This window comes from Amblyomma mixtum, chromosome 3 (assembly GCF_055824585.1).
Source record: "Amblyomma mixtum isolate Tamu chromosome 3, ASM5582458v1, whole genome shotgun sequence".
Lineage (NCBI taxonomy): Eukaryota > Metazoa > Arthropoda > Arachnida > Ixodida > Ixodidae > Amblyomma > Amblyomma mixtum.
The window spans coordinates 174,721,256-174,793,344 of NC_143014.1; the positions used below are offsets into that span (position 1 = coordinate 174,721,256).

At 48.1% G+C, this 72,089-nt stretch overlaps 1 protein-coding gene across 2 annotated transcripts; it reads left to right on the forward strand.

Moving 5' to 3' along the window:
* Nucleotides 1-2,996: 2,996 nt before the first annotated feature.
* On the forward strand, nucleotides 2,997-42,294 carry LOC149352789 (histidine ammonia-lyase-like). 2 transcript variants are annotated; one of them, XM_089581980.1, is made up of 17 exons: nucleotides 2,997-3,145; nucleotides 25,065-25,378; nucleotides 26,070-26,136; nucleotides 26,616-26,643; nucleotides 26,838-26,912; nucleotides 26,985-27,057; nucleotides 27,864-27,930; nucleotides 28,042-28,079; nucleotides 29,663-29,788; nucleotides 31,062-31,201; nucleotides 35,629-35,676; nucleotides 35,758-35,809; nucleotides 36,976-37,071; nucleotides 37,346-37,441; nucleotides 39,233-39,372; nucleotides 40,495-40,970; nucleotides 41,905-42,294. In XM_089581980.1, the coding sequence occupies exons 2-17, from the start codon at nucleotides 25,138-25,140 to the stop codon at nucleotides 42,113-42,115; spliced, it is 1,974 nt and encodes a 657-aa protein (XP_089438106.1). In that variant the 5' UTR covers nucleotides 2,997-3,145; nucleotides 25,065-25,137; the 3' UTR covers nucleotides 42,116-42,294. The 2 variants fall into 2 exon arrangements, with proteins under 2 accessions (XP_089438106.1, XP_089438105.1); XM_089581979.1 differs by lacking the exon at nucleotides 26,616-26,643 and having other exon boundaries at nucleotides 26,070-26,173.
* The last annotated feature ends 29,795 nt before the right edge of the window (nucleotides 42,295-72,089 follow it).

The following is a 72,089-nucleotide window of genomic DNA, read 5'->3' on the forward strand; positions in this document are numbered from 1 at the left end:
TGAAGATGCCGAGATTATACTGCAGCTTATACTGCAGCAGAAGAAAGAAAAATGCAAAGCTCGCTGATTACAGGCTTTGCTCAAAACTAAACAAGATACAGACTTTAGATCCATAGTAATATGGACTCCAGGGCACTCTGCGGGTGTTGGAAACGAAGGCGCTCACGTCACCGCCCGCGCGCAATCACTCCGGGCCCCCCAACATTCACAGGAACATAATTATTCAGAACCGCTATTAAGCCATAGGGATTTACTCCAACATTTAAAATTAACGAGGAAAGTATACACCGAACCGCACAAAAATCTAAACAGTGAGCAAGGGGTCATCATAAGGAAACCGCAATCGAATACTTACATATATCCTTTCAAATTTAGTTGTATGTTTCCAAATGCATACGAACCGCATTGCGCCTTCTGCGTTGATGTGACTAACTTATGCCACATGGTAGGGGCTTGCCCGAAAAACCCAGCTATACCAAGAATCAATAACCCAACAACTCGAAACTGGGAGGCGGCGCGGCCCAGCTCACATTCGGAAGACCAGATTTTGCTGGTGAACCAGCCAAGAGCGGCGGCAAAAGCTAATGGGCTCCTGGACTGAGGGTCCACCCAACCATCCTATGCATTAGACTATCTCTTTGCTCAACAGCAACAGCGAATTCGTCAGTGAAAACAAAAATCAGAAAAGCGCCCAGTAGAGAGATTCGGGGTATGCTGACATTTGCTTCACTGGCGAAGGGAAGCTGGCTGGCCGTTTAAAGAAACCTAGCAAACACGGTTACACAAATAAATGCACAATACTAAGGCTGAAGTCGCGTCGACGCCGGAGCGCAAAAGTTTCTCAAGCAGTATATGGAATGCTTAACCTCAAAGGTCGCAGTACACCTCGTGTACATGCAAAGACAGAGATTGAAGCTTCTCTCATGAAACTGAAGAGGTTCGTAATTGTAGACAGAACGAATCTACACTGACTGGTAAAAACGAGATGGATTTTCTCGCGCTTGAAGGTGCACTGAAGAGGAATGTGAACTCGTCTTTTTGCCGTGGTAGCTCGATCTACACGCTCCGAGCATTCTTAGAAACTTCGAATTATTGCCCTGTGCGAACAATTTCTTTAATTTAAATCAGATTAACGTCCGGTTCCCGCCTTTTTTTTTAATTCCCCGCAGACAGTGGGAAGAGTCGACCAACGCATGGAGTGCCTTTCAGACAGTCGCGTGGCGGCTTTGCTTTCGATTTTATTTTATATTTTAGGTTTCCGTGAATGGATAGATCTAGTTAGAGACTACATAGCTGCAAGTTAGGCCCATGGAAATAAAAATACGCGTGGACTCTTTGCTTTCACCGATCACTACGCATCACTCCGCCGATGGCAGAGCGGCAAGCCGCCACGGGACTGGCTGAAAGGTTGGTTTACTCCTTTCCCCGTCTGCGGGGAATTAAAAAAAGGCGGTAGCCGGGACGTTTAATCAGATTTAAATTACAGAAATTGGCCGCACAGGGCAATAATTCGAAGTTTCTAAGAACACTCGGACCGAGTAGATCGAGTTCCAGCGGTAAAAATACATTTCAGATTCCTCTTCAGTGTACCTTTAACACTGGATAAAGGAGTGTGGTGAAGGCCAGAATAAAACAGCTCGCAGACGAGTTAATGTTACGAACATCGGTTTTGGTGCATGACTAGAAAGCATTTTGGCGTCTTTTTGAGGACTGACAAAAAAAAAGCGCCAGTTCCCAAGTATTTGTAAAAGACAGATTTAAACAGGCGCAAATATATGCTGCAAAACGTTTTTATTGTAATGGTGGTAACGCCGCCGAGACGGCAAGCCAGCGAAGGCTTCATCTTTTGTGAGGCAGCAAAGAAAAGGAGTTTGTTCCAGGAGAACAGAAGAATTGCTCCCGACATTAGGCAGAGTGTAATGCGCCATGATCGGATACCGAGCGGAAGTGATCGGCGAGGAAGACGGCAACAAGACGGCAACGAAACCTCATCGCCGTGCAGCGAGAGGGTTCGAAAGTTTGGGGTTTGGTGCGCAACCAATATGCAAAAGCATAAACTCATAGAAAAAATAACTTTAATGCATGTGCAAGCATTACGCGTAAACAATGCACCCACACGTAAGCAGTCTTATGTGTCTCTGCCGACTTTTTTCTTTTTATTCCTGCAGGTGTAGCTGGATTCAGACACTACAACAGACAATGGCCTTTTTAACTATTGGAAGCCTTAGCGCTAACGCACTAAAAAATGTGGTAGTTAAGCGCCAGTCCTGCCGTTACTGTGTCTGTCGTCTTTTTCGCGCTGCTTATTTAATTCCAGACGTATAACCGGCTATAGCCCCCACCAAGATTTCAACTCAGAGAGCAGATATACCGGCTAGTGTGCCGGTGGCATTCCGTCTTCGCGCTGACCTGACCGCTGACGCCAGAGGGGTCATAGGCCGATGTCCAATTCGCAGAGGACAAGTCGTCATATAAAGTTTCGCAGTCTGCTGCGCGTGACAGCGTAATGAAATTACAACTGTGAGCTGAAGGGTAGAAATGGAAGCAGAAATGGTAAGGGGAGGGGGATGAGCGACTTGTCCGACTGAACAAACTCTAATGACAAGAACGCTGAAATGTCATTAGGTGTCAAGGTTCTTGCGCTGGAAAAAAACTTCATCTCATCATTCATCGTCGTCAACGATAATCATCGTTCATCAAGATGCGCTGGCGTGCACCCCTTTTACCACCCACTGTCAGGTGAGCTGATAAAAAAGGATGCAGAAGCACCGAAAAAGATAAATGACAACCGCAGACGTTAGGTCAGGCGCGGCTGCCCTGTTTTTCAAGCTGTTTCGAAACAGATAACAAAAAACGGCTGCCCGGGAACCTGGCGTGCAGGCCTACATGTTACGGCTGCCGTGACGTCTTGTGGACCGCACGAGAAGTTTGCCTGCGATAGCCTCCAAGACGAGACGCGGACGCGTGCGGTATCTCGTTATCGGACGAATGGGCGGCGCTTTGGCCTAGGCTGCCGTGTCTATTGGCCCGCGCTCGCGGCGCATGCACTGGGCATCTCGCGGTGCCGCCACCTTCTTCATAGAGCTGCTCCACGCACGCCAAGTATCCACTGCTGCGCGCATCTCCGGACTGCTGCTCCGGACAGGTACGTGGACCCTACGACGCTCATAGTGCCCACCGACCACGAGTAGCGTTGAGGATGCTCACCTCTTTGGCACCGTTTTTTATCAGTTCTTCCCAAATACAGAATGTCGGACATTGTGCTTTCCGACCGATATCATTAATATTGTTGTTGGACGCTGCTCGTGCCTCGGGCTAAACAATTAAGTTTGGGCATGTGTACCTCACAATTCGGTTCGTGTAGCGCTCGTGCGCGTAAAGACGTCCTACTAGAGCGCTCGGACGACGCACTAGTGAGTCATTTATTAGAGGCTTATAGGACTCGAAACAGCAATTCATCGTGCTTGCACATTCGCATGGGTCGTGGTTTACTTCTCATGTCTCAAAAAGATGTAGAGAGCCCGGCGGGGCACCGGCGAACGTCACAAGCGAAAGATGGAGCGTGCCGTTCGATCACTGTAGACGTATGTGGACGTCTGTACTCCTTTGAATACATGGAGAAAAATTTAGATGGATGCTTTCTTTTGGAAAAACATTCCTGGACCCCCCCCCCCCTCCCCCAAAGTAAGTAACGGTACAAAAAATTCACGGCGCTTCTTTTGGGATAAATTAAAGACGAAAGTTGGGCTAGTTGGTGCTGAATAACCGCTTGCGACATTGTAACTACAGCTCGAAAAAAACTCAACGCACAGCGAAAAAGGAAACCGACGGGACACCCGCTGCTTCTCCCGTCGGTTTCCTTTTTCGCTGTCAGTAGTGTGTGTTTTAGCGTTAGTTACAATGTCGCAAGCGGTCCTTCTGGGAGGGGGCAGTTCTGTGGATCTGTTGCGTTTCACACTTGGTGCAATTTCCTGCAGAATGTGCATCGGGCTTCTTGACGAGTCTGTACACTCTTCAGATATGCCGCGCTTATTTTTTTCGTGAAGCCCTATGCGTATACTGCAGTTGAGACTCAACATATCAGTTAAGAACACTGACTTTCTATTCGTATTTATAGTTCAAATAAATTTCAAATTTTGCCTGGGTCGCTATGTGTTCGATGTATCTTACGTCTGCTAAATTCGAACAGCGCTTTCACTTTGTTCCAGCTTTTTGCTCTTTGCACATGGCAGTGCACAGTAATGCGGCTATCGCAGTTGAGTACCAGCTGAGAATGAACGTTCATGTAAAAAGCGCACTTGACGATAAAAAAAAAAGTATGGTTCAGCACTAGAGTGCGCAAAGCACTTGCAATAAGTGGCAGCTTCGACCGTACACAGCCATGACAGATCGTATTCAATTTTAGTGCGGCAGCATGCTAATCTAGTTCACTGCACCACCGAATTCAGTCTATTCTAACCTCAGTCCTCCTTTTCAACGTGCGCAGTAGTGTGCCTCAGCGGAGGAAGTGTTAACCGCTACTCTACAGAGTGAAATTGGCTACGACAAACTTTGATTTAGCACCAAGAACACAGTGGCACTGAAGTATGCCATCACCAGAAGCATGTCTGTAACGGCTGCGCGGTAAGAAAACGAGCTTGCGGGATTGAAACTGTACTTTTTTGTATGATGTATGCGTATTCTTGGTCAACACGAGTCGCGACCAGCTCCAGAGGGGCATTGGACGACACCGAATAATACAGAAGCTCGAAAAATGGAAACTGGCGTTATAGTTCTAAGTTGTCTGGCGGTATACAACAATGGAAGAACGCGGTGAGGTGCAAGGTTCCTGGCCAAAACCAAAAAATCGCTAACTGAACTTCCGGGATCTGGGCTGGCTAGTCGAACCAACCAGACAGTCTTACGCACGAACTATGACAATAATACTGATTGATTCTGACAGCATTTTGTTTGTCTTCGAGTGGACAAACTGGGGAGAGTTGCCTCACACCTGCCTGAAATATGCATTTAGTCAAGTCCTAAGCTATTCTGCTATAAATAATGAATAGCCTTACGGAAAGTTCGCGCTTTTATTTGGAAGCTTGGACCACGATACAACTCTCTCCTTTTAAAATACGGCGAGACAATATAAAAAAGGAAGGCAATGCTCACTCCCCTGCACCTCTTCCCTTATCTCGTACATAATGTGCAAATAACACAGAAAAGAATCAATTGAAATGATTCTAGCTGAACTCGGAGCAGGAAGGTGTATTATTTCGCTACCCGTGGGCCGCGAAACAATCGCGGTGGCTTGTACGCGCGAACAGAAGCATCCATTAGCCACAAAGAACGGCGGACAGCCGCGACCAAATAGATCTCTTTAATCTCTCGCCCCACGACAAAATGGACTGCGGGGGCGTGCACGCAGTGAGAGGCACGGAGCACGCTTCACGGAACCATGCAGGTAAACAGGGCGAAAAGACTGCCCCCGGGCATTTTCGAGTTGAAATGTAGAGCTTAGCCAGCGCAATGAAAACAAAAGCGCTTGCAGCACTCATAGACAGAGCACAGCGTTTGTCCTGCGTCGCTTTGCTTTTCTGGCTTCTCAGTTTTCGATGCGCTGGTTGAGTTATGAGCATGTCGCACCTACTAGCTAATGCATGACGGAAGCCAACAGTCACCGAAACTAAAGAAGCATAGGGGATGTCTTTTTTGTTGTTTTTAAATTAGTGGTTTTCATCAATGGGAGGTTATTGAAAGCAGAAGGGTAAACAACCAGATGCCACCGGTGGGATCCGAACCGACGACCTCCAAATTTCGCTTCCCGTGCTCTAGCAACTGAGCTACAGCAACGACTGTCCAATCTTCTATTTTCGGTGGTATTTAGGTGTAGTGCAACTGAACCTTGACAGTGTTCACTAGCGCCACCCTCGTCTACAGCGGCGGACGCAGCACGTCCTGTATTACCGCGAGTGCCACGTTGGAATGTGATCAAACGGTGAGGGCGGAAGCTGTGCGAGAACCCTCTTGTGCTACCTATGGCATCAAGAGTGCCAGATTCGAGGCCGTCGTTAAGCTATTCAGCAGACAAGGGAATGGAAAGAGGTTCTCGTTATGACATACCCCCTTCTACCTCATGGAGCGTTGGCGTTGTAAAGGATATGGTGCCTTCGTTGCTTGATACTGATGCTTGATTCTTAATTCCTGGGTGGCCTGTGGTCCTTTAGAAGCTTTCACTAATTGTTCCCTTGTCATGGATATGGTTCGCGCGGCGAGGATGTGCAGTATGTCTGCTTGCGCAATTTTCTGTCCTGTCGAAAATGCAAAAAAAAAAAAACAAGTTCCCTCTACCTCCACCAATCACAGTGGGGAAAACCAAACAGGGTGATTTTCTGCGAGTTTTAATACAAAACATTTCTGGCCAGGAGAAGGTGGAAATATTTTTATTCAATCAATTTTATCGCCATTCTTATCGGCCGGTAGGACTCCATTGGCTGTCGCTATCCGGCGTGCCTGCTCAATATGCTGTTGCTGGTCTTGCGGATCTGAGCTAGAGAGAGCATCCTCCCAAGAGGAGAAAGTGGGGTAGGGGAGGGGTGAGTGGTGCCCGGTGGATCGGGGCATCCCCATACGGAGTGGCAGAGGGTGGGTCCAGGGCTGCTGCATGTCGGACAGCATCCAGGGAATTGGGTGGGGAAGAAAAAGTGTTCGTGATGGAGGTTTGAGAAAGTTTGCGTCTGAATGTGTCGCGTCCGCTCTATTGAAGAGTTTGTGTGGTGGGGAAGTGTTCTTCTCTGGTGAGTGCGTATGTAAGAGTCCCGAGAACGAGCAAGAGATTCGAGTCAGCCCGCGTCTTTCTTTGCCGCTGGCTGCGGATGCCTCCAACGCCAACTATGTTCGCTACAAAAAAATCAATAATTCTTCATAAACGGAGATTTGTAAATTAACAGGCAAGTCAATCAATAAATAAATAGCAACACTCTTCGCGCTCACCGACTGCGCCCCTACCGCCATAGACACCACCTGTCTCACTTCAGAGTGCGTGCTTTTTTTTTTTTTGAGTCGAGCACATGCTTGCACCAATGGCTCATGGAATAAATGGGTATAGGTCTCCGTGTCGAGAGGTTGAAAACTGTATTCTGGCTTGACCGGTGGTACATTTTTTTTCCTTCCTTATCATAAGACCAAGTTTCGAGCAAGATCGTGGTTTGGTCTTGTTTGGCCGAGAATTCTCGAGGCCTTGGCTCCACCGGATCGAAGCATTTCACTCTCACAGTGCCTGCATTAAAAAAGCAAAACGTTTCCGGTGCATCATGACTTGGTTTGTCATGAACTATTGCATCGGGTCCGCGCTAGTTGGTACCCAACCATCACTTCAGGCAGTGTTTTTTATTTGTTTCTGCGCTACGTGAAGTAGGGATGTTTCGTACATGTCTAGTCTATATCACTGTAAAAAAATTTACACCCTTAAGGGTGCATTTCCGTGCCTGTAACTCACACCCTTGCACCCTCCCAAAAGGGTGCAAAGTATGCCCGTCGCACCCGTAGCAAGGGTGGAATCGTTACAGTTGCACCCTTTTTTCCAACTACCTAAATGGGCGCAAAGCATGCTTGTCGCATCCATAGTAAGGGTGGGATCGTTAGAGTTGCACCCTTTTTCCGACTGCTTTACAGTTTCGTAGGTTTTCATTACTTTAAAAGGCGCTGATAATTTTTTTTTTTTGTGGGGGGGTGCACTTTTGAATGGAAGTTAAACATTTTCTACGAAAAGCTGCCGACGACCTGCCTAACTTTGCACTAACGTTACGGCATCTCCAACTATAATTATAATATGAAAGAAGCCAACAGCCACAGAAACCAAGGGGCGCAGGGGATTTTTTTTTTAATTAATTTATTTGTTTTGTGGTGTTGATCAATTTAGAATATTACTGAATATGTTATCGCTTAAAGCTAATTGATTAGAGAAGCAGAAGAAAGAACAACCACATGCCGTCGGTGGGATCCGAACCCACGACCTCCGAATTACGCGTCCGGTGCTCTACCTCTGAGCTACGGCGACGGCTGTCATATCTTCTGCTTTCGGGGGTATTTATGCTTACAAGTAACCTAACCTTGAGAGTGTTCATCAGCGCCACCCACGTTCATAAGCGGCGGACGTAGAATAGCCAGATGTGTCTCTCACAGTGTTTCTGAACTTTCTTGCTGTGGAGTCACATTTGTAATGTCTGCATGATGTCCACGGTGTTATTTTGCTGAATATATTAAAAAGAGAGAGAGAGAGAAAGGGCTTGCTAAAGGAGGCCAGCTTTCAGAAAACCTGCTCGTTCAGTAACACGATGTTATAATGTGCCACATATTTTTGCCAAAGGAACACAAACAGGTATAAGCTTAACTGGAATGAGTCATAAAAAGCTACTGAGGGGACTGAGTTCAACACACAGGACACACTGCTGCGCGCAATACTTGCCACAACGCGCATACTTTCTTTAAGTTTATATATGCCATTTCAGCGAGCCCCTATTTTGAGTAAGCGATGCTTAGCACTTCAGCTAAAATAATTCAGCTAATTATTACATTATCGGCGCAAATCGCAGTCATAGTTGCTGGCATAAAAGTTGCAGATGTCATTTAATGGAAAGCTCGAATATCTCACATCATTTTGGTTGGTTGGTTTATGGGGTTTAACGTCCCAAAGCGACTAAGGCTATGAGAGACGCCGTAGTGGAGGGCTCCGGAAATTTCGACCGCCTGGGGTTCTTTAACGTGCACTGACATCGCACAGTACACGGGCCTCTAGAATTTCTCCCCCAAAGAAATTCAGCCGCCGCGGCCATCATTTTAAAAGCACGCTTGATTGAACTACTGTAATGTTGTTCGACAAGTCAAAGAACACCCGTACACCCTCACACACCCCTGCACCAGTGCACCTTTGAAGGGTACATGGGTGCATTAAAGGTGCTAACGTGCTTAGCGCCCCCTTTTTCAAAAACTTAAAAAAAGGGTGTGGAAAGGGTGCATTCATGAGCGCTACACCTTTAAGAGTGCAATTTTTTTTACTGTGTATAGCGTTTATCAAGAATTGGTCTCCCTATTTCTCTGCACCTGAGCAGTATCGGAGTCTGAGCAGTTAGTCGAGTAAGGCGGGCTCTGAGCTAGTGATGCAAAACTATCGAAAAATTGACTATCGATAGTATCGATAGATTTTTTGAAACTATCGATAATGTAAAAAACTATCGATAGTGCTACTATCGATAGACTATCGATAGTGTTATCGATAGTCTACTATCGATAGTAATACTATCGATTCTACTATCGATAGGAATCGATAGTATTACTATCTATACTGTTGCTATCGATAGTATTACTAGCGATAGTATCGCTATCGATAGCAAGACTATCGATAGTGAAACTGTCGATGGTAAGACTATTGACAACAACAATATTGATATGCATTTGTTGGCCAGCGATATAACCAAAACATTTGCGATACCTGATTGGTTTTATAATCTCATGAGGCTTAATGTCCCAAAGAGACTAAAGCTATGGGGGATGCCGTAGTAGAGGCCTCCTGGTAAATTTCGACCAGCTGTGGTTCTTTAACGTGCACTGGGACAGTTCGGAAAAATACCTGGTACTGCATCCGATGAAAGAACAAACAGCACAAGTTGTGCTGGCTTACACGACACTATCGTTCACTGCAGACGTCGTCTTGCTGTCGTAACCACTGCAGAAATGCGTTTCGCACACATGCTTCGCAACTAGGTCATTCGCACGCTAACATTTTATCCAGCAACTTTACGTAGGGAACGTCTGTAGAGCTCGGTGACGCGTATAGGCTGCGAAAGCGGGCGAGTCCTCTCAGTTACTCATACCATCACCTCCAAACCACACACTCGGGAAACAAAGTTTCGGATGCAGTGGGTATGCGTGGTTGACTTTATAGTATCGATAGTACTATATATAACAAGTAGTATCGATAGGCCTATCGATAGTACTATCAATCGAACTATCGATAGTACTATCGATACTACTATCCATAGTACTATATATAACAAGTGGATATGCGTCATCATACCATATTATATCATAATATCGATGGTACTATCGATAGCGCGCTATCGATAGTACTATCGAGTCTTTTTTACCACCAATAGTTCGATAGTGACTCAACTATCGATAGTATCGATATTACTATCGATAGTTTTGCGTCACTACTCTGAGCGCTGTTCGCCTAAACGGTGACGGCACCTCTACTGAATTCAGAGTGCACATAGACATTTTTGTCGCAGAGCCTGATGCTACGTTGTACAGACCCATAACCCTACGTTGTACAGACTATAAGGAGGCTCCAGGTGTAATTGTAGGTTCGCTTTCCGCAAATGAGCCGTTGTAGGTTCTGTAGAATTTGCTCGTGGGACACATTATCAAAGGCTGCTTTGAGGTTTAAAGCAAGTATAGCTTTGAAGGTATGTCTGTTCATCCGGCCGCAGCTCTTTGAGTTGAACAAGTATACGTACTGTGCCTATAAGTGCGGTCTTAATCTAAACATGGTGGTCGGCATGAAATTTTGTTCTTACAAATAGCTCTGAAGCTTGCTGAGCAAGATGTGTTCCCTGAGTTCGCCTGCACAGGAGGTGTAAGCGATGTAGGACTTCTGTTGTCTGTATTCGTAGTCTTGCCTGGCTTAGGAATGAATCGGATTTCTGTTAACTTCCATTCTGCTGGTATCGTTCAGTCTGACCAGCATTTGTTCATGTAGCTTGTGAGTGCAACGATGGGGTCGTCATCTGGATTTGTAAGTGCTCTGTTGGTGAGTGTGCCCCGACCCGGAGCCATATTCTATCGGAGCGTCATGAGGGCTACTCTGACGTCTTGTTCCGTTATGTCTTCCAGTGCCTGATTCGGGAGCCCCGTCCCAGCAAACCACAAACCTCTCAGATACGTCTAGCTAGACGTCTCTGAGAGGTTTGTGGTTTGCTGGGGTGTAATCCGGATGTTGTATGTGGGGTCCATTGACCACGTATCTTCTGATCAGTACTTGTATGATGTCAGCCTCGTTTCCGGGATGTGTGTGAATGAATGTTTGAAGTGTCTTGCTATACTTCCTTTTGCTTTGGAACCGGTTAATGAGGTATGGGAGGATATTCCATGTTTTTGCTACCCTTAGTTGCCCACCAAGTGCGTCGTCCTTAAAAAGAGCTTCCTATTTGCGCACTAGCGCTCCCAAACGAGCCTTGCCCTCGGCTTGAGAGCAGTTCACATGCGCCATCGTGCTTAAACCTAAGATGCTGCTTCAGTTCAGACGCATCGTTCAATGTCAGTCTCGGCCAAAAAAGGGAGGTTCGCTTCCGTTAGACTTGCAGGATCTCAACTTGGTCATTGTGCCGTACCTCGACGTAAACCACACCTTTCAGCCCGACTAATGCTCCCGCATATTACGGAGCTCCAGCGAAGTCGATGAGAGCTCCTTGTTGCCATACAACTTTTTAAACATCTGTAGTGAAATGATGGACGCCACGACACTGGTGTCTATTTTTTTTATCCACCGTCACTTTGAAGGTAATGCGGCCGCGGAGACAACTCTTCACGTCATTCATGTCGACAAGGCCGTCGTCGTCAACTTTCGCGAGTATTTCACTTTCTTCAGGGATTTTTCTTTGCTCCGTGCAACGCTGCGGCAGGCTCGGTTGATGTGCCCTTTCTTCTGGCCCTTGAAGCAGTTATGTGCGGATAGCTTCTGCTCGCATGATTCGGGGAGCCGCTGAGAAAACAGCCGGCCGTTACTATGCAGTCGGGAAAAGAGGCAGCCCGGCTCTTGTAGGCATCCGAGGCGGTGACGCGCTCCTCTGTTTGAGTGGATCTTGCATCGTCAGATACTGCTCTTGGTTGCGGCTTCGAGCGCTTTTCCCGACGGCACTTTTGTAACGCCAGCCTCTTTCCTCCTGTAAACAGGACGCGTTGGATATCTTCGCGCTTCAGGCAGTACACAAAACGATCACGTAGTGCCTGGTCGAGGAATGTTTGGAAATCGCGCGTGTGTGCCACATTCCGCAGTTCTGCAACAAATTCTGCAATGCTCTCCCTGTCTCATTAATACCGATGGTAAAATTTCACCCATTAAGCGTTGACGTAGGTATGTGGCGCCAGGTGCCCTCTCAGCAAGCTCTTCAGGGCTTGGGAGGTCCTGGCCGATGGTAGCTCAGGCGCTGACTGCGACTTCCGAAGTGCGTATGCATTGGGACCGCCAAGTCTTTGGAAAGTGTGTATCCTGTCATCCTCGGTGACTTGTTTGACTTGCGAGCATGGGGTGAGTCTTTCCTCGTACGACGGCCAGTCGCTGGTCGACTCGTCGTACTGCTCTAGGTGCCCAGACGACTTATGCTCACCCCAGCGGGCTCAACGTTCGCTGTGTTACTTGTCGCCCTGTGTGCTGGCTCATGGTCGTTCCCTGATGCTAATTTGCCGGATTCCATAGCTAGTCAATCCCATCCTCGTCGACACTGTTGTGTACTGGTACCTTTCAGTCGGCTAAGAAGGCAGCCGGGCACTTAAGGTAGCGAATAACAAAGAGCAAATTAACAAATCAGCCTAGTCCTGGGCTTGAGAGCCGATGTTTATTACTGATGTTTATTGTGGGAGTGCATCTACGTGTTTTGCGTGTCCCGAGACCAAGAGGGAAGGAGGCTAGGCCTTTCTGCTCTCTACATGCAGTGTGCCACCTGCCATGGTTGCTCGACGATGACTTGGAATTACACTTTGGTCAGCCGAACATAACTGTCAACGCCGCAACCACACACCCCACGTTCACACCCTTCCTCGCTGCGCCTGTAACGGGAGACGCCCGCCTTGTATGCAGGATGAGCGCCTGTGCGTTATCGTGCATGACACATGGCCCTGCAGGACGCATGACCGCCCTACAACCCTATCACAGCCCCCACCCCACTCCCCACGACCGTGTACTGAAACCTGTTACTCCAACACTAACTAGACCGCACCGCACTATCGCCATTTTACCTGTCACGCTGCGCGCCTGCCTTTATATATGTGTGGATTAGCGTCCATGCGCGACACACGCCTACCCTCACGTACCCCTACCCAGAGTTAATAAACACTCCGAATGGGATCAGCAGCTCCCACCACTGCTGCTGTCACTGAGTATCGCGTTACCACAAGGGTAAACGACCGGTGATTTTTTGATGTGTTAGCATTTCTACCCTCCTATTTGCAAAATCTGTCCGTTTTGTGTGTTTGATGCCGCCTTCACCCTCCAGAAGGCCTCCGCCCACGACCCACCCATCTTCACCGTTTAGAAACCATCACTGACCACCAATCAACCCACCTTATTAATAAAATACATATATTATATTAAATGTATGTGTTTTAATAATAAAATACATATACATATACCCTTAAGATACAAATATTAAATGACAGCTTATTATTAAAATACACTATCGTGCAGCACATCACATGCTTGTGAAAATATATGGTCTCTTTTTAATAAATGAATGGTTCACTAATTTTCTGCTGTATAAGACAGCTGTCCCTTTTTTTTAAGTATTTCGTTGATAAAATAGCACAATCTCGCTCAGACAGTAAGTGCATGCCTGAGCCTAAACCAATAGTTGTGATGTAACAAAAACCACTAGCAGTTTTGTTTACAGTGTACCCTTCGCTGTCTTTTTCTCTTTTATGATTACCGGGCGTTCTGCAGCATATGACGTTACAGCGCATTTGGTGCGATTGGTTTATAGTTTTAGGGGGTTCAACATCCCAAAGCGACTCAAGCTATGAGGGACGCCATAGTGAAGGGCTCCGGAAATTTCCACCGCCTGGGGTTCTTTAACGTGCATTGACATTGCACTGTGCACGAGCCTCTAGCATTTCGGCTTCATCTAAGTACGACAGCCGAGGCCGGGATCGAACCCGCGTCTTTCGGGTCCGCAGCTCAGCGCCATAATAACTAAGCCACCGCGGCGGCATTTAGTGTGATTGGTACTGCGCACTCCTTTTGTTAAGGTTTATGCAAGGAACCGAAAAAAAAAAAAACTCCGAGACGCAGCATACTGTCCCCACAAAAAATTTCTTCTGCCTCCCACAAACCTCTGTTCCGGTCAAAATAAAACAAAACAAATGCAAGCGCGGCGCGCCCAGAACCAGAAGCGGGGCGCGCTTATGCATGTATACGCTTTCATCCGCTGTCGTACGAGTGCCTACACCTTTGCTTTCTAGTTTCCGCTTTTGTTTTTCACTGTGCCTGCATCGTCGATCGAGTCAGTTTCTAAAGCACACGCTGAAACAAGGATACGGTGTGCACCGCGAACGGCTTTGAAGATGTCAAAGATCGAGAAACAAGGATCCAATCACAATGAAAACAAATACAAAAATGGAGCCCGTGGCTTGCGGCGCTAGTCCGAGGTTCCTAGCGCCACTTTACTGTTTAGCTTCGACAGCCAAAGCATGTGGAAGCTTAACACGAATCATCATCTAGCACATGTTTATTTTGCTTTGCGCCTCTATCGAAGCGCGGCCGCTGAGAGTACTTTGCGACGCAGGTGTTCACGCTGCTCTACCAGCGCATATGAGGTACACCAAAGAGTACAGAATGTTTGGAGAAGAGTTGCGGAGTGCCTGCTCTTCGCAAATATATCCAAATGAAAACAAAATAAATGCTAGCGCTGAGGCGCTGAGATGCAGGGAGGACTCTGCGTAGACCTTCCTCACTGCTGTTGTGTTTGAAAGCTATCCCTGCAATCCGACAACTGCGTGCATATTCGTTGACGCCGCCGTGGAATCTGATGCCACACACCTGGCGCTGCTCAAGTAGAAGCGCACACTAGCACCGCGAACGGCTTGGAGGTCGCAGCGCCGAGACGACGCGCCGAGCCGCGTCACTGTCACTATAGAAACACTGCGCATGCGCAGGGAGCAACGGAGGTGAGATCAAGTGCTGAAAGTCTCTCCCCCTACGGTCATGCCTATACGGTGCCCAATTCGGATTGCCTGCGCTATTTTACCGCGGTATGCGCTTTGACAACACTTCCTGTAAGCTAGACGTGCAGTCGTGGGCAAAAGTAAGAACCCCCACCCCCTCTCGTGTTCCGAAGTTTCCCGCTCTGCATGGGGACGCCACCCGACGAAGCTCTCCTGCTGTCGAGACCGGCAACGGCAAACTTCGGAACTCGAAAGGGAGGGCTCTTACCTTTGCCCACGACTGTACCACTAAAGCCGTTGTTGGCAGCTCCGCCTAACGCGACAGCGGATGCCATTTTTGCGAAAGCCGAAGCACTACTCTCTCGTAGACCTCCATGGTGCTGGTCATTTCAATTGAAACGTGGGAAATTTTGTTCTGGTGATGCCTGTATACTAAACTGAATGTACAGTCAGGCCGGAATGAAACGCGAACACGCATATGTCATACATTTCTGCTTTGCAGCGAGATATTCCTTTACAACCTATTTTCGATTATGCATTTCAGTAGGACCTTTACCCAGACACATGAATCAGGCTATTTGTACACTTCATCTGAAAGAAGGCAAGTAAAATATTTTGTTTTCTTGACATGCTCTGTTCGCGTTTCATTCCGGCCTGACTGTACATATGTTAAATGACATGGTTTTAAGCTGTTGTCCAGTGGCATATACGAAAGAAAGTAGAAAACTCTTTTTCAGTGTTTCTGCCCTTGAACAAAAGTTCTTGCGAAAACTTTTTCTCATCCCATAAAGCGATGTTTTCTTTCCAAACATGGACGTCTACCAACCCGAATTTGACTGCGTCCCACACGATGGTGACCTCCAAATTTAGCCCGGGCCATTTCCAAAATTTGGCCCTGGCCACCTCGAAAATTTGACCTTGGCCGATTTGCACCAAAATCGATGTCCAACCATAACTGATCATGCCCAGCGTGATGGTGACCTCCAAATGTGACCCGGGTCTTTCCAACGATTGGACTTGAGCATCCTCGAAATTTGACCTTGGCCGAATTGTACCAAAGAACAAGTGCTTTAGCGCTATAATCAGTTTAACCAAGTTAAAACGCTGAAAATTTTTTGTGGCACCAACGACGAAGCGAAATAAAGAGCGTGCCGAGCAACAATAGCGCAGCCAGTTCGAATTGGGCGCCGCAGGCACTGCAGCACGTCACCAGCGGATGGTGCACTTGCACATAGTTTACACTGAACTTCCTGCGCACCTCATGTGCGGTTTCGAACGGAAAAGAGCGCAACATTTCCTCGCTCTGCTGGGTTTTAGAGAATTACTTTGTTTTCGTTCCAAAGACGCATATGGCATTGTTTAGTCCGTGGCTGTGAACTCATCATTAGTACTTATTGTTAATCAGCAATCTAATTAACGATACGCGAAGCTGCTTCGCGGTCTGGCAACACTGCGCCCGCAGCCTTCAGTAGGCCTCTTTGCACTGTTCAGTTCAGTCATGGGTTCGCTCGAGCTGGTGCATCGTTTGGTGGTCGCTTGCTGTGCGAACTTTCTTGATATCGGTGAAGATGTAAGGAATCTCGGTAGTAGCATTTCGAAAAGCCAAGCTGCGGCCGCTGCACTACTTGTACTGCTCATCTCTTACCAAATGTAGGTCCTTTCTCTTCGTTTAGGCAGCGCCAGATGCGTCAACCGCGTCGTCTGCTTCGCTTGATGTTTGGCGCCGATGATGGAAAGAATAGTGCGTCGACAAGTAGAACTTAGTGCCGCTGTCATTTCAGTGTGCGAATTTATGAATCGGTTCAAGCGTTACGCATTATCATCGTTATTTTAGTGCGAAAGCTGTTCTAGTCGCACTTCCCGGGTTTTAGTGGTGGGTGTCTGTATGTGTGTGAAGTCTCTGAGTAGCAAGTGCAACAGGCCCAATGGGTCAGTGGACGCCTTAATCGCGCTATGAGTAGGCGAGAGCGTTCACCTACAAATTGAGGCAGTTATGCGCCTTTCCTTTTCTCGAAACCAGCGGAAGGTTTAGAGTCCGTTGCTTTTAAGACAGGAAAAGCGCAAAACTGGCTCCCTGGGTCAGTGGACACCTCAATCGCGCTTTGTGGTACGTGGCGATGGTGCCCACCTGCAAAAAACAGTGGTTTTGCACAATATTTTGTGCTTAGCAGTGTTAAACAGCCATTTTTTTTACTGTCATGTGAAAGAAAATTCGCCTGGCAGGGTCGAGTGAGCGCTTATTTTGTGCTTTGCGCACATATCCGTTGGCCCGGAGCAACTTGTGGCGCTGCAAACAGCCATGCGCGCCGGCGTTAACAGCTGCGTGCACACGAGCCTCGGCGAGCTGCCTAATGAGCCATAATTTGAAATTTAAATCAGCTTTTTCAGCATCACCGTTACAGAGCCCGGCACAGTTGCCAGCGTTTATTTTCGCTTTGCTTCTAGCGCCACATTTTAAACGAGAAGTAATACGCGCGTGAATCAGATGTTGCACTGTTAGCAGTCGATATTAACTTTGGTTATATATTTTTTACCATACTACTAGCAAAGACGCATTTTTTTATATTTCCGACCAGATATTTTCCCTCCTGCCATGAAAAGCGCGCTTGGCTAAAGCAAGCCTACAGCAGTTGCTGTATGGGCTTGAGACACTTGCCAAGCCGTGTGTGCAGGTGTGAAGTTCGCAAGCTTTGGTGGCTGCCGGCAATTGAAGGCCAACTTCAAGGAAATTTTTAGCTGCGTAAAAAGGCTTTTTTTCTTAAGTATATCAAGAGACAGTACTAAAAACAAATGATCGAAGTTAGTGCGTCAGGAGTCGCTCGCAAAAGCCGTCGTTTTTCAAACCGAAACTAGAAAGGGGGCGGCCATTAGCGCTTTTTCTTGCAAGCAAACATTGGATTTAAATGCAGTGCTGAAAAATTGGGCGGTATGTTATTTAACGAAACCGGGACGCGAACAGCATCAGTAGAGGGACGTGAAATACCACGCGTATAGGGAAGTACTGATATATGGGGGTGGGGATTGATGAAGAAAGAGGAATTTTAAAGAAACACGAAGAAGAAGAACATCTCAAGATGAAATAAAAGAGTAACGCGGCCATAATGAAGCATAGAGAACTATGAAGATTAATTAGATACGAAGTACCTAAAGCGAGGACTGTGGAAGGGTGTAATCATTCCGGGGTTGACTTTTGCGAACGTGTACTGGGCTTCATATCAGAGGTGGTAACAAGACTGCATATTAACCAAAGAACAGTGGGCAGTTTAGCCCTAGGGGCCCATAGATATACCGGGCATTATGTGTTGGTCGTTCTTTGAGGCACAGGAAGCACAGACCAAAATATCGTTTGAGGAGAGACTGAGAAGAAGTAGGCATAGGGGAGTACAAATATCTGGTGGCGTGGATTGATGAAGGAAGAGAATATTTAAAAACCCAAGAACATCTCAGGGGGAAAGGAAAGAAGAGCGCAGTCATAATGAAGCATACAGCGCTATGGGGACTCGTAAGAAGTAATACGAACACTGCGGAAGGATGCAACGATTCCGAGGAGGACTTTTGCGAACGCTGTTTAAAATTAGAGGTGGTACAAAGACTAGACACTAACCAAAGAACAGTGGGCAGTTTAGCTCAATCTTCATGTATTTGTGCACTAATAACGCGAACACGTGATGGAGTGAAATGACTAGAAGGCTTATGACAGGCTACGCATGCAGTAACAGGGAAAATGAAGTTGTCACGAACATCAAAGACAAAGTCCACGAAACTGACACTGCTAAGAGGAGACAAAAAAAAAACGAGAACAAAATAATCATTGTGTAAATACAGAGGCTGAAAGAGCGAAATTCGTAAGGAAAATGTATGATAATTCAACTAGCAGCACCCTTCCATTCGAGGTTTGATCGGGTTGCCTTAGAACCAGGCAGTAAAGAATGAACAGGAGGTGACTGTTTATAGCATGCAGGAGCAGTGTAGAAAACACAAGACATATTCTTATAGACTGTAAATCTATACATCCAGATACCAAAGAAGGCATGGTGAACCTTCCAGCGGCGTCGGGTTTCAGGGATAGTGGAAGCAAAATTAGCACATCAGCATTAGTGACGAGCAAGACAAGGCTATAGACCAGACCACAAAATAAATTTGATCACCGCCATTTTAAAACGCTGTGGCGCCATCTGTCGAACGCGGACTTCCGGGCTGCCGTGCGAGAAGACACGACACAGGGCGCCTACAGGAGCAGCGGCTAAACGGCACTATGTAAACGCTGCACGACGCCGGAATTGAAGACATTATTTGCAGTGACGGAGTTTATTATCCTGCGACTTTCAGCGAAGCCGTTCTGTCCACTGGCGATGGGTTTTGCAGGATCTTGCGTAGTTTTGGGACGCTAAACCCAACAAATGCAAACTGAACGATGAGGCATAATGCAGCAAGCATTGTTACGAACTGTTCATGTACACGGTTGTCCATTTTCTACCTTGAACACCGCTCTGGCCAGCGCTCCGCGGAGCGCCTCTCGCGGGCGCCTGGGGAATTAGCGCGCAAGCGCAGAGACAGCTGTAGGTGGGGCCTCCGCTGCGTCGCGGCGGCTCCGCCAAGGCGCGCTTGCTTTGCGGTGAAGCTAACTTTGCTCTTGCTATGCGCACGAAAATCGAGAATCCTGCATGATTCCCGAGAGGCGCAGCAATGGTTGTCACTAACGGGTAAGCACAGAAAATCAACGCTGCAGCTTCGGGCTGCACGGGCACCACTGCGGCTCACGCAACCTCCGCAGGGAGGAGAGCGGCAGAGCGACTCGCAGCAAGAATACAGGTTTCCATCTCCACAAAGGAGACGTCATTCACCCCGCCCCTAATGCTCCGAGCATACCGGCATGCTCCCATAACACGGTCACTGATTGCTAAACGTATTGCGATGGCCACGCAGTTAGGTCGACCGTGTCGGACACTGTACTTACTCGTGATTTCGTACTTGCCTCGTATTTCGTTCTATGAACCGCAGGAATCCATGTTTAACGCAGGTCGGCATTTTTAACACCTGACGGGAAACGATGCAGGCTGAACACTCCGCAGCGGCAAGAGCTCTCTCGACACACGTCGCGCACATCGCACACAGCGCTCCACAACCCAGCTGCTGCTTTTCCCCTGGCTGTCAATGCATGCGTAGACAACGCAATGGAGCTCTGATGACCTCTTGTACTTCCAGGAAGATGGCACGGACATGTTTAAGCACTCTGAGAGGTTACAAAGCTCGCTTGTTGCGCATGGAGCAAAGGCACTTCGCAGCGTTTTGACAGCCCAGCGGAAGATGACGCCTGTTGCCTGTGTTAGAGAGTACGCGCGAACCGGTTCCGGTGCGAGAGTATCGTATTCTGACCTACAGTACTGGTGGCGTAAAAGAAGAATGGAGGAATTGCACGAACCGTCACAGAAATCAAACAAAGCTTAGACCATGAAAATGAACAACAGGATTCAAAGTACAAAAAATACAAAACAGATAAAGCAGCTACTTTCATTTAATAGGCAGGGTGGCACTCGCCACCGCCCCGTCTGAAAGGGGATGCCAATAGCTGCCTGCCTTGTACCGGATGATATTTTGTTTTCTGTTTCGACCACTCCATTCTAAGGAATCTTCGAAAGTGTTCGCTGAAACACCCAGCAGGTTCTTTGCTGTGAAGATGTATTCTATTTGGGACTCACAGGAAGCCAGTCAAAGTATGCCAGGAGAGGACTGGGGATAAGGGAGGATCAGCTCGGCCTGATGTAGCGGGCGAAACGCATTTTCAAGCGGCAGCGTTACAGCGCACTTTCGGCGGCTGCCCTGGGCGAGTGAGAACGAAATTATTTCGGAGGAAACCCCTGGAGCGTGCGAACAAAATTCCCATTGGTTGATGTGACGTCACAGGTTCTGAGCCAATTAACAAGGAGCATGACACCAAGAACGACCACGTGACCACCTGCGTCGAGCCTGACGTGACGTCACACGCGGAGCTGCGGAACTGAAAGCCATTACAACATTAGATAAATTGGAATTATAACGCTACAACGTCATTACGACCTGCAAGAATGTAAAGAAAAGTTGCCCTGAAGAGAAAATTGGGGTCATTAGATGGGAATCGAACCTGTGACCCTTGGGTCGCGAGTCAGACACGCTACCCTTATGCCATCGAGGCACATTTTTTTCTTTCTTCTCTTTATTGCATGGAAGTACGTGCCACAACACTGACACGCTTCTAACCTTGCTTAATCAAGCCGCATCCCGCGAACCCGTCATACATATTCACACCAGCATCCTGCTATCGCTCTTACAGCACGTAAAAATTCTAGGAGACACACACATGCATCGAGTAAAGGCAGCCAGACAGGAAGTCGATCCTGCGCAACGTATACCCCCTCGCGCCAAACCCCACTGCTCTCTAAACATAGACTTTAGTGAACGTGGTGGCTCTGCGTGGCGATCTATTATGCGGCTCTTCCACAGGCTAAACAGGCCCATGAGCACAGAAAGATCACATGGAACCTCATAACGTTCCATTGGAGGCAAAAACCTCATAGTATAGGGCGTGACATCAATGTTCTTTTTGAGAGTCTGTTGAAACACAAAGTAAGGATCAATAGTCTCTGGCTGATGACACAGGCGACAGTTTACTGACCATGGCACAAACCTCCCCATAGCACGAAGCCAAGGTTTGACAGGTAAGGTCGAAATGTGAAGTTTAAAAAAGAAATCATTTGTGGCCGATCGAACACACATTCGTTGCATCCTCTTCAATACACTGTTCTGTTGTCTAGAAAGACGAGTTAAGTTTGCAATACATCGGTTCAGGAAGTAGCGTTTCAATCACAACTTGTGTCATCTGTTTTCTGGAGAGAGTGTGCATGTACTGTAAGGAAAAACATACAGTGAGGAAACGGAATGTGTCGGCGACTTTCTAAAGAAAACCCCACAAAGCCTCCTCACGTCCATGACCAGTGGGCGCAAACAGAATAGGCAGATGGGCCCTTAATCGTCTATTAGGCTCAGCTACGAGAAATGGTTTGCCTCGACGGCATAAGCTGATCGACAGCACTTGTTTATCCAACAGCTATGCTATCGAGGCACGTGCGGTCGACTTGGTTAAAGGTGCCCAATACAGAAATTTGACGCAGCGCGAACGGGACAACGAGAGAACAATCACGACAGGACGAGCGCTGCGTGATTGTTCTCTCTCGTTGTCCCCGTTTCGTTCGTGCTGCGACATAATCCTGTATTTTGTAGCAACACCAAATAAATATACATAAAAAGCACACGCATGTATATAAGCTTGTGACGTCATAATTCTGAGTGACGACATGTGGCCACGTGATATATCACGCGGCTGTGACGTCACGTGTGAAAATTTCCACTGTGGGACACTTGATTCCTTGGTCAAGATTCCTAGCTTAAAAGTGCACTGAAGAGGAATCTGAAATCATCTTTTTACCGCGGGAACTCGATCAACACTCTCCGAGCATTCTTAGAAACTGCGAATGACTGTCCTGTGCGGCCGATTTCCTTATAAAATCGAATTAAACGTCCGGGCTTTCGTCTTTTTTTTTTTTTAACACACCTTCGGAAAGCGGAGAGTCAGCCAACGTGTGGAGTTCCTTTCAACCAGTCGCGTGGCGGCTTCGCTTCCGCTTGTATGTTTTTTTTTTTTTAAGGTTTCCGTGAATACATAGTTTCAGTCGCAGACTACATAGGCGCAAATTAGGCCCGCGGAAATAAAAATAAGCGTGGACTCTGCTTTCGCCGATCGCTGCGGATCACGCCGCCAATGGCAGAGCGGCTGGCTGGAAGGCACTCCACGCGTTGGCTGACTCCTCCTCTTTTCGGAGGAGAGTTTAAAAAAAAAAGGCGGGAGCCGGGACGTTTAATTCGATTTAATAGCGAAATCGGCCGCACAGGACAGTAATTCGAAGTTTCTAAGAATGCTCGGAGCGTGCACATCGAGTTCCCGTGGTAAAAAGACGAGCTCAGAATCCTCTTTAGTGCACCTTAAGTCACGGCCTAAGTGCCCTCCGAATTTTTCGAGCTCTTTATTTGTGTTCTCAGTTGACTAGGCCAAAAGTGACAAGAAAAAAAAAAGAAAATCGAATGGACGGTTAGGAGACTCCATAATGCGAAGTTTGAGCGCGGCTGATCGGCGGCGGGGGTGCATTTCGCAGCAGCTTCCGCCGATGGAGCGTGCCACAAGTACCGCTCTCGCCGTACCCCTTCCTTCGCTTTCCTGCTCACGTTCGCTTCGCTCCCAAAGTATATTTTCATCCTCCGCTTTGCTCTTCGCTCATGCTTGCTTAACAACAAATGAGTTGGATACTCGTGCACGTTGCTCTGATTATGTTATTTTTTTACTGTATTATAGAAATAAATAACTGAGAATGCCAAGATTAGGGGTTGCACTGTAGAGAGCAAAAGTAGCGCATACTATGCGGTGTTACTTGGCTTACTGCCCTTACGAAGCCTTTAGGCGTTTTCTCCGTGCTGGAAGGAGCGCCACGGATCGAAACAAGGAAATTGGCGCGCCTCTGCATTTAAACGGCCACCTCTTCGCTTCTCTCGACAGGGGGCGCTGCAGGTATACTATGACAGCGATAAACTCGAGTGAACTCGATAACCCTAACTAGACTGGTATACACCACTTTTGCTGCTGACAGTATACGTGAAGAGTCGGTCAAATGTTGTAGGGGAATCCCCCAAGATGGAGTACATTCGCAATAAGGCAGTAATTACACATTGGCATCCACCCAAGCGCAGTCGTACGGCTACAAAGGAAAGCTACACAGCTTCCGCAGAAGCTTTGTTCGTACTTAAAGTAAAATTCGTCCTGCTCCAGGGTTCAAACCCGGGACGACCGTTTCACCGGTGTGGTCGCTCTAACAACTGATCTAACCGGGACGGCTAGCATAAGATAGGGCGAGATGTTGCCTATAGCATATAGCTTGGAAGCCGTATGACTGCGCTTGGGTGGATGCCAATGGGTAATTACTCCCTTATTACGTGAATAGTTACCGCTCCAAAATTTTTTCAGTGAGAAGTCTGATGATGACAGCACTCATTTTCTGATTTAACTAGGCAGTTGTTAATGTGTACCGAATGCTCGAGCGCGTGGCTTGGACTGATGACAGTACCGCGGGGCGTTGGCAGCTGGATGCATGGTGGCTATCGTGAGCCGTCCCAAACTCACCGTGCAGCAGCATGGCCTCGTGCCCTGCGGCCAACTGTCCGTGGCGTAAGCGCCAGAGCAAGCCACGCGCTCAAGAATTTGGGTCAAGTTTGCGGGCGGCGGAACTTCACGAATTGTCGCTTAGATCGATGCAGGCATACAAGGTTTCCCTTAACTAGTTTTCGAGTTTTCCTATAGCTCGTTTCAGGAAATGTAAGCGCGAATACTTTTGTGTGCTGAAATTTGGTTATAGTTATGAGGAAAGGAAAGGCGCAGTAGCTGTTTCACTCACGGTGGACACACGAATCATGCCGTGGGGAAGGAAGGAAGGGGGGAGTGAAAGAAGGAAGATACAGAGACACTGGAGTGGAGGACTGCGGATTGATTTCTACCTCCCGGGGTTGATATTGCACATCAGGCGAGCGTCTATTGTATATCGCCACCATCAAACGAGTGCTAGGCTTCTGTCAGATTTATTGCTAGCGAAAAAACAATATTTTCAACATTTTGTTAAATATCCTTCATTTTTTTCTTTACTTGTTTCACACTTAGGCGTCTTCAAAGCAAAAAAATAGCATGACGTTTCATGAGCAATTAGCACTATATCAACGTATGGGGCGGTTATTGTCTGTCTAGAAAAAGAAAAGTAAGAAATTCATTAAATTATCTTTCTTTCTCGTTTTTCAACTGCTTGAAAATGTCACGACGAAGTCATTTGAGAAAGTATGGAAGAACAACGCCTTAGTGCTCTGATGATAACACGCACGAAACATTGATATACACGCCAACGCTTCAAAATTATGTTTAATTTTAAGTTATACCAACGGAACGGCTTTTTGCACGCTTCATCTTGGAGCACAATTTAGGCTGATCTTGATGGGGTGCGGTCCACAACGTGTCACAGAAGCGAAGTGCAGTGGACCCCTGGCCTGTCGCAAGTACTGCAGCAGCGCTGTCGCTTTCCCAGGTGGACCTTGTTGCGCCTCCTGATCGGGAGGACGCCGCGGAGACAGTGTTGGGCCTGGGAAAAGTGGTCATCCATGAAGGTGTCGGTGCGGGTGCGCGGCGAGTGGCTGGCCGTGCCGTGCCGCGATGGCCGCCAGACGGTGCGCTGGCTGGGAGAGGAGGCGTTGCGGCGCTACATGAAGCTCAAGCCTTCTTCCTACCTCGACGGCCGCACCGAGAAGGTGTACCAGATCCGCAAGACTCGTGGAGGCGCCATCATCGACGGCGACGACGTTATAAGGAACGTCCTCGACGACAATGAGTTCCTCTCAGTGGGTGAGCACGATGCGTGCGCTGGACAGCACTCGAACGTTCTCGAGTGAAAGTGATATGTCACGAGCTTCTTTATAGGAAGGTCCGTCGACGGTTTTGAGCAAAGTGCAGCCTTTGCCAAAAGTAAAGGGGTTTGGCTCGAAGCCGCGTAGCATGGCTCGTGTAGCATCCCGAGAAACGCTAACCTTCGGAAGGTTGAGTACAGGAGTTCCTCTCCCCTTCCTGAGCTCTAGAACGCTGGCGGTCTATAACGAGCCGACAGCACAGCTGTATAGAGTGAAACCGCTGGTCTCTAAACTTTTGACAGGGGCTGTATGTGGTGTCACAAAAGTAAGATCATATTAGGGAAACTACTGCTTAGTGCCTTCAGTTTGAAGTCGAAGAAAATGGTTTAATCATTTGCTTCTGTTGTTTTTATTTCCGTGTCTTGTTCCCTGCTTTCATTTTCTTTTTTCAGCATGAAGGCCCTACGCGCAGTTCTGTAACCTGGCCATGAGACACCCATAAAACCCTGCACATGACGACCTAGACTCGCAGTATGGCCATGTACCTTGAGAGATTTTGTAATAAAGTAGATAGTGATTGCAACATTCTTTCTTGCTTGAGTCAGCAGAGAAACATGGTGCACACCTTGCTCATTCTGGAATGTCAACCTGTGTCTCACTTGGCAGTGTACATTTCTATTTCGACGCAGTTCTCGAGACGGATCGGCCTTCACCAGTTACGGGCCCCGCAGAAATAACTTACGTCCCGGAGCAAGTGTATCCTTTACAAAATGCTGCACACCTCGGAGCCGAGGTAATTTAGAGGTGGCACACAGGCGCAAGAGCTTGCTCGCATCCTGGAGCCACACGGGCTTGTTTCCATCACGGCGGTATGTCTAAGACCGCGCGCCAAAAAGGAAAAGAAAATCCACTCACAAATCATGTTGGATGTTTTCTTCGACCCTGAACACATAGCTGAAGCTATAAAACAGAACAGCTGCCTTTACTGCTGATGTATGATTCACTTCAGCTGGAGGGGCCGTACGTCGGCTCAAATAAGCGCCTTCCAAAGCAATGGCAATTTAACAGCGTATTGATGAGTGAGTTAATGTGGTCCTCCACATTACGTCGGCCAGTGCTGAAACTTCTCAGCTGTTGAGGCCACATCTTGGTGTCCTGGATGCAGTTCTGCATCACTTAGCATACAAGCGAAGGCAGCATTATCTGCACCAAGCTTCCTTCACAAACATTCACAGCCCAGGAAAATTCAAGACACCAACGCAGGTATACCAGTCGTCCTATGCGAGTTTCTAACCACTCTTGCTATTATAAATAAGTTGGGCAAAGGCAACACAAGTGGCGCGCTGCCGTGCATGGATTTAACTGCAGTTCCGCATCTTGCTTATTCTGGCGCCAGGTGCCTGAGCCCGGGTGTGACCAACGTTCCTCACGAGTTCCTTCGTTTCTTGTCTTTTAAGATGGTCACAATAGACGGAAACAACCTTACTCCAGGAGTACTCCTCGAGCTGGGCCGGGGAAAGTACAAGATACAGGTACAGACGTGTTTCTTTTTCCTTAAGAAGTGAGCACTAGGGTACAGCTGATGATGATGATTTTGTTTGCAGCTCAGTGGTGACTCTATAGAGCGTGTCAAGATGGCCAGGGAGATGCTCGAGACCATACTGAAGGAGAACAAAGGTAGGATTTGTGGTTGTTTACTATTTTGATTCTTCTTAGAGTATGTATTGCCGCATTAGGTAAAGTTGGGGAAGAATTCCAACAAGGCGGACCTAAAGTCATCGTCACGAAATTCTGCATATCCGGAACAGCCGTGGAGGTAGTAGGCACATCTACCGAAACTATGTCCGCGGGTTTTCTTCGTAACGGACTAGGTCCAGCCTGAAGCAGCAATACAAGAGCGTTGCGTTCACGACATTGTTGAGCCTGAGCAGGGTTGCGGACGAACTGGCCCTTTTGTTTTCCGCCGAAAAACAACAAATATATCCATCAGAAATCCGCCAAGCATATCGTTACTCGTTTTAAAACAAGATGGTGTTCAGACAATAATGACATTGTGCTCGGATTCTGTTTAATGTTGGCACCAAATGAAAGATCCAGAGAGAAGAACCGTGACTATCCTTACGGTGGCCAAGAGGGTGCCCCACGCTTCCAAGCAATAAAATTCAGCAGTCTTAAAATCGTGTCGAAACCTTCCTTTACCTTGCGGATAAGTGGGTACAGTGCTTAGTCAGGGATACCTAAGCCTAAGAAAAAGTATTAGAAAAAAAATGGGGTCTCATCGTAGAAATTAATATGCAGCATAAACTATGCTGGTCACTTTTATTTTGGCCGCATTCTTTTTTTTCTTTTTGCACAGTGGCACCTTTCTTCACATTGTGTGATGCAGATAATAAATAGGAAAACGGAACAAAGGTTTAATGAAAGCAACCACAATACTTAATCACTGCTTATTATAAATACGCGATGTTTTGTTGTCTTTTCAGTGGCATACGGCTTAAACACGGGTTTTGGAAAATTCGCGCGAGTAGTCATCCCCGATGACAGTCTCAAGTAAGTATTAGGTGTGCTGCTGGTCCTCTGAAAGAACCAGTAATAAATCACCAAACGCAAATGTGGAATTCACATTACAAACGCTGTATATTTCTTCCTCGTCTGCTCTAGGGAGCTACAAGAAAATCTAGTCCGCTCACACGCGGCAGGTAAGCTGTTCATCATTTTCTTAACATTTGGAAATGCTTAAGTGTCGATGAAATAATTTCAAAATAGCCAAATTGAGCTCCCACTGCATCCACTTTCCCCAGCAGCCATTTGGCTGTGAATTCTTACGAAACTGAACCAGAGTTCGCAAGCGTAGTACAATCAGCGCGAAGGAAGATAAAAGCGCAATTAACACTTTAGTTTAATAGAAACGCAGGCAAGTGAAATGAGCTGACAAGGAAAACTGCTCGTGTTTGCGAGTTGTTTACGTCTTTACGCTCTTTATTTTTTTATCTTCGCGCACTGTTCCTGCCATCCATGCGAACATAAACATCAAATTTGAGCTCTTATTATTTCTGCTTTAACGCTTTGGGAGCGCGTCCAAGGGCCAAAAATGCGTTAATGTGACAGTTCTGGTCGTTGGGCATTGAACAATGCACGGCATTTTGTTTTGTGCACTTAATTTCTGCACTCGCGAAAAATGTGCAGTGCCGAACAAGAAATCCTGACTGGAGGATTATGTGCTTGGCCTCACATTGGTGGCTGAAGCACTGACCCATTAAACAAGTCCTAACGGAGGACGCTAGCGGCAGGGGGGAGCCTGCTGTCTGATCGTGTGTCGCAAGAACCACTGCTCATTTCGCTGGCAGCAACTGGAGTAAAAGTGAAGTCACTACGACGTTGCGTAAATTAAGAAAGCAAGAAATCTGGCTTACAGGCTAGGAATGACAAAAATCTCCTTTTTTTTTTTTGCAAGTGATCGACGTCTGACGGCTGAGTGCACCAATAAGGCGCTGAAGAAATATGAGCTCAGCAGCGTTGTTCTGCACCCAGCCATGGGAAATGCTCCCTTATTGACAAAGCTTTCTCGGCGCTTGGGAAACGCCACTGTTTAGCCCGATATCGACGCTCAAAGCGCCCGCAATAATAAAGAGATTAATGAAGTAATCAGGTGGAACGAGAAAGCATCAGTGACGCAGGTCTGACTTCTAGACATTCTGTTCGGAGCGGCAGAGCTGGCGTAGCGTTTAAAATGGGCAGAGCTGTGGCCAAATTTTGAGATGGAAGCGTGCTAGAGCAAATTATCAGCTGAGAATCTAGGAACGGAGACGCACTTGCCGCGAAAATGACAGTTCATTCGAATTATGAACGACCAAGATCAAGCGCAGGCTAGTCCCGGCAAGCACATTTGTGAAATCATCATAGGTACTGTCACTATGGCGCTATCTTCCGTGAATCCGAAAAGGTAACTAATGGAAACGTGTCAAACTACTCAAATCTCTCTAGCTACAGATATTTAATGATATGCCTTCGAAAGCGATTTTGCAGCGTTACAAACGGCGTGTTTGAAGCTGAAGGCAGACTCTTGAATGTAAAACGCGTAGCCACGTAAATGTACTGTGGCCTAGGTCTTACCGCCAGTATTTATCGTCTAAAACCCCAACGTTACTCGGCGGTTGTCCAAAGAAGCAACCACTTCGCCGTGCTTAGACGTTGCGATGGACACTCTGCTTTTATTAGTCTTCAGGAGCTGCGTGTGCACTGAGCGCCGCCGCTGACACAATGCCTCCTCTTCCCTGACCAGGAGTCGGCAACCCTTTGTCTCCGGAAAAGACTCGCATGCTGCTCGCTCTTCGCATCAACGTGCTGTCCAAGGGCTACAGTGGTGTATCCTTGGAGTGCCTGCAGCAGCTTGTGGAGGCCTTCAACGGTGACTGCAGCCTTTTTAAATTCTCTTCATGCCGTGCGGATCTCGCCTCTGGAGATCGCGGACGTGTTCTGTCGGGAGTTAGCGCTTTTCACAACAGGTGGCGCCATTAGCTCCGCCGCCATCTCCCGCCTTCTGAGTCGCCGCTCGTAGCACAAGGTGCACATGCAGTGCTCACAGTGGGCCTTGTAGCCACAACGGGCATGTGGACAATACAGCAGGCGCTCTAGGGAATGTACTAGATGGGTTTCATTTCCGAGGTGTTCCCAGGAGTTGAGGCACTCATGGGGGCAGGTTTAGTGCGCGGTGCAACTACCACTGTCATTTTTTCGCCCTACGAAAAGCCTAAAATTTTTAAGATCTGCCGCGACACGCCAACACGCGCGGGCGTAGTGGCGAAGCCTAAGGGACTTTCGGGTCGGTACAGCGGCGAATCTGCCCAATAATGAAGTCGTAGCCCATTAATGACACCGCAAAAGTGAGGAGAGACAAAAAAAGGTACCTATTTAAACAATTTCTGCGGTATTATAGCCAGGTGACATGTATCAGGGAGCTCTGGTCTTAAAGACCATGCAGCAATAGCTGGTCACGACTAGCCATGCAGCGTGACCATCGACATTAGGGCCACAGACTACAGAGGCCCCCACAGGAAAGTTTCATTCACTTCGTATCAGTCAAACTTTGTACATCCACTGACTCAAACAGGCTCACAATGTGCAGAAGTGGCGGACGTTATTTGTCGCTTATTTGGAGGGACCGAAAGGAAACATAAAACTGCATCCTCAGCCTTTTTAAAGTGTGCCTTGGTGGTTATTGAAACGGGGTGAGGGCATGTTCGCCAGCTTGCAGGATGCATACAGCTTTGTCGCTCATTATTCCAACGTGCCGCTCAAGTAGCAGCAGCACAGCAGCACTAGCCCGTGAGCTCACCCTGTTCAAGCACAGCGGCCAGTGTCCGTCATAAGGGTGCAGAGAAAGCACCATTTCTTTTTTTAATGCGAAAATATTAGAAGCCTCATGGGGCCGCAATGCGTCGTCGGTCACAAAATTCGCCCATTGGCCGGAGGTAAGTGATGTCGCCAGACAGGACAACTCCAATTGGCTGGAGGAAAGTGATGTCACTGGACCGGAAGCGATGTCCTTCCCTGTAAAGGCATCAACAGCTTCTAATGCATTGACAACACGTTAAGTAATTAGGTGTCCCGGTTAATTTTTTTTTATTTCCTGGCGTCGTGGCACAACCCAACGTGTGTGACCGCGCGTGCGTACCACGCAGCATCCTGCCTGTCCTGGGTCCCCGAGCAAGGCACCGTCGGGGCCAGCGGCGACCTGGCACCCCTGGCGCACCTGGCGCTCGGCTTGATCGGAGAAGGCAAGATGTGGAGCCCCGAGACTGGATGGGGAGACGCTCAATACGTGAGTCTACCACTGTGATCCAGTCCTTCGTGTCCGTGAGACAGACGCGTGGCATGCTACATGCCGCTGCTGGTCCAGTAGTTCACGAAATCTCTCCCAGTGGTCTTCGATACGCGACAGCAGCACCGAGACCGCTGAGGTGGCGAGCAGGCGAGCCCCAATATCCCAGGAGAATAATCCTGTCTACGTGCCTGTCTTAAGCATGCGAAAAAGTTGGAGGGAACGTTTATTTTTCTTGAGTCAGCAACGTGCAGGTTCAGAACTAGTGCATGCGGCCAAGCCGCGCTATAACGAAATGTTCATAGCGAAATAATGGATATATCGCAGTGGTGGCTCAGTGGTTAAAGCTCTCTGCTGCTGAAACCGCGGATGTGAGTTGGACTCCAGCCGCGGCGGCCCTGTTTATATGGAAGCGAAACGCAAAGCGCCCGTGTACTGTGCGATATCAATGCACGGTCTAAATTAATCCGGAGCCCTCCACTAAGGCGTCCCTCATAGTCCATGTCGCTATACCATATCATACAAAAAAAAAATGGATGCAAAAACAAATAGCTGTTCTTCTTGGGAGCCCCCATAAAAGCTCATGTTTTTCATACCTCGTTTTTACGAAGTAATATTTTCCTACAAAAAGATATAACGAACCCCGAGCGAACGTCACTGGGTGTTTCGCGCCGGGTATATTGATTTCCAACGGCGCTCAACACTTCCGTACCCACTCGACGCGGAAACAAGTTCCCGCTCATAATCCGCTCTGTCGCGCAAACAACAAAACGTGCCGAAAACTGGAGGGCACACTTAAGCTCCGCCTGAAGGATATGACGCGATAGCGTAATGGGGTAATTCCCATATATGGAGAACGTCATCCTCTACTTTACATTCAAAGATCCCTGGCAATCCTCATACCCCTCCTGGCGGTGTGGCGCAGCGGTTAAGCGATGCGCCACTGCCCTGCGATGGCAGGCGCTCCCAGCTGCGGGCCTTGTGAGGTCCAGGTTGCTCTTCCCGAGCGACAAATCAGTAATTTAACTGCCACCTGCCATGGTGGGCAGTTTGCTCACTATCCTGTGTACAGGTTGTGATCACACCGCAAGGTCACGTGACCTAGCTGGCCCACCTGCCTCCTAGGTTGCTGTCTGCGGACCACCTGCCAGAGCCATGCCCGTGATTTTTCTATCACTATGGTGACGCCGACAACGCCGACACCGGATTTTCTGGTGAACGGGGCCGTCAACGCTTCCACGTTAAAACTTTTCCCGCCTCTAGCAGGGCTCGCATGGAGCATTTCACCGGCGCCGGTTTTGGCACGACTAAGTTTTGACACCGACGCACCCGCCTTCGCTTAGACTCGGCTATACGTGGACCGCTAAGCGGCGTCGCGCAGAACTTTGCGAGCGGCCCGAAGCGCTAGGATCCGATAGTTGCCATGTTCTCGAGAGTCGCCATGGAATTACGTTGTTCTCCGACCTTCTAGCTGCACACGGCCCGCTGCGAGCGCCGTGCTCCTCGGGTACCGTGTACTGTCCAGTTTCGATCTTCGCGGCGTGGTCTCATAGTTTAATAACCCTTTGGTAGTGCGTTTCGTGTGCTTGAGGGTGTCGACGTCCCGTTGGTTTCACAGGGCCAAGATTAGTGACAGCGGTGGAAGACGAAAGCTCAAGACAATTTCCGGTTACCAGTAGGCGGACATGATCGAAGCAGTTGCGTCGGCAGCGAAGAAGTGTCAGAGAGTGGATGGCTTTGGCGTAGCTCTGAGCACATTGTCTACAATTCTTGGCAACAAAGAATCAATCACTCACGCCGCCATCCGCAGTGTGAAAGGAACGTAGAAGGAAGCTGAGTTCCCTCGTCTTCGAAGCATTTGATAGGCCTTTTCAAAATGTTGTTAGCCTTCGGCCTCCCTGAATAATGTGTCAGAATCTCACATGTCTCTCATGACTGCCTCAGCAACTCTGTCACAAGGGACACCGACTGCTGTTTAGCTTGGGCTCGCACACACGTGCAGCCCACGTGACAAAACCTGGCGGAAAACGTGGGTAGTCACCACTACATCACTAATGCTCTTATTTCCTTCCCCAGAGAGGTCTGACTTCGCTGCAATGGTAACCTTCTTACCACCTTAACAGAGCCATTCGACGCTATTTCACGAAGACTTCTACATCCTCTCAAGACTGGATGGTCTCTGTGCGGACGGGTCACGCCGCGATTAGAAAAGAAGCTACAAAGCATTCCAGACAACCCTCCGATTCATCCGCATCTTGTTTCTTTATGGGACCGCAGATGAGCCTTTAGTCCTTCAATGAAAGAAAAATCGCCTCAACCACACTCTCCGCCGACGCATACAATCCCTTCCTGAAGAGGCTCAAGCGTATGCAACCCATCTCTTCTCTACCAACTGGATGAACCTATGTGCGGACACCGACAACACGCTCAACACCATTCACACCTGGGCACTTCTCAAGTCGCTCCTCGGCCAGTCTCGTACTCGACAAGCCACCGACGCTTTGCTTCTCCGCCAGTAAGTCTCAGCTGCCACCCTGACAGAGGACATCGTCACCCAGTTTTACTCTTCGACCACCCATCATCCCCTACTTACGCCTTCCCTTCTACCCGCTCTTCCCACACCACACGTCGACTAACCCTTTACTGTGTCGTAAATTAACGCTGCACTATGTACCTTCCATAACTTTGTCACTCCTGGCTCAGGCAAGATTGCCAGTTGCATGCTCACGAATCTTCCCGAGTCGGCACTTCATTATCTCCTGGACAACATAAACTCGGTATGGAACACTGGCGATGTTCCTTTCACCCGCAAAACCGCCGTTGTTATTCCCATCCCCCACCAGGGAAGCCTCCATCTGTGCTGTGCAACTTCCGCGCCCTATTTCTCTCACCTCTGATATAGGGAAACTTTTGGAACTGATAGAAATTTCCCACCTTTCATGGTTTCAAGAAATGAACTGCGCACTGGATCCCCATTCTCTTGGATTTAAGAGTCACCTTTGCGCCCAAGACGTCATGCTGGCTAGTAGTGAGGACGTTTACAGCATCTATAGCTCCTCCCAACTACGCAGGATTGTCGGCGTAGTCCTCAAAGAATCTTTCGATAACGGCGCTCATCAAGCAATCCTGGACTGTCATCAGTCCATCAATCCAGAACCCAACTGTACTCCTACGTTATTGACCTGAAAAATTGCACTGCCGTGTCCTGGATACATTAGCAACAATCTGCTCCCAAATACCTCACAAGAGGGGTTCCGCAAGGTTCTATCCTTTCGCCAGCACTCTTTAGCATGGCACTCCAGGCCATTCCGCCTTTCGTGTGGCAGGTGGGCAATTCCTGCTTTTCCATTTACGCAGACTATATCCCTTTTGGACATCCTACGGCCCTCCGGCCATGGTATAACACACACTTCTAACAGATCTGGATATTGCTGCACAGTACACGTGCTCCGTCGGTCTACAGTGTTCTCAGAAAAAAAAGAACTATATGTCGTGGTGAGCAACGCCCCTCCAAGACAGCCGAGCAGGACCGCCAACTCATGTGTCTGGATACCTACGGCTGATTTTTTCTTCGGCGTCCACACATTCGCCGCATCCTTGGCTTTTGGCTGCAGGAAAATGGCAAGTGGGAAATGACAAATGGCCGCTGCGCCGTCTCAGTGATACCCCACCTCTGCAGCCCCGGACTTGGGGGTCTAGGATAAATGTTTTACTCTCTCGCCTTCGGTCTGGCGTGCCCATTGTTCACCAGACACCGCTGTCATGCGTTGAAGTGCTGTGACCAGCGTGTTCGTGCATCATGCGGGGAAGCCAATCATAACGGGTGCTCGCGAAGAAGTCGCCGCCACGCTCCCTCTACCGCAGTATCCCGCGTAGGCTTCAGCGCCTAGAAAACGGGGCTAATGCCCTGAATAGGTATTGCCCTGTCATCTATGACATTATTTCTTCGAGACTCGCTTACTAGGAGCGGAAACTGATGCAGGTCGCGGAAAAAGCGGGAGAGCGCATATTGACGAGGCTGATATGTTCGATTTGTGAATCCCTATATTCGGCCGTTTCGGGGACACGCAGTGCGCGCGTTCAAGGCTCCCTCAAAACACTTCGGTGGCATACTAAACGTCACCGAGGTTGCCTTCGGTCAACACGTTGGCACTTAAGCCGTTCGATGGGGCAGTATCGTCCAAGGTCACCAACGGCTGTAAAGAAGCAACGGCTATAATGAAGAGATCGCGGGGCTTCATCAGCTTCGTTATAATGAAGAGGGTACAGTGTGCGTAAAAGAGCCATTCTTTGCCTACATGCAGTCTGGGCATATTCGCAGGCTGGGTATGCATTTATTTCTCAGCCATAATTAGTCGCTGTGATGCAAGCAGCAGTAGCATATGAGAGAATAATTAATTAATTATGACTTTTATGACTATTTCTAGGTCCTAGAATCACACAAACTAAAGCCAATTCAGCTCAAGCCGAAAGAGGTATGTTATCTTTTATTATGATGACTTCGACGATGACGCTTTGAGAGATTAATAAACACTACCTCAACGTCTGCTACGCAGGGTCTGTGTCTCCTGAACGGAACACAACTAATCACATCAATTGGTGCTGAAGGTAAGCCCTTGAACTTTTCGTGTTGGAGCTATTATCGCTCCAAAGTGAAAATTTTCTTAGCGCAATCAGCTCCTTCGCAACGGGGTGCCCTTAAGAAAATTGTGAACGTAATCTACATGACAAATTTCTTAAAGTTTTGATGAATGGAAAGATAAGGAAGAGTAAAAAGAGGGAAGGCGGTTTTAGAAGGGCAGATTTTCGAACCACTAGGCGACACATATTATAGTGAATATGAATAGTCGCCATTCGCATATCCAATACGGAAGCCACAAGTTTTGAAGAAGCAGCAGTCTGCGAGAAGCGCAAGAAGGGAACTCCGAGACAATTGGCGAGGCAGGATGGGCGCTATCAGTACTAGGCATATTCGTTCGTGCTTTAATTAAAACATCGTTTGCAATTTCCTTTACTATGAGATCACGTATCGATGAGATCTTGAAATTTCAACATGCACTTCAGCCTACAGACTTCAACCACACAGGGAGAATTTCGAAACTTTCGAAACTAACTGAAAATTCCAAAATTAGCTGAAATTTGAGCGGCGAATTTCTTCTTTTCGTGCGCTTTAGCAGCGGGTGTTCTGGGTCACTCTACATCGGGGTCTCAAACATTGTATCGCGAGGTCCAGTTATTTAGCAACAGCGCAGCCCCTTAGAGCCCAGCCTGCACCAGAGCTTGAGGCAATGGATACTAGCCTGATGGAGTCAATATAGAATAAACAGGATTTTTAGAGTATTAGTTCTTACTGGCTCGTTCTTCAATTTCGCGCCATTGTCGTTGTCGGCGTCCGCAGCGCTACCTGCCTCGGTTGGCAGGTGGCGAAGTGGAGAGAGGGTGAAATCATCTCCACTATTTGAGGAGACGTGGGAGAGGGAAGAGATGGAAATTCTCCTCTTTAATTTTGGGAAAGTGGAAGGAGACGGAAGTGGGAGAGAGAAGAGGGAGGGATGGTGGGAGGCGACGGTTGGCCTCCTAGATTCTTGGTCGTCCGCCTAGGCTCTGGGAGATAGTTGGTTCGAAACCCACCGCCGAACAAGCATGAGTACAAGCGTCCCTCGGCCCGGCGCCCGGCGCCCGGCTTCTTTCCTTGCTGTCACACCTCAGCTAACGCTCAAACATTCGCATTACATGCTCGTACTCGTACTGTGATTTTTCCTCCGCGCCTACAGCCGTACAGCGTGCCACCATACTGAGCCAGCAAGCGGACGTGGTGGCGGCATTGACGTTGGAGGTCCTCAAAGGCACCACACGGGCCTTCGAAAGCGGTAAGCGCTACCTGAACTCAAAACTTGAGTACGCCAGTATCGCGCACACGAGGGCCTCTAAAAACTTCTGAAAGCCTATGAACGCCTCGCAGCTGGTGAGGTTCATGTGAATTACTGCGGATCAAGAGCCTTGTTTCCTTTAAACAAGACAGCGCTGACAAGCGGAGTCAGGATAGCTGGAACCAGCGCCCTGTTCTCACGTTGCTATAAGTGTTGATTTTGAATTTTGTGGACGTGATTTTCAGAAGCTTTCTTCACCTTCCCTAACCTACAGACATCCAGAAGATTCGGCCGCACTGGGGTCAAGGCCTCGTCGCCAAGAGGCTGCGTGCCCTTCTGCACTCTGACACGTTCCCATCGGAAATTGCGGGTGAGCACGGGACACCTTTCTCTGCAATTTCAACGCTTGAGAAGATGCTCTTTTAGCGTAAAGGGGGTCCATATAACCAAAATTACACTCTCAAACGAACGGCTGTCACCGGGTGCAGGTAGATGGGTTCACTTTGGTGCGGCATTGAGGGCAGCGTTTTCACTTAAGCGGTAATTCAGGGTGCTTTAAAGGAGAGAGCAGGAATATGGAGCCCACCAAGAACTGAGGGTTGACTACGGCGGCGGTACGTTGGACTGGTGTCCACGTTTCGACAAGGAAACTTTTATAAACTGTGGCGAAACGCTTACATCCAGGGAAGGCGTGTCTCCCTGTCGAAACTTCGGAACCGGTATATTGTCATCCGTTGCTTCATAACGGTGATGAAAGTTTGAATAGATGCTGCACGGTTGAAGGCTGTTTATGGAAAAAAAGGTGTCATTTATTGGTGATTGCGTTAGACGTAGCCAGCAGCATGTATGCCTTACGTTTCCTTTTTTTTTTCCCCACGCTATAGAAAGCATACTCTAAAGCGATACGCCACCGGATGCGAAACACGCGACATACGATAAAGTTAACGAGAACGTTTAGGTGGTCTGCGTGGTCCGCGGTCGCTCTATCTCCTGTAAACAAGATACCGCGCAGAGATATACCGATATATATCGAATACGTATATATCGAACTCGAAGGCGATCGCGAAGGAATGGCTAAAGAGCTCGACGCATCAATAATTCGATGTATAAAAAATGGCCATGGGTGAGCTTATCTGTAACCTAGAATGAAGAATACATTGCACCAATGCTATGACGCGCTCCTTGCATAGACGTGCCCCACGTTTATGTGAACAGCGTGGCGCTCGCTAGGCGTTGTAATTAAACCTGCTTCGCATCGAAGCCGCAGAGGACTGCTCTTTGGAACTCGCCACTGCCTATCAAAAGATCCCAAACCCTACTACAAGTCCACTGTAAATAAAATAATCGCTCATTAACGCTAAGATACAGTTGGTTTCATCAACGCCTTCGGCGGCGAAGCAAGCGAAGCATGCCAGGCTAGGGCCGACACTGACTTCAGTTAGTTTGGTTGGGTTCACTGCAAAACAGCGATGTTAGGGGGAAATGAGTACAAGAGATCGAAGGGCACACTCAAACACACCTTACGTTTACCTTGTCACAAGGTTTCAGAGCGCTAGCATTTCACGGCGCTAACGCTGCCTGCAGGTGCCAGTTTTGGGCATCTATAGTGATTGTGTAGTGATCGTATAGTGATCCGTAAAATGATGGAGTGCGTCGTTAGGAGAAGCGCCACTTGTAGGGGTGCGACGCACAATTCGATTTATCGAACAACCGGTGGAATTGGAGATCGGTATACGGCACGACTTTCCAGCTGTACAGTATTTTCAAGGGATTGATCTGTGTGTTCAATACAGATAATATTTCGAAATATCCGGGTTCGATATATCCCGCCTCGACTGTATTCGTATACGCGGCGCTGCATGACGCGGCTGGCGAGTCGGAGTCAGCCATTTCGCTCGCTATGAAAAGGTAAGAAAAGCGGCTGATGACGGAGGCCCCAAAACTGGAGTACAGCTATCTCCATCTATGAGCCGTCCTAGAATCCGCTACGCCTTTTCCGCAGTGCATTTCACGCTTACATCTGCTCTCAACGGCGAGGTAAACTGTGAAATTGTTCCATCACGGTCTTCTCCGGCGCGTGACTATTGAAGCGGAACACTACTTTCCAGCTTCCTTGTAAAGTTCTCCAGCGTTAAATATATACCTCTGTCGTTGTTTCCAGAGAGCCACCGGTTCTGCCATCGTGTGCAGGACGCCTACACCCTGCGGTGTTGTCCACAGGTGCACGGTATCGTCCACGACACCATCGACTTCGTCCGCGGGATCATCACTACCGAAATGAACAGCGCCACCGACAACCCGGTATCCTCAAATGCAGCCGCAATCGCACTTTTGAACAGCAGTGGCCCTTTTTTTTTTTCACCGAATAGCACGCTTGCTCCCTTTGATGCAACACATTTCTGCTTCTGCCATGGCGGTCAGCGAATCTGCTTGTGCCGGCACTAAAAGCACGGGCGCTAGTCGAACTGGAAAAATAGACAATCGTACGGAAGGGGACTTTAAAAACCTCAATGGGGCCATTTCGAGTGAGCATGCGTGGAAGCAGGGCAAGTTTTTATGCACCCATTCCAGCACGATAACAGTGATGTTACGTTCGGGAAATTTCGGAGAACTTTAGCAGCAAAATTTGGTGAAAATGGAATTTTTACGGGGTATCAGGGAATTTGAAGAACCGAAATAGTCTCAATTTTTTTTTTTGAAATTGCTGGAAATTCCAAGCTGCTGCAGGGAAAAGGGGCCTGAAAAAGTGATTTTTGGTTTTAATTGTGGGAATTTTCGGTTACGGCATGGAGCATTCTTGCCCACGGTAACCAATACGGTGCTCCAGTTGTACACGCCTTTGCGCTTCAGTGCTTGCCGGCACTCAAGTGGTCGGTCGATGCACGATCGCATGTTCTTGTGAGGTATAGGTGAACGCATTTTTAGTGGCAGCGTATGGGTTAAGAATTCCAGAGTGCCGTGAAAGCATAACGTTAGACCTAAAGCCACTTATAACCTGAGATTCGTCATAATGATTCATCCACGCTATATTGACTGACATTACCGAAACACGACATACAGAGGTGCATAGTTCTCTATAGTGCACTGACAACATCGCCCTCTAACGGTGCGCAACGCACCACATAAGCACTAGGCCGACTGTTCTTCTGATGTTCTATTGCGCACTGGCACATACAGCTCCGCTCCTTGGAGCAAGGCTTAGTCGAAAAAAAAATAAACAGACGACCCTCGTTGGATCGTATGAATGCACTTGCAGTCAAACTTTCGTTATATCCGACCATATAGGCGAAATTTCAAGCGCAGACCAAAGCACAGTACAGACAGTACATGAAAGATTGCCCATGGCACATTGCTCCAGTGTTTTTTGGCGAAGCGTATTCAAGAAAAGAGAAAAATACTGAGCCGTTCGACTCCGGTCACCAGCTGGTGTTCTGCGAGCGTGGAGAGATCATCTCCGGCGGCAACTTCCACGGAGAGTACCCGGCCAAGGCGCTCGACTACCTGGCCATTGGCGTCCACGAGCTGGGCAGCATGAGCGAGCGGCGCACTGAGCGGCTCATCAACCCGGCGTACAGCGAGCTGCCGGCCTTTCTGGTGGCGGACGGTGGCCTCAACTCGGGCTTCATGATCGCCCACTGCACGGCGGCCGCGCTGGTGTCCGAGAACAAGGCCCTCTGCCACCCGGCCTCGGTCGACTCGGTGCCCACGAGCGCCGGCACTGAGGACCACGTGTCCATGGGCGGCTTCGCGGCGCGCAAGGCGCTCCAGGTGGTGCAGAACGTGGAGCACATCATAGCCATCGAGCTGCTGTGCGCCTGCCAGGCCATCGAGTTCTTGCGTCCACTCAAGACCACCGCGCCCCTGGAGGCCGTCTACAAGCTCGTCCGCATGTTCGTCAAGTGAGTGTTCTGCCGCTCAAGCTCCAACCATGAACGCTTGGTACATGGTTTTCGTGTTTCTAGGAAACATTTCATGAAGCCGCCACAAGCGAATGGCGGGGTAATAACTGATGAATCAGAGATCCTAGGGGCTATGTCGGCTTAGCTGGTCTCCAAGAATAAGCGCAGGCATGAAGCACCGCTGTACTCTAGACGCACGCACACAAGTTACATGGCGCTGAACCCTTACGCAGCGGTGTATAGGCCTTTTCACTGTTTACAGCTTGATTGAGCGCGTGTGCGTGCTGGACTGTGCTGCGCATGCACACTGGATGCCTGTATGGAACTTCCAATCAGAGCGCTGCTGGCACAGCCCCAGTGAACATATGGCTGCGCCCAAAAAAGGCAAATGTGAAAAGGTCTGGAGTGAACAATCTTTAAACTCATTCGCGCAGCTTCCCGTGGCATGTGTGTACAGAAAGAATGTGGTTCTTGTTGTTCAAATTATTCTTTCTAGAATAAACTGTAAAAGCCCGTGGGTTGTAAAGGTCGGTTGTTTAGAAACACAGAAGTATCTGATACTGATCGTCGCTCATTATTCATATTTGGAAATTGTGCAGAGGTAAAAAATCGTTACACAGAAAAAGTGCATTGGCGATCTTGCGATGTGATGCCGTGAATCTGCATTCGCAGTACTGGTTGTTCAGCAGGGCGGAGGCTTCGCACGCACAGACCACGGATTTTGGGGGAAAGAGGAATCTACTGCTAACGCTGCAAACAATAGAAAATTTACCAACTTCCGAAAACTTGTGTCAGCAGAAGATAGCGTTACATTGGAGAGTACATTTATAGTTCCTCTTTCCATCAAGCTGTGAGGTTTACCCGCCACACCATGATTAGACATTTGCAGTGGTTGTTTTAAGACGACTGCTTAATGAAGCTCCTCTCTTTCAAGGCCATGGGACAAGGACCGCGTGATGGCGCCCGACATCGACGCGGCCACGGACCTGCTGAAGCAGTCACGTCTTTGGGACATTGTTAAGCCACACATGGACCACTACTTCACGGTACAAGAGGAAGAGACACGGATGCCCTCACCAACGACATCCGAGATCAGTGTGGCAAGCTCAGGCAAGAAGCGCAAGGTCGACAAACAAGACTTCTGAGAGGAAAAAGAGGTGCATTTGGCCACACTGTCCATTGCTAATGGGCAAGTTTTGTTGCTTTATTATGCCTTCGTAAAATGGTCATTACAAAATGTCCTCAAACATGAGGCCCCCTCACATGTGGAGTGTGGGCGTTTAAAAGGTATGTATATGCAAATAAAGATAACTATACAAATGATCACGATGCTTCGTGAAGTCCTTTCTCGCTTGCTACACCGCGGGAACTCACGGCTGTACAGCTGACCCGTGTCTGTAGACCAGCACTGTGCTTCACTCTGCACTCAATATTTAGGGCACGCACAGGATCTCCAAGAAAGACGTGAGGAAAGCCGATCCCACAGCTGTTGAATAAATTACTATATATAATGATATAAACCACCACTTGTATTTACATATCATAAAACCAGGTGTGCAGTGTGCACGACCATTCTATTATGTGCCTTGCACACTACAATCCGCCAATGCAGCTCTCGTCCTAGCTTAGTTTTTTCACTTTGGCTGCATAGCGGAAATGTATGCGATTATATCAGTGATGCAGCCTAAAAAAAACGTCGACTTCCATTGAATTTTCATGCATAAGGGCAGACACGAAGATGCAAGTGAACAGGACGCTTTAGCACATATTGCTGACCGACCACAACTAAGCAAAACGGAGCTTTCACGAGTTCAACAGTTAAGGTTTGAACAAGTGAGGGCAACTTATCGGCTGCTGGTGTACATTACTATTGAATTCATGATGTGTAAAAAAGGGGTCAGCAGATCGGCAATTTAATGCAGAGCTCCATGTTTCCGAGTGTATGTTGCTTCAACTGTGTATTCTGGATAGTTCGAGCACGTTTTACTATAGTCAGCTTGATGGGAACCAAACTTCGTTCTGCTAAAAGGTTGTTAAATTTCACATCACGAATCCCCATCTTTGAAAAAATTATAGAAGAGAACGGCATCCCATATTCCCTATGCAGTTTCATTTTTGAGCACTACTTCTTCAGTCGACAAGCCAGTCATCGTCGATTACGTGACAGAGCGGATATTTTTTCTAGTGTATCATCGCCGATCACTAGAAGCGCCTTGGAGCGGGTAGAACGTCTTACGAGCAACGTCGCAGCGAAAAAGAAAAAGAGTTGATATAAGTGCGAGAAACTAAAAGCATGACAACCCACGCGGACTGCTGTATGCCCTAGAGCAAGACGCGTAAGGAAGCAATCGCGTTGCGTCGTACCGCGTAACTGGGCTCCATGGGATGCTCACGGCGGTGCGCGATAGCCATTGAATGTGCCAGCTCGCCATGCTGAGTGCTTCGTTCTAGACCGCTTCAAAATATGCTAGTTGCCATCATAGAATAAGCACTGTCAAGCCCCCCACACACGATATAGCAGCCACAAACGTATCAGACGCGTTTAATAAACCGTTTTTTTTTTCTCAGGTCAAGCCACCGTAGATAGGATGCATTATAAACAAAAGGGGAATGATAAACTCCAGTTCTCTATCGTGATTGTAAACACCCAACACACCGCGCTTGCAGAGCAGCACTACGCCTGTCCCTCTCTCGCGAGCCAAAGCAATGAAAGCAATAGCATGCTGTGCGTGCAACATATGCCTCCGTCCTGTCAGAGGTGGCACATTCTCGACAGCGAACACTTATGGCCCACATATGTACTGGCGGAAGCCACGCGCTGTTTCGTGGCTGGCTGTTCTTGCAGCGCCTTTCGGCGTTTTCACCAGGCAGGAGCGCTACAGAATGGAGTGAGTAAACTGCATGGAGCATACATCTATATGGAACGGTCACCTCCTCACCTGTATCGACAACAGGCACACCCGGAAAGTGGTGTGTCAATGACCAGGGATGGAGAGACATTTATTCAAACCAAGGAGGTCAGTGATCTCGAGGTCGAGTGGGTGGCTTCCTCATTCCAGGATTCCACTGGCCATGGCTGCTAGACGAACTTGATGGACCAAAGCTTCCGACAGTACAGCCTAAGTTTGGCCGAAAGTCTTCATGCTCATCATGTTTGCTGTTCAGGCGTGTGGTGAAGCACTTATGGCACCCTTGAAGATAGAAATCTGTCAGGGTGTCGAGAACCCTCGTCGCCACCTTCGAAAACCTTGTGGTCTTCAAAAGCTACCCTAAGTGCTCCGCTACGTGGCTCAAAAGCAATAAACCATGCGGCATTAAGATTTTTATCAAGGTTGTGCCGTATTCCTCAAACACGGTGCTGGAAGTTAGTTTCAACCGCCTGGTGTTCTTTAAATTCCATCGAAATCTTACAACAAAGGTGCTTTTGTATTTCGACTCCATCGTTTCCGCAGCCAGGAACTCGAATTGTGAGTTTGTGTTTGTGCAAAAGAACGCCTTACCTGCAGCGGCGGGTGTTGGTAAAAGCGAGGGAGGGAAGAAGGGGTAAGGTGTTGCGTAAAGCGGCAACAAGACTGAGTGCAGGTTCCTATTTTTCTGTTTCGTTCGTCGTGTGTTTTTGGTGTCGTGGTGTGTGTCGTCCAATGCGCTCAAATTCTTTGTGACTTTAAAAAAAAAAAAAACGCCAACTGGCCAACATTATACTTCGCTTGTGCTTTCGTCCTCTACTCAGTACCAAGTACACGCCGGTTAATCTGCAGTTAAGGAGCTAATTTTCAGTGCTACGCAAGATGATGATAATAAGATGATGTATAGGTGGCCACACTCAATTGACCTTATTGTATTGTATTTGGGTAATACGATACTAGCCCGATCAGCACCGCTTGCAAGTTGCACTGTACCTTGTATACAGCGTTCAAAATTTCATCTGAAATGCAAAAAACCAAAAAATGTGCGGATATTGTGTGCCACTGACGTTTCGGTGACATGCACTTCCGCATTTGACATTGTTCATGCAACTGCTTTCCAAATCATTTATAAACAAGACTTCTGCATTGAAATTAAAGCTTAGTTCATGTATATTATAAACGAGTCATTTGGTATGTAATGGCAACAAAATTGAGGCATTCCACAGAGTACAAGTATGCTGTGCTGTGTTGTTTTAGGGCACATAGGCAACTACGGCCATCATGCGACAAGATTAAGTATGAAAAACATTATATTTATGAGCGTGTCTGTTGTGACCATGCACAGACTAGGGCATGTAAAAAATATGGCTCACTCAGTGATTAAAATGTTCATTAATCAAATTTGGTTTGGCTTGGTTTATGGAGCTTAACGTTCCACAGCGACTCGGGATATGAGAGACGTCGTAGTGGACGGCTCCGGATGATTTCGACCTCATGGAGCTCTTTAACGTGCACTGATATCACACAGTGCATGGGCCTCTAGAATTTAGCCTCCATCGAAATTCGACCGCCGCGGCCGAGATCGAACCCGCGTATTTCGGATCAGCAGTCGAGCACCAATGAGCAGAAAAATGGAGCAGATATACGGAGCAGAAAATGTACACCCTGGAGCATAAGTGGAGCAGAAATATCTTTTCGGACCAGTAATATTATGGCGCTAGAAATGTCAGCTTGGCTGAAAGTTTTTTCACGCCGCACAACTCGAACAAGTCCTGTGTTTGTCACTGCTTAGCTCGAAAAGGTTTCGTGGCGCGATTTGGATTTATAAAAATGTGGTCTGTGAAGAATGCAAAAAAAAAAAAAAGAAAATGCCATCAGCCAGCGGTTAGCGCGGTCCGCAGGTCCCGATGCGTACCATTTACGATCTATGCCGAGAACCAATTAACTTCTGCGCCCGTGAGCCACAAAACATGCCTCTCGCTGGCGCTCTGCACAACTCAGTACTAAGGTGCCTCAATCGCTGGCATCGAGGCACCTTACGCAGTACTTAATGCGAGGGACAATGAGAACAGGCATGCGGTAAGGAGTGAGTGCCCCTGACCCATGGCTGAGCTTCGCTCTTTCAGGGCGAGAACCTTGGGGTGTGCGAGTCTCAAATATTTGGTTGCAAATCGAATCAAGTGTTTTCAAATAATGTCGAATGTGCGTAAATACGGGTAGCTTAAACTGAAAAGGATCCGCTTTCCATGAACTGCTTTGAGAAGATATGTATTGCACACAAATATTGTATGCAATACATATCTGCACACAAATAAGTTTTGGTCATAATTTACTCCCATAATGCCCACAGTGTATTAAATAAGGAAAGGGGAATCATTAAGTATAGCAGTAGTAAAAACTTTATTTTGAATACCAACAACATAAAAATAATTCGTAGAATAGAATTACCCTGGTCTTTGACAAAGTAGAATACAGTCGAAGCCATATACATCGAACTCGAAGGGAATGGAGAAATAGTTCGATATATCGATAATTCGATATATAAAAATTATAGAACATCAATGCGATTGTCGCGGCAGAGTATGCGTTAGCGTCAGTTGCCCACCAGTGTTTGTGTCGTTCCTCTGTTGTTGCTGTCATTTCAAAAGCGCAATTATGTATGACTATGTTAGCATTAGTGGTCCTCGGAAGAAGCAGCCGCTGCCGTTGACGGGTTCAGACCCTGCGAGCGGGTAGCGCGATCCAGTACGTAGATAACCGCGTGACAGACACGCCGTGCCCCTCTACACTCTCCCCTACGCGCCACCCACCACCTCGCACCCTCTTAGAAGGGCGGAAAGTTGGGCAAGTTGGTTGAAATGCATAGCTGAAAAAAGCGCGAAAGGGAACACACGTACGAAGAAAAAGAATTGCAAGAATGGGCACCCATGAAATTGGATTGATTCCATTTTTGAGCACAGAACGGTTTTTATGTGCTACTATTTTTGCTGCGCGCATGGATGTAGAAAAAATTTCATGCAGTGGTCTGGCTCTTGGAAAGATAGGTTGGATTTTCGGGGTCCGGCATTATTTTAAAGAGGTACCGACACAAAATTTCGAATGCAAACAAATGACACGTTGCTTCATGGCCGCAAGGAGATGCGTTCTTGCAAGTTTCATTCGTGGGCGTCGAGTGGAACATAATTTAATATGATTACGAATGCTGTCCAAGAGGCGCTCGGCATTTCCACCCATATCGAGTATCGTCAAGGTGCACTTGCCGCAAATATTGTGACATCACCGAATTCAGTGGTTGTTCGCAGGTACTGCCGAGTGCAAAAGCTTGCGGGACGCGAGTTCTTGGAAAAAAACGTGTATGGTAGCTTCGACTGGGTAGCGAGGTGGAGCTACAATACACGTTTTTCCAAGAAATCGTGTCCCGCAAACTTTTGTCCCCGATAGTACAACTAGTGCTTGCCGGCGACGCCGACGTCATGAGTATTACGGCAGCCCGGGTTTACCAGTCGATCGTGACCTCAAGGTGCACTTCATCGCTGGCGCCGATCGAGACCGAAATTGTTTGTAAATTGTAGCGAACCATGATGGCCGCGCCTGATGCCGCTTAGGAAGATGACTGAGAAAGATGAAGCGCCGTCGCGCTGCACGAGGTCGCTTCGGTTGGACTGGGCTGTGTTCTGCACTGCCCGCCGTTCTTCCCGCCGTTTTGCATCGCCCACCGCGAATTCCATCCCCTGTTTTGTTTGTGCACAAGACCCCTTTCAGTAATTATTACGCACTGGTGTTTCGAGTCATCTGGAGGCAAAACAACGGACAACCAAATACTTTGTGTCTGTACCCTTTTAAATTACGGTTCATATCTATTTTGAAATTTCCCCCTTCTCTGTAGTAAAATATAAATTATTGTTTTTTTTCTGAAAACCCAATGGCTACAGCGCTACAGACGAGATACAACTAGGTCAGTTTTCAAGAAGGAACAGAAAAGACGAAAAAGGCCTTTTCTGAAGTAAAAGAAAGCCTAATTTTTCTGTTAAGGCTAATCCAAATCTGATCTATAGTCAGTCTAACATCGTATGGCCTACAATTTAACCGGAACAGGTTCACCTCATGTAGTCATTTCCCGCTGAACGTTTGCCGATGTGTGCCAGGAAAGGAGGTATGCCGATTTCCTACACACCAACACGCAGCTGAGACACTGATTCGGCGTCGAAGGACTCTATATTGATAATTATAATGCTTGCGACATCTACGTTACCAGCAGGAAATATATTTCAGCTCCGCTGTCACCCAATTTAAGAGTTAAACTTTGCCCTTATATCAATATTTTAATAGAATGCTTCCTTTTCACTCAGCGCTAACAGGAGCAGTTTCGATGGAGGCGAAACGCAAGAGGCGCCCGTGTGCTGTGCGATGTCAGTGCACGTTAAAGATCCCCAGGTGGTCGAAATTTTCCGGAGACCTCCCCTACGGCACCTCTTTCTCTCTTTCTTCTTTCACTCCCACCTTCCTCCCTTCCCTTACGGCGCGGTTCAGGTGTCCGCCGAGATATGTGAGACAGTTACTGCGCCATTTCCTTTCCTCAAAAACCAATTTACAATTTATTTTAGCAGAGTAGGGAAATCTAAAACATGAGCTGCAGCATGAGCTATAGATAATGATTTCAGAGGTGGAAGTGCCCTGAGAAACCAAGCATTGTTAAGCTTAACGACCCAGAGAAGAGAGATTACATGAAAAGTGTACGACTATTGGAGAGTACTCGCCGTTCCAGCAAACTAAAGCACCACATAAAAATCCGGATCACACATGCTGGGCTGCTTCAGGGACACGTCCGCCAACGTAACCCATGCTGACTGCAACGACGAATTCTACAATACACCAAAGAAATCTAGCCAATCCTGCTGTGTGACTTAATGCTGTCACGAACTAAGAGGGCAGCCGCAGACGTGGCAGGGGACCTTATAGCGGCCGAGTTTGATCTCAGAAACCTAGCGCAGCCCGAGCGCTCCTCACGTGACTGTCCGCTTAGGCGTCCTCGCTGCTGTTATGCAGGAAAACTCGCCCGGATTCCAATTCTCGAGGCCGCAAACTTTCTCCTGCGAACGTCCCTTTGATAAGCCCTGGTGCTGCGCTGCAAGGCAACGCGCCCTAACTCTCCCTTGACAAGCCACGATGCTGCGCCGTAAGTCAGCGGGGTCTTAAGGAGAAGCATCGGCGAGCAGCATGCCTGGACACGTCGCGGGGTGCCGGACAGCGAGGCGCCGGTTTCCCTTTCCCCAAGGTGTCACCGCGCGCGGCAAAATTTGAAGCAGGTGGCCCGCGCGGTCGCTGGTTGGACCTCGCGGACTGCCGTCGAGCGCTGCCTTCGGATTGGACAGTTTTGAGTGACCACCGTTCCTCAGGCTTTATAAGCCCCACCGCTGCCGCTTGGATAGCAGCTAGCTAAGTGACCGACCCACCGTGAGTCGGGTGCTGCTCACGAGTGGAGTCGGATGGTGTGGCGCGTTGGTGTCCCGCTGGTCGTCACGTCGCTGTGCGAGAACAGTCGCGTCGTGTAGCTCTCGGCCCCCGTGCCGATGTTGTACTGTGTAATGCCCTGTACATAGTGTATAAAGCGTTTTTCTTGATCTCATCGACGCCGGACTCGGAGTCTTCGCTACCGCCAAGACAGCTGGCAGCGCACAGCCACAAAACGGGTGGCGAGCACAACGGGACCACCTCTATGGCACAACACTGCTCAGAGTGGAGGTGGCGCGGGTCAGGCGCGTGGTATTAGTCCCCCCGTGAAAGAAAAGCATAGTCTCGATGCGGAACAGATTATGTACAAGAGAGAAAAGCAAAAAAAAAGGAAAAGTAGACAGAAAAATTAGAAAGGAAAGCTGAGACATACAGTCCATAAGGACAGGAAGCCGAGAAAAAAAAGTGACAGTGGCTTAGCTGTGGTTAAGCCTGGATATCCAAGCGAAAAGGTTCAGTTACACTTGGTTTGACGTCATGGCTGTCGCAGTTCGCGCACAGTGCACTGGGAGCACCACGATAACGGTGAAGGCGTACGACCGTCCACACACTGCCTGTACGGAGGCGGAGGAGTAGACGCGCGTGTAGTGAATACGGTGCTGTTTTAGAAGGCTGCTTTAGAGACATGTACTGTGGTGCCCATTCCTTTCGGGTGTACACCAAGATATGAGAGACAGGCATTTCCTTTCCTTAGCGGCAATTTTCATTTCATTTCATTTTCCTTAAGGCCCTTACGGCGCGGTTCGGGTATCCACCGAGATATGAGAGATGCAGGCGTCGTTTCCTTTCCTTAAAACCAATTTTCTTTTCATTTTCCTTCCCTTACGGCGCGGTTCGGGTGTCCACCTAGATATGAGAGTTTCCTGGCTCACTGTTTGTCTTTTATTTATTTTTTATTTCTGATATTTTATTTCTTTCATTTCTTTTTCTATTCTCGTTTCTGTGCTTATTTTTATTCTCTTTTTTTTATTACGGAGTCGGCGGCCACCTGCGCTGCGCGTGACGTCGCTCGGTTTCGCGCATGCGCAGAAGTGGCAAATCTGGCCTCCGGCTCACGTGAAGCGCGGTGTTGGCGAGCCTAATGAAGCTTTTCGCTTCAAAACAGTCAGAACAACATGCTGAAGGCGCACAGCAGTTTAAAATACAGCGTGAAGGGCACTGCATGCAGTCACGCAAAAGGCAAGGCTTCAAGCCGACCACTCGAACGCGTGCCTGGCCTTCGCCAATCTAGTGCCCGATTGTGTTTTTGAGCTATCAGGGTCCAAGAGATGTCGCAGCAGGCCCCACGTCTTGGAAAGGCTCATATTGCCTTCCATTTCATCACATCTACCACACCAGTTTTGCTCAGAAAGTTTAATTGCGTATTCCTCAATTTCCTTATTATGCCTGGCTATTCTTCACCTCAAATTTCTGTTCCATCTCTGTGTGCGGAGACGCTTTTCCATGCCTCGTTTAGCTTCCCACATGTGCAAGAGTTAGTAAATTAGTAAACACCTACATCGGCGACACAGAATCCCTCCCCCTCCCGCAGTACAAGGGCCCTCCTAACGAGACTCTCGATGCGCCCATAACAGAGGCGGAGGTTAGGGCCGAAATTTTGACTTTAAAGACGCGATCGGCCCCCGGCCCAGACGGGGTTACGAACAAATTATTAAGGAATCTGGACGACATGTCCATAACGGCGCTAACGAAATACATGCAGGAGGTATGGAGTAGCGGCCGTCTCCCTCAGCAATGGAAAACTGCAAACGTGGTGCTAATCCCTAAGCCGGGTAAACCGCCCGGATTAGAAAATCTCAGACCAATTTCCCTAACCTCGTGCGTAGGAAAGCTTATGGAACGCGTCATCCAGGCTAGACTGACACGCTTCATGGAGCAGAACGACCTGTGGCCGCACGAGATGGTCGGGTTCCGGCCGGGCTTGTGAACGCAGGACGTGATGCTTCGCTTGCAACATGACATTATAAATTCGAGATCCAAAGACGCGAAGGTGATTTTAGGTTTAGATCTAACCAAAGCCTTCGACAATGTTAAGCATGCGGCCGTCCTTGCGGGGCTTCAGGACATAGGTGTCGGCGAAATGACGTATAATTACATCAAGGATTTCCTGTCGCACAGGACGATAAAACTAAAATTTCAGGACTTAGAATTCCCCAAGGTTTACCTGGGAAGGAAGGGAACGCCACAGGGATCGGTGCTCTCCCCCTTCCTTTTTAACGTGGCAATGAGGGGCCTTCCCGCCGCACTCAGAAATATAGACGGCATAAAATTTAGCTTGTACGCAGATGACATCAACATATGGTTGAACAGTGGTAGTGACGGTAGCATAGAAGAGCGGCTGCAGGCAGCGGCAGACACTGTAGTGTCCTACGCGGCCGAAAGGGGCCTTGTGTGTTCGCCGCAGAAATCAGAACTTTTTGTTTACAATCCGAAAGCGCTCCGGTGCAAGCGCGACTGGAATTTTGAAATTAAGGTAGACGGAAAAGGTGTACCGAAAGTTAATCACATCAGGATCCTCGGACTTTTTATCCAAGAGGACGGTTACAATGAAGGAACGATCAAGAAGCTCAGCAAACTACGCTGCGCAAGTAACGGGGATCTTCAGGAGGGTCGCGCTGAAGGGCAGGGGCCTCAAAGAAAGTAGCCTCTTGAAACTGACGCAGGCGTATATTATTAGCCGAATATGCTATGCCACGCCATTCCTCGATATTAGGGTAAACGAGAGAGAGAAGATCGACGCAATTATTCGGCGTTGCGTCAAGAGGGCGCTGGGCCTACCTATCTCCACCTCTACAGACCGCCTGTTGGAAATGGGGGTGCATAATACTTGGATTGAACTCGCCGAGGCGGTGCGAATCGCCCAGCTCGAAAGACTGAGTACAACGAATACGGGCAGAACCATCTTAGAGTGGGTCGGCCGAAAAGTAGATAGGGGCATATGCGACAAGGTCGCCCTACCGCCACAATGTCGAGAGAATATCATCGTTCCCCCCCTCCCTCGCAACATGCACCCAGAACATCACCGGGAAAGACGGGAGCAGAGGGCGGAGGCGCTGGTTAAAAGGGCCGGAAATTTCAGGGCAAATGAGGTTGCCTACGTGGACGCAGCGAGTGGCAGGTCGGGGGCGGCGGTCGCCTCAGTAGTCGACGGCCGAGGTGCACCAGTTGCTGCCGCCTCCATTAGGAGTAGAAACATAGATACGGCCGAGGAGGTCGCAATAGCGCTTGCTTGCGCCGGAACCAAGGCTAGTTTGATTCTTAGTGACAGCAAAACAGCAATCTGCAACATCGGAAAGGGCAGGGTCTCGCCAGAAACGGCTCGAATTCTGTCCGCAGCCAAAATTGATCGCAAGATCACCTTAATTTGGGTCCCAGCACACACATCGGTCCCCGGTAACGAGGCGGCCCACATGTTAGCCCGAGATCTCTACTTCCGGGCAACTGTAGAGCCGCCCGACCCCCAGGGGATGGACGAACGTTTGCAAACGTACGCGGAAATCGCCGTGCACTACAGGTTAGGCAGGCGTCTAATGCCACCACCAGATCCAAACTTAACCAATACAGAGGCCATCGCCTGGCGACGATTACAGGCCGGAAATTTCGTTAACCCTGTCTGGTTATTTCAAACCACGTTAGACTATAAAAAAGGTGACAAATGTAAGACCTGCGGAGCGAGGGGGACCCTCGATCATATAATTTGGCAATGCCCTGGATCCCCGGGTGCTGAGGACAATATTAATAGTAGAGAAGCCTGGGAGGCCCTTCTGCGAAGCGAGGTCCCCGCCGACCAGAAACGAGCTGTCCGCCTGGCGGCTGAAGCCGCGAAGAGACAATGTATCTTCGCCAGTCTTTAGTCGCGGAGGTACCGTCCCCCGTCCCCTAGGCCTGCGTGCCAGGGACGGGGAGTAGGGGGCCTCCTACATCGGTGGAAATAAAAGTTGTTATCAATCAATCAATTCAAGCCGACCACATGCACACTATCAGTTTGTGGTTGCCGACGGCCAAAGTTTCATCACAAACGACTCCATAATTCACGTTGCCGACGCGGCGGACGACCTTATACGGTCCGAAATAGCGGTGCAGCGATTTTTTTGGACAACCCTTTCCGACCGACAGCGATCCACACCCACTCGCGGTCACCGAAGTTATGGACCGCTTCCCTGTAGCGGAAGTTGTAATGTTGCAAGTTGTAATGTTGGGGGTCCATGTTTTGCTGCGTCTTGATGTGCAAACGAGCCAGCTGACGCTTGCTCGGCTTGTTCGACGAAGGAGCCAGCGCCTGGGGCGATGTCGTCATCCCCGCACGGGAGCATCGCGTCCAGCATCATCCGCATTTCTCTTCCGTAGACGAGACGGAACTGGGAATAAAGAGGGTCGCTTCCTGAGTCGCAGTGTTATACGCGAAGGCAACGTACTGGTGTATCTGGTTCTACTTTTTCCATTGTACATCCATGGAAATAATATCCGCCAGAGCCTTATAGAGGCGTTCTGTAACTCTATTTGATTGGGGATGGTATGCTGTTGTCGTAAGATGGGCCGTGTGGCTCAGCCTCAAGATTTTGTGCACAAGCTCGGCTGTTGTTGTTGTTGTTCTCCTCAATAAGTTAACGGCACGTACCCATTGCGGGGGATGGGCCAAGACACAGGCAGTGACTGACAGATGCTCAAAAATGTTAAAATAATAAAAAAAGAATGCAGGTTCAATGAACGAAATTGATAACAACTCAGAAACTCTGCGATTGGTGACTGAATATGAGAACGGAGCTACACGTACAGTGTTTAGGATATTTCGATTACAGACGGAATTTGAACATGAGTAGCCACAAGATGGAATTCAGAAAGATTTTAGGATGGCAGTCGTTTCGTGTCTAAAAGGAAACTTTGTAGCGGATAGCGCTTTCCTGTCGCTATGCCCAAGGGTAGTAGAAGCACCAAGAGACAGAACCCCAGCAGACAAACAGACCGAGCTGCCGTAGCTGATGTTCTAGCAGGCACCTTCGTAAAGAGGAGAAGCGGCGGCAGGTCAACAATAAATGATCTATCGTTTCGGGTTCAACGCAAAGCGGGCACAATGGGGAGACCGCCAGACCAGATTTGTGGAGCTAGAAGTTTAACTGAGGCACGTGACAACGTAGGCTCTTGAATGTCGGACGCTGAGCCGCGAGAACGCTTCGTCGCCCACGCGGCTCAGCGCGGAAGTGGCGCGGGCCAGGCGCCACTTCCGGACAGACAACAGACGGACAGACAAACATCGCCGAGTGGGGGGCCTGATGCTATAGCACTAAAAACAATTACGTACTGCGATTAGGCTTCCTCCTGAAAAATGTGGGGGGAAAAATAAAGAACGAAAAGCTAAATAAAAAGAACAAAAAGAAAAGACGAGTTTTTGTTTGTTTTTTTGGTGGGGGGGGGGGGGGGGGGGGCACCTCGGCAGGGGTTCGCACTGGGCGACAAATGAGGCACGACCGGCCCTGGTTTCAGTACCTGAAACCTTACTTCAGTTTAGTTAATAAAGCAAAACAAAATATTTCCACTTGCCCGACAGAATGCCCAAAAAATTCTCTCCTGACAAAAATATATCACGAGATTACGGTGGAAATTGAATTGAGATTGAAAATTTGTAAGGCCATCATAAGAAACGAGCACTGTGATTGCGAATAAACGAGGATTTATAATTCTGATTTGGAATTGAAGGTCGCATAAAACAAGCTAATGCGACGTCTTGTGGAGAAACCTTGCCATTATCAGTGTACCCCACCAAATGGCCGGATCTCGGTAAAATATCGATATGTAGAAAAATGCAAAACATTTTTTTTTCTTTAAGAAGTGTGCGTCATATTAATGATCCTTTACTATCTCTCGAGTGCGCCATTTGATAAAAATCAACGCTCTCTTCATTCATTCATTTATTCATTCAATACTTACTGACAAGGATGGCCTGGGGCCTAAGAGGGTAAATGGGTGGGTTAGGTGCGGATTAGGATGTTAGAGGTGTAGCGGGCGCGGAGGCTCGCCATGCCGGAGTCAGCAGGGCAATGGCAGCGCCGATCCTGGTTCGACGCCACGAACTCTGGATGTCCGGTGCGCACGCTGCACCGGCTCGCGCCTTGTGAGCGATAACCTGGGCCGGTAAAAGGATGCCAGAAGGGATCTAAGGGGTAATGTAGGGGATGAGGTCTCGCGCAACAAACCCCTCCGCTCATGTTTAATGCCGGTGATGACGAAACCAGGTAAAACAATGGGGGCGGGAATGCAATAAGGGTGGACATGCAGAGAGAGAGGGACGCACCCTCCACAACTCCGATGAAGTGGGTGGAGCTTTTGTTGCTAGGTGGCGCCACAATATTTCGCATTTCTGTGAGTGCACAACACACTCCAAGAAATAATTCAAGCCCACCGAGACACTCAGTATACCGACGTCTTACACTTACCCCGGCAGGACGCTACATATTAGCCCGCTATAATATCCCTCTTCTATTAGGCCTAACAATCCTCACTGACATACTCCAAAAAAAATATGAGACCGCACTGGCACTGCACCCCTCCCTCGTAACGTGACCCCCCCCCCCCCTACACGAAGGCAGAAGAGCCAGAGCAGCCTTCCTTCAACGAATGTACGCCACCCATACCTTCTCACCTCGGCTAGTCTTTAACTACAAGAAGAATGCGCGATTGCACTATCGCCACAGCAACGGCCACCTCTTGGGGCCGTATTACGATATTGCTCTGCAATTTCGATCGCTCTAAAAGCCCCGCTTCTACTGGTCGCCGGCGGCCGGCGACCAATAGGAGGGGGCTAGGACGGAGCTTTTACAGTCGAGCCCCCTTATAACGATCGCAGTTATAACGAACACTCGCTTGCTAATGCGAAAGCATTATTTGGCTGATGAGACGGAAAATCCGGCGTTGTCGTAGTTGTACACGCCAGGCGGTCCGAAAACCCACATGACCTCTTGACGTCATCGGCAGTGCCTACATCATCAGAAAAGAAATAAATAAAACTTGTTAAATAAAATTTCTCCCGAAGGGGGTTTCGAACCCAGACCGGCGCGATGTGACCAGCTTTGCTGGCCCCTTCATTGGAGCAATGCGCCATCACCGCTTTTTTTTGTAAACATGGTATTTATAACAGTGGAGCAATGTTCTATGTACATGAACTATTTACAAGCCATTAAGAAAACAATCGCAAATCAACACGCGGTGTTGTGCTGCGGTGATGGCGCATAATAAGCGCATGTCATATTATGCGCCATCACCGCAGCACAACACCCCGAGCGCCAAACTGCCAGTCTCTCGCGCTTGGTTTGGGTAGGGTGGCTTAGTTTGGGTGTATACCGGGTGTTTCAGCGAACACTCAAATATTTTCAAATATAGGCTTTTTGGGGTAAAAATATCGTTTTTGCGGCATCGTATTCCCAGTGTTGGCAGACACTAGACAACTGGTGAATCGTCTCAAGTAGTAAGCTGGTTAACTAATTTTTAATAACTTTTTAACTAGTAGAGTTAGGAGCCTAATTGCAAATAGAGATTTGTAGCCAGTGGTTAGTAATAGCCATATCACTTTCTAGAATTTCGAAAACGCGATTATCCGTGGCGCTCTGGCTGGACAAAATTTGGCTTCTTCAACTAGTTACGTGCACTGGAGGGATTGTTTTGCCTGCATGCTTTTGAAAGCGCATGTAGTATTTTCGCCTGACGCAGCCAGATTTTATCGAGCTACAGGGACAAAGGTAAGCGCGTTTTCGAAGATCTAAAAATGATCTGGCTATTAATAACGACCGGCTACAAATCTCTAATTGCAACTGTAGTCGCCTAACTATAGCTATTAGTTAGAAAGTTAAGTATTAAAAATTAGTTAACCAGCTTACTAGTTGAGACGATTCACCGGTTTTCTGGTTCCCGCCAACATGGGTAATAATATGCATCAAAAGCCATATTTTTACCCCAAAAAGCCTATTCTTGAAAATTTTTGAAAGTGTTCGCTGAAACACCTGGTATATCGTCGTATTCATCAGCGTCCATTCAGGGCGGCGCGAACAGATCAGCTTCGCTGGCCACTGCATTAATATAGCACGCCATCGCCGCAGCGGAACACCCCGCGTGCATGCTTTCGCATTCACAGCAAGTAAGTAGTCTTAAGTATCCTCCGTAATTTCTACGAACAAAAGCTATTCTAGCGTCAAAATATACATTAGGGCATTGATACTGCGTCTCAGATAAACGAACAACCGTGGAGGCTTAACTCGGTTAATTAGGACGAAGAGGCGCCGCAAATTCGGCCCCGCAGTCGAAAAAATTAGCCCAGCTTCACTGACTTAACGTCGCGAACGCTCATGTTAAGGTTGGTTGGTTGGTTGATTGATTGGGGTTTAACGTCCCAAAGCGACTGAGGCTATGAGAGACGCCGTAGTGTTAAGAGCGAATCTGCCTGGCGTTCCCTAATCGCAAGGCTAAGCGGCTTCGGTACCCCTCGCGCAGGCTCCTGGATTCGCCCAACGACACCGTGCCTGTTCGCGCGCCAACTCTTGCTGGCGCTCCCGACGGGCGGCTTCTTCTTCCGGAGAGCACCCGACTTCCCGCATTTTCTGAACATTCGAGAAACGACCACAAAGCTCCGGGCGCGCGCCCTCCAATTGGCCGACTCTTCTCCCCACTACACTGCACCTATGCTTGGCGCTTGCTCTCCCTTTTCCAATACCCTGCACCTGCGCTTGCTCTCCCCCTCGCAAGGTTATGCCCTCTCCACATCGCTGCGCCCGCATTACCAGGCCTTGTCCCATGAAAGCTTCGACCAAGAACAGCTTCGCTGTTAAAGCCAGTGCACCCGGTAAGCGCGGAGGTTGAAGAGCGCCTCGAGCCCCCGTGACACCCGCCCTCGGAATGAATGTGGACCTAGAAATGCAAAGGAAAGGCGAGATACTGCCGACGAAACTGCATATATTTTTACCAGGTGGTGCCGCCAAAAACGAATTTATTGGTAGGAAACACCTGCGTTGGTCACCAACTTTTGTGTTAGCATGCTTCTCTGCACGATGATGAACGGCTGCGACTCGCGGCTGTCCTTTATAGTCGGCAAGTCTGGAAAACTGATATTTTGGGATTTAGACTTTCGTACGCTACAGGCCGAACAAAAGGGCCTGCATACTTTGTATTTTTGTTGTTATTCGAGCAGCGTGCATAAGTTTCACAAGGAATGCCTGATTTTCTCTTTGAGTGCATTGTTGGGGCCAACTATGTGATAGCGAAAAAAATAAGAGCTCTTGCTCGTGCTTGACAACCTTGCGAAGCACCACGTGTTGCCTTCTCTGACTGTGGTGACAATGCTCTTCTTGCCACCAACTGAAAAGCGCAAGATTCAGCCACCAGACATGGGCGTCATTCACGCGCTCAAGACATCCTCGGCACTACACACAACGCACGCTGAAAGTAATTAACACACTAGGTGGCGATATTCCCGCTCAGATACCTTTTTTTTGCTGCTGTGGAAATGATTAAGGCATTGTGGCTATGGGACTGGTGGTAGAGTGCATCAGAAATTGCTTCCGTAACTGCATGATTAATGGGCCAAGAAACAACCGAAGATGCTATTGAACATCCACATGATTAAACACATGCAGATTTGTAACAACGGATTGTGATGCACAACTGGTCGGACATGATTTAGCCTGGGCTGACTTCATGAGGTGCGGATCATGACGCCGGCACTGCAAAGCGATACACTAACGAAGCCATTGTACGCGATGAGCAAACCCCGACTGTCAAGAATCTGATGGCAAGAAGGTCAACCTGCCACTAGTTGCCGTGAACGTTAATATCATGTACTTAAAGCAGCTTGTTGCTTGGCCTCAGCGCAAAAAATACGTACGACCGCTCTGCAGAGCTTGGAATGCACAGTCAGTATGCTTAGAACGAGCCGTTACACATAACAAACTTTGCTAAGAAATGTACTTCACTAATGTATGTTGCCGGGCTAGTTGGTTTTGTGTTTTCGAAAAAGACATGACGCTAACAAGCACATGCACAAAAGACGAGGAGACAAAGGACAGGCGTCTCCTCTTTTTGTGCGCATATTTGTAGCGCCATCCTTTTCAAAAAATTGTTAACAAAAGCCAGTTTCGTCTGTTTTCGTATTTCTGGCTGTAAAATTAAAAGTTCACTTACTACGAACCTCAGATACAATGAACGTAATCCGCGCGACCATCAGGTTCATTATAAGTGGGCTCGACTGTATAGCGATCTCAGTTGTAGAGCGGCTGTTCATGGCAGATTCCCAAGCCACCATATGCGGCTTTCTAGCAAACAAAATCGCCCCAGCTACACACCTAATCTACATATCAAACTCATCTGGACACCAAAGCATGCAGGGGCAGAGAAAACAGGCAGCACATGCCTTGGCACAAGCACGCACGAACCAGGCCCCCTCGACACTCCAGCAACCTCAATGGTGCAAATACCCCAGCCAGCCTTCTATAGCACCTTTGCATGCAGAGTGCCTCGCCTACCAAAGAGCCCACAAATACCAGTATTCTCCTCCTCACCGAGTTCTCTCCTGAGAGGACGCTGTCAACTAGCATCTACTTTCACTTTCCCCCATTTTCTTCAATGCCACTTCTTTCCACCAGGTACCCATGCCAATGCCCGTTCTGCCAGCAACAACCCACACTATACCATTCAGCCTGCCAATACAACCACACCTCCTACCACTACCCCAACCTTACACCCCAACAGAAGCCTCCTAGGAGAGAGCGCTCAGTAGCACTTGCCATGAAGGCCAGCAATGGCTGATCACCTGAGCGTGCTTTGCAGCAGTCCACTGGAGCACTGGACCGAGGGCCATGCCACCAGGAGGCGTATGTACCTATAGATGTAACACCTCATTCAACCAATGAGGTATTCAAGCAAGCTGACCACGATGCACTAAAACTGCCGTCAACAAGGCGTACACCAGGCATCAAAAGTTTATGGAGCACGTGAGTTGCGAAAAACAAATCCTGTGGAAGCCACTCCAAAGATGTACCCAGAAATTAAAACCTGCACCCAGCGCTTGAGTACGAGAACTCCGCAGAGCCCTTTTAATTTCCAGGCTATTTGCCCAGGCTAGATGAAAATAGCATTTTTCAGCAACGCGATGTGTGCCCCGCAAACTTCTGGTGCCGGGTGTACTTCATTGCGCTACCACCGCTTTGGGCGTGGAAAATCAAATGAATGCTAAGTAATGTTTGGTTTGGTTTATTGGGGTTTAATGTCCCAAAGCAACTAAGGCTATGGGGACGCGGTAGTGAGGGGCTCCAGAAATTTCGACCACCTGGTGTTCTTTAACCTGCACTAACATTGCACAGTACACAGGCCTCTAGAATTTCGCCTCCATCGAAATTCGGCCGCTGCAGCTGGGATCGAACTCGCGTCTTTCGAGTCAGTAGCCGAGCGCTGTAACCACCAAGCCACCGCGGCGGGACTACGTAAGGCTAGGGCGGTCCAACTACTTTCTGGCGGCAGCCATTATGATTCTAGGTCCTCACTTTTCCCGGCATTCAATTGCTATCGTACTCGCTGATGATGGTTTCTAATCCGTTGTGGAATCTAACACCTCGGACACCAAAGTTTTCCACTGACCTGAAGAAAATTGCTCCTTCAAATTCAGTAGTCCGTCTTTTGGTTTGGTTTGGTGTTTATTTTCTTCCAAAAATGAAAGGGGAAGCCAAAGCAAAAGGCGGTAGGCCTGACTAGGCCTTGGCTCCCTGATACAGGCGGCAGCACGCACCTTTAGCGCCTATGCAGGACAAACAAAGAAACTAAATAATATAACAACAATATGACACAAACAAGCATGAATTGACAAATTTTATGCTGCAGGATGTTTTCAAGGAAACAAAGACTAGTCAAAAACATATATTATAGCGAGTATAGGCCACAAAACTAAACAGGATTCTCTTCCAAATATTTTTTTATACATTTTTTAAATACCTTAGTTGATGACGAGAATTCCCGTTCTAGTGAAGTTTGGTTAATGACAGATGGTACCTGGAAAGTTAATTTCTGTTTTCCGTAGTTAGTGCGAGTGATGGGCACAAGTTTTTTTCGTGTTCTCAGATGGTACATTATGGCAGGCCTGTCAGGTAGAGTGGCATACAATCTGTTATGGTGAATATACTGCAGTAAACGAAAATAATAAATTTGTTGTACTGGTAGAATAGCATGTTTTTTGTATAAGGGTTCTGTAGGTAAATCTCGCGGTCTCCCATAATAGCCTTCAATGGCTCTTAGAGCTTTTTTCTGGAGAACGAGCAACCTATTAAAGTTACCGGATCCAGTGGTTCCCCAAACACGAATACAGTATGATATTTTGGAATAAAAAAGAGCATAATAAAATGAAATCTTGAGCCAAGTTGGTATTAAGTTAGTAATTTTGTAAAGACATCGTACAGTTTTACTGAGATCTTTCACTAAATTTGAAACATGCACATTCCATGAAAGGTTTTCATTGAACCAAACACCTAGAAATTTGTGGTTGGACACTTGTGCGATGATATTGTTTTTGTATTTTATAACTACAGCACATTGTACAGTACAGTTGATGGGCCTAAATATTATGTATGTGGTTTTCGTGAGATTCAAGCTAAGTTTATTTGCCATCAACCAATTCTGTAACCTATTTAAATAATCATTGACCCTTATTGCTAATCTAGGCAAGGAACATTCTGTGAAAAAGGCATTTCTGTCATCAGCATACATTATTAGATCGGGTGAATCAGGTATATTAGTTATGTCATTAATATATATTATGAATAATAATGGTCCCAGAATTGATCCTTGGGGAACACCTTGTTTTATAATCATACTAGTGGAAGAGCAATGATGAGCTTTCACATACTGTAGCCTGTTATATAAATAACTTCTTAATAAGTCCAGAGGTATACCACGCACTCCATAATCCGCCAGTTTGTGTAATAAAATGTCATGTTGAACGCAGTCGAAGGCCTTTCGAAAGTCAAGAAATAAACCAAGTGTGTATTTCCGGCATTCAACATTATCAATTATTTTCTCTTTAATGTTTAACAATGCTTGTTCTGTAGACTTTTTCTTCCTGAATCCATATTGCGAGCTAGTGATAATATTGTATTTATGAAAAAAGCTTTCGAGCCTAATGTTTATTACTCCCTCAAACACTGGCAATATAGAGATCGGCCGATAGTTTGATATTTCATTTCTGTTTCCGCCCTTATGTACGGGACACACACGAGCGATTTTTAAGTGATTTGGGAACGTGCCGGTTGTAAGCATAAGATTAGCAATGTCAATCAATCAATCAATCAATTAATCACCTTTATTTCCTTTGATAAGGAGGAGTACGGGACTAAAAGCTCGGAGAGCTTGACGAGGTCCCGACCCCTTACAAGTTGGCAAACAGCAAGATGACGGCCAGTCATACATCAAAGTTACAAAAACATACAAGTATCAAAGACACACTGAAAGTGGCAAACACAAAAGAAACACAAACAAGAATGCCAGTACAAATAATTAACAGTATAAACAGAAGCTGTCGCGAACAAAACGAAATTATTTTAGTCCTGCAAAAAAACAAGTTGGCAAAAGCGTTTGACGATGCCGTTTCGGTTACAGGTAGGATCAAACTCCACACGGTTTAGTAAATTTAGCAATGAGGGCAGCGTGTGAGATAAAGATTGTTCATCGTAGGATGTCCTCGGGGTGGGCACGGACCATATTTCTTTGTATCTGGTTTGACGATCACTTGTATTCACTAGTAGTCTTGCAAGACGAATGGCATAATCCATATGAAATTTAACGAAAGCTTTATAGCGTACAATCAACCTATAATTGTATAAACAAAACACAGGAAGAATATCAAACTTTGAAAAAAGAGGTTTCGTGGAGAAAGTGTAATGTACATCAGCAATATAACGCACGGCTCTTTTCTGCAGTAAATGTAGCCTGCGCAAATTGGTCACACCAGTTGTGCCCCACACCATGTTACAGTACTGCATGAGAGATAGCACTAAAGCATTGTAAAGCATAAGTTTTACTTTAGCAGGGATAAAGCGCCGCACACGCGCAATGGCACCAATGGCAGATGACAATTTGGATTGGAGGTAGTCGATATGCTCATTCCAGGTAAGATGCTTTGAAAAATGTACTCCAAGACTATTTACAGAGTCCACCATCTCTAGCTGTTGGGAGCCAAGAAACAAATCCATCTGTTCTGTCAACACTTTACCTCTAGGCGTATACAAAATTACTTTTGTTTTAGTGGGATTTATTTTCAAACAATTCACCTCAGCCCAGACCATTAAATCAGCCAGCGTCTTGTTGGCCTTGCTTTCAATATCTTTGCACAAACTGCCAGTGATAAACACTGTTGTGTCATCAGCATAAGAAATAACGGAAGAATTTTGTGTGCAGCGTACAATGTCATTTACGTAAATTAAAAATAAAAGCGGCCCTAAAATGCTTCCTTGCGGCACACCAACATTAACCGATTTCATTGCGGAAGTGGCATTGTTGGCATCTACAAATTGCTTTCTGAAAGAAAGGTAAGATTTAAAAAGCGCATGCGCTATTCCCCGCACACCGTAATTTTCTAATTTGTTGAGAAGGATAGAATGATTAATCAAATCAAATGCCTTAGAGAAATCGATGTATATACCTAATGCCATGTGCTTACGACTGAATGCATCTATAATAATTTCTTTTTGAGTGAGGAGGGCTGTTTCGGTAGAGCGGTGCTGTCTAAAACCATGCTGAAAGTCATGAAGCAGGTTGTGGCAATTAAAAAATGATAGTAATCTTTCGTGCATGATTTTCTCGATACCCTTTGAAAATACTGGAATGACTGAAATAGGCCGATAATTAGTTAGGTCAGTCTTATCACCGCGCTTAAAGACAGGAACAACGCGGGCAATTTGCATTTTCTTGGGGAATACACCCGTAGACAATATTATGTTATAGATATGGGTAAGGACCGGGCTGATAATATCGAGCACATACTTTACAGGGCCAATCTGGATACCATCGGCATCCAGTGACTTGCTATTTTTTGTGGCACTGATGCAGGAAAAAACTTCAAGTGATCTAGTTGGAGCAAGGAAAAGCGATGTTGCATTCCTTTTAACTGGTAGAAACTGCAAACAGTTGTTCAGGTTGGGATCGTCGTAGGGATAGGGCTCTATGGTGAAAACTTCATTAAACATTTGTGGAATTGCGTTTCCGGAAAGTTGCTGTCCATTGTAATATAAAACATCTGGAATACCTGAACTCGAGGTGGGATGCAATAACGTATTCAATTTTCGCCAAATTACATCACTTCGTTGATTGTCAGGGTTACTAAATATACCTAAAAAATTTAAGACACCACAAGACGTTAAGACACCACATATGGACGTTGCCACGTGTTTCACGGGAGAAGCCTTAATATCGTCATGCCCTGCCGATGCGTTGTCTTTTAAGTTTCTGATTAAACCAGCTACTTCAGTGGGAGTTACAGAATAGATGGTGATAGAGTTTGATAATGGTGTTATTAGGTTTGAGTACGTTTCACACGAGATTGGGTCAGTGCAATCAGCATTGCCCACATTAACAAAAAACTGATTCATTGCTGTTGCTAAATCAGAGCCAGTCATTACTCCGTTTGCTGTAACTATTTCTGATAATTCAGACTGAGTTTTTCTATTGAGCAAATTATTTACTTGCCACCACACTTTCTTGGAGTCACTGCGTATTGCCGAAAAGCGCTGAACATAGTAATCGGATTTAGCTGTCTTCAGTTCTTTATTTAGTTTGTTCCTATATTTTTTGTATTCAGCAAAGAGATCAGTATTTCTAGTTTTAATAAATTTATTGTACATTTTATTCCTGGTTTTAATTTTATCATACAATGCTTTATTTATCCACGGTTTTCTAAACTTCTTACTTTTAACCTTCTTCTCCTTCAGCGGAAAAGCTTCATCATAGCATTCCAAAAATTTATGATGGAAAGCTTCGTAGGCATCATTTACATCGGTCATCTCGTATATGGTGTCCCAAGAAACATCGTCAACCAGTGATTTGAATCTATCTAAAGATTCTTCATTAATATCTCAAGTTTTATATGTTATCACAGAAAATTTAGGTTTATATAATCTAGCAGGAAGAAAACAGAAAACTGGCAAATGATCACTAATGTCATTGATCAGCACACCAGACACAGTTTCAGAAAGTAATACATTTGTGACGCTAATGTCTAGCAAAGTAGCAGTAGATGGAGTGACTCGTGTGGGTAAAGTGATATTGTTAGAGCATGCGTATGTATGAATAATACTATTTAGTTCCCGTGTGATATTGTCATCAGACATCAGGTTTATGTTGACATCCCCCATAAGAACAAACGGAAGATTGGCAGACGTTAGGTGTTCCAAAATATTTTCCATGAACCGGAAAAATTGTAGTCGGTTACCAGCAGGTGGCCTGTATAGTGTAGCAACTATAGCATGGGGCAAAGCTATGACCAATGATTCAACATTTGCAGACATGATCGAAAACTCTTCTATGACCTTTTGTGGATAGCAAGTTTTGACATAAATTGCAACACCACCGCCCCTGCCACTCGACCTAACAAGACCATTATAATTGTAACCAGGAAGTAAAACGTGATCATTGTTAGTGGTCAACCAAGTCTCTGTAAACAAGACTGCATCAAATTTTACTTTTAAAGATTCAAAGAACAAGTTGATACAGTCGCCCTTATTTTTCATGCTACGAACATTGAAATGAATTGCAGAAAATCTAGCTCTCTCTGAGCAATAGGTTAAATTAAAGCTATGATTGGCATAATAACGACATGTTGATGAAGAATACATGAGGGGGAAAAAAAAGCAACAGTTTTCTCATCAGCAAAACACACCTTAAGCAGTCATCTTGTCTAAATCAGACAGATCTCGGAACTTTAGCACATCACCCGTCTCATTCTTGCGCGCAAGCACTTTGCATCCGGAGGTCCAAACAAACTTCCAACCAACCTGCTTTTTGCGTGCAACAGCAGCCCCGAGCAACTTCTTGTTAGTCTGCGTGAGGTGCTCATTAACAAACACAGGATCTTTTTCATCGGAGCCGAGTTTGTCATTTGTAATCCTGTGTTTCCTAGCCTTCGAAAGAAAAGCATGTCGCTTCTCCCTTCTCACAAATCGAACAACGATATTGGTCTCATCAGAATTCTGGGTGGGAACCCTGTGACAGGTATCAATATCGCCCTCAGAGACAGGCTCTTCGATTAGCTCACCAATTTTCATCACTATGTCCTCGGGGCTTTCTGTTGAATTCACATCTTTTATCTCTAAATTATTCAGACGACTGTACTGCTCAAGTTCCTCAACTCTTTGCGTCAGTCGCCGGTTTTCCTTTCGCAGACTTTCATTGGATTTCAAGAGTTCGCTGACCTCTTGTCTGAGCGCTTTAACTTCGGAGCTAATCACTTTTGTTTCGTCACACGTTGTGATGTGTAATCTACAGAGTTGCCAACATGTTTCAAGCTATGTTCCTCAATGGTGTATTGGTATATTTTTAGCCTTGACTAAAGCGGTGTTGAAAGTATATCGTTGGAAACCAGAAGTTAAGCTTCATAGTGATGTGCAGGCGATGCTAATGGACCATATCGAAAAGGCATAGAATTCATGTAAAGGTTAAAAATGGGGCACCTATCTCAGCAGTATGCAAAAAAAACACAGATCAACTAGCATAGAGCCTCTTGTAACTTCTTAAAGGGCCCGTGCCCACCCCAGCGCAGCAGACACTCTCTACCTCTCTTTGAGCGAGCCTCCTCTCCTTCCATTCCCTCCTCGAAATTCTTCTCTCCCGCTCCTCGTCGAGTAGGCTCGGCAAGGCAAAATCACCCCTTCCTTCTCCGGTGTAAGCCGGAGGCGTGGTGTCTGTGGAGTGCGTCACAGGGCGACGTCATGGCCCCGCCTTCAATAGAATTCTTTTCTTGGTTTTTGCATTTTATCCGCACACTGAACGATCGAGAGGCGCGATCGGCTCGACCACCTAGACTTGTTAGCGAGCGCATCCTTTCATACATCTGTTTGTCATTCCCAGTTAACGAGCCACCTTTTCATTTTCTTTTAGGCCTCCCCACCGTTTCACGAGCGGAGGGGCGGAAGTCGGTTGTGTTCGAAACACACGGCGAAGCGCGGACGCGGCAACCGCCCGTTTGCTTTTCTCCATGCGTGTTTGTGTTCTGTGTGTTTGTGTCTTTTCTCCGCTCCAAAGCATATGTCATTCATTGGAGTCAAGGCGTACGCAAGATGCACGAAAGATAAGGGGTGTGTGTGCGGAGCGGTCAAGTGGGCGAGCGAGGGAAAGGCTCTGCTGCACTACTAATTAAAACCTTGTTTTGGGAGGCTCGCATAGAAGAAAAGAAACTGAGAAGGGAGCGCGCACGCAGAGCGTCTCGTGACGTGATCACGGCGGGGGGGGGGAGGGGGGGCGAACCAACTCCCTCAGTTTTACTATTTTTTTACTTTTTATGGCTAGGCTTCAAGGCTGTCGCCGCACGCTCCCTCCGCAGTTTTTTTTTTTTGTTCCTTCATGCGGGTTTGTAGGCATGAGCCAGAACAGAAGGCGCTGCGGAAAGCCTTGTGCAGACGACGCGACGCCAAGGCCACGCCCAACCTTCTCCCGTCAGTCAGAACGATGCACCAATGGAGTGCCTTTAGCGAAAGTAGCCCCCCTTGACGTCAGCGGGGTGCAGAGTAGTGGGCCGGGCCCGTTTTTGAAGGAAGGAAAGAACGAACGGGCTTTGATTTGAATTTTCGCAGCTTTTCGGGGCGCGCATGGCTCTAGTATTTTGCAGAGGTTATCTTCGATGCCTCATCTATGCAGTGGGCTTGTTTTTCAAAAATGTCCGGACCCTGGGCAGTGGCCCTTTAAAGACAACAGCAAAGTGCAAAGATTTTATTTCATGGAAAACCGTCATACATTGCAATCTCCAGATGCCTGGCAATCAGCGGTGTAGTTCAGTCAACATCCAATGCGTCGGAAACTTTGTGGGTTTCTAAGTGGACACAGGCCACCACCCACCGCGGGTTCGAGCTTCGCGCGAGCCAAGGGCCCCGATCAGCCGTCACCACACACACACACTGGGACACCGATGCGGCGCACTCAACCTCCGCTGGGAGCAGAGCGATTCGCCGCAAAGAAATAGGCCTCCAAGTTCACAAAGGAGACGTTTATTCACATCGTCCTCCAGCTGATACACACACACTCAATAGTCACCCCGTCCCGGGGGCGCGCGAGGAGCAAGGCTCCGCTGCGCGCACGAAGCGACTTGAGTAATGCGCACCGCTAGCACGCCGCTGCAGGAGAATGTCCCCGCGGCAGTGCTGTGATCTCTCTCTCGTGTCGACCGTTGGGCCGGTTGCGAGAGAGAGTGGGCATTCAACGCAAGGTACGCCTGTCAGAGGTCGCTGGACCCCGCGTGACAGGCTCGAGCCGCTGCAGGTCAGAGGACACGTGCGGGCGAGCTCGAGTAAGCACTGGTCCGAACGGCAAGGCCGGCACGGACAAACAGTAACGTACGCACCTTACGCTGTCTCGGAGGGATCCCTCTCTCTGGGCCCCGCTCGGACGGTCGCGCCGTGCGCGGCCGCCCGTAGCGGGTCCTGATTTCCCGCCAAAAGGCGCCAATGGCAAAGGCCCTTGGGGAGCCGGGGCGGAGCTGTGGCTAAATGACAGTGATTAGTCACCCAGCCGCCTCTCCACCGCCTGAGGCGGGAGCAAGGGAAAGAGGAGAAACAACGCGGGCGGCCGGCACAGCCGCGCAAAGGCGACGGCGGAAAGCCAGGATTCCCACATCCCCCTCTCCTTAAATGCCCTCCTACCCATCGGCAAAGCACGCGGCCAAAATAAAGAAATCAATACACAAAAAAATAAGCTACACTTCAGTTCCAAAATAAAGAAATGAATACACAAAAAAAACTAGATACACTTCAGTTCCAGCCAGAACAACGTAAGAAAACAAAGGAACAACAAGGCAAACAACACTTGCATACGCTTCAGTAAATCAAAACAGCTTGCAGATTATATACACGGTACACAAGAAGATGTGAATACAACTGTACAACTATGTTACAGGTGGATGCCAGCCTCAAAGTTCGGTGGAGCGGCCCAGTGGGCCTGTCGGCGACTCACCGCTCGCAGACTTCAAGTTGAACGGGTTGGGAGGGCCGACGACTGATGGCGGTCTTCTTTCCGTTGATGTAGGGTGCGTTGATGACGACGGGGCCGCGGCAGAGCACTGACCTCGCGCCCTTGGACACGACATCACGTTCGGGCACAAGAAAGTTACTGCACCCCTTTCACGCCGGCTGAAACGGGCGAGGACGTTCGGCGGCGTCCAGATGTGTAACCTTGTCCACAGCGAGGGGTCCTTCTCATCCTCGCGCTCACGCAGAAGCACACAACGGCACAACTCACAGGCGTCGCCTTGGCTCATGGTTACGCGCGCACACAGCCACAGCCACAAACACGCATACACCGGCACGTGCGCGGACGCTGGTCGGCGACAACGATTCCCTCATCAGAAGCGTCCAGAGGCGCCGCGGCGAGGGTCAAAGGGTGCACTTTCCGCCCCCCCCCCCATCGCCCCAAACGCCCCGCCAACCTCCCCTCCATACGGGCCGCACAAAACTCGCACCGCGACACACGGCTCCTTAACGAGCCAACCACCCACAGTCGGGCCGGAAATGAGAAATGGCGCGCTGTACAAACGACACCTAATCCAATCTATTCCTTCTAGAAGATAACAGCAAGCACGAGCGGGCTGAAGTTTGCTTATGAACGAAAACAGATGTACAAGCGGGGAAACGAAAGTGGCTAGAAGCTGACTCAAACAAAACAAATAAATAAATAGATAAACACACAAGGCTGGAACTGAGCATGCTGCAAAAACAAAAAAAAAATAACACTCCGTGCTTCGCCTAGGTAGGGCCTGACGAGAAAGCTCGCCAGCTAGCTGAGGCTGCGTGCCTTCGGTTGCGGAAAAAGTCCGCCGTCCGGCATTAATCACACCGGTGACCGTCGCCTCAGATTGTACCGGTGCTCCGTACGCTTGCGTTCCGCAGCACCAGTTGTGCCTTTGCGCTTGCCTTTGATACCAATGGGCACCGGCGCAAGCTCGTCAGACCGTGACGCGTAGGCCTTCAGATCTGCGATGTGGGCACGGCTGGTTTTCCCCGTAAGGGAATCCTCCAGCAGGTACGCGAGTGGCGACCAGACTCTGACCACTCGGTACGGACCAAGCCACTTAGGAGCGAGCGAGGCTGAGAACCCCTTGCTCGCATCGCTAAGAACGTGGTTGCGCTTCAGGACAAGATCACCCACCTGAAAAGTCAGGCGGCGGTGCTTGCGGTCATATTGAGCCTTCTGTTGGGCTCTGGCTGCCGCCAAACTCTGCCTTGCTCTGTTGAGAGCCCGACCAAGCCGGTCGCGAAGCGTCGACGCATAAGCAGAGCAGTCTGCCCGCGTCTGCTCATCCCCGAGCTGGCTCTGCACGACGTTTGACATCGGATTCGCCAGCTCCCTCCCGAAATTGAGGAAGGCGGGAGAGAAACCAGTTGAGCGATTCTCAGCTGTTCGAATGGCGAACGCGAACTCGCTCAAATGGTCTGCCCAATCCTTTTGACACTCGGCAAAGGCCGCAAGCATTGGCTTGAGCGTTCGGTTGATTCGCTCGGTCAAATTGGACTGGGGGTGGTAGGGTGAAGTGGTGTAGTGCTCGATTCCGAGGGAACGGCACGTGTTACCGAACACCCGAGCGGTGAAATAGGACGCATTGTCCGTGATCAGTCTTTCCGGAAAGCCGAACCGACAGAACACTTCCTGGAGTTTATCCAGCACCGCTCGTGCTGACACTTTCCGAAGGGGGTACAACTCAACCCATTTGGAAAAGTGGTCAGCGACTACCATCAGGTAAATGAACCCCTGCTTGTTCCTGGGGAAAGGCCCCATCAAATCGCAGGTGGCCATCTGCCACGGACGCACACTGTCAATTGGTTTCATCATTCCAGGCGGCTTGCCGCCCCGTGACTTCACCGCTTGACAGACATGGCAGGAACGGCAATAGCGGAAAATGTCACGCTTCATGCCGGGCCACGTCACCGATTGACTCAGTTTTGCAAAAACTTTGGAGCCACTCAGATGACCGGCCAGTGGTTCGTCATGAGAGAATCGCAAAAGTGCGCCTCTTAGACTTTTGGGGATAACCACCTTGAACGGGTCGATGGACTCGTCATCGGTGGCTATGTACTTCAGCACGAGCCCGTCATGGTCCAGCAAATATGAATCCCCGGGGTTCGCCGCGACACACGCTGGCTTCTGCCCCCCTGCGCCCGCTACAATACCAGTAGCGTCACGGCGCTCCGTCTCCCTGAGACCGTCGCTCACCTCGCGACAAAAGGGGTCATTTTGCTGGGCTTTCAGTAGCTCTTTACGGCTGAAAACGATTCCAGTCATCCCAGAGGGGAGCATGGTCTCGTCCCCACTCAGGTTTGCAGCCAAAATTTCCGTTCGCGTCGGCAACTCCGAGGCGCTCACGAAGAGCTTTGCCTCTCGTCCGCTTTGCGAAGCGCTGCTTGCCTGGTTAGCGGAATGGGTTAACCCGTTTGCGGGTTCCCCCTCCTTGCCGCCCGGCGGCTCGTCCGCTGTTTCGCCCCCTCCG

Excerpts from the sequence above, each read along its gene's own strand:
- LOC149352789 (XM_089581979.1), top strand. The coding sequence starts at position 25,138 with ATGAAGGTGTCGGTGCGGGTGCGCGGCGAGTGGCTGGCCGTGCCGTGC. Across the intron at positions 25,379-26,069 it reads CAATGAGTTCCTCTCAGTGG|TTCTCGAGACGGATCGGCCT; the intron begins GTGAGCACGATG and ends ATTTCGACGCAG. Across the intron at positions 29,789-31,061 it reads GCTTGTGGAGGCCTTCAACG|CATCCTGCCTGTCCTGGGTC; the intron begins GTGACTGCAGCC and ends CGTACCACGCAG.